Source organism: Styela clava, chromosome 7 (genome assembly GCF_964204865.1).
Source record: "Styela clava chromosome 7, kaStyClav1.hap1.2, whole genome shotgun sequence".
In the NCBI taxonomy this organism is placed as follows: Eukaryota; Metazoa; Chordata; class Ascidiacea; order Stolidobranchia; family Styelidae; genus Styela; species Styela clava.
The window spans coordinates 12,676,774-12,748,862 of record NC_135256.1 but is presented as its reverse complement, the minus strand read 5'-3'; the positions used below and the strand labels follow the sequence as shown (position 1 = coordinate 12,748,862).

At 34.9% G+C, this 72,089-nt stretch overlaps 4 protein-coding genes and 1 long non-coding RNA gene across 7 annotated transcripts; 4 read left to right on the top strand and 1 right to left on the bottom strand.

The window, feature by feature from the left end:
• The first annotated feature begins 2,491 nt into the window (after window positions 1-2,491).
• On the top strand, window positions 2,492-11,077 carry LOC120328947 (uncharacterized). Of its 2 annotated transcripts, XM_078114521.1 has the most exons (10): window positions 2,492-2,665; window positions 2,864-2,932; window positions 3,540-3,745; window positions 4,257-4,488; window positions 6,278-6,455; window positions 7,518-7,634; window positions 8,081-8,228; window positions 8,554-8,778; window positions 9,960-10,095; window positions 10,495-11,077. In XM_078114521.1, exons 1-10 carry the CDS (start codon window positions 2,644-2,646, stop codon window positions 10,572-10,574), a joined length of 1,413 nt encoding a protein of 470 aa, XP_077970647.1. In that variant the 5' UTR covers window positions 2,492-2,643; the 3' UTR covers window positions 10,575-11,077. The 2 variants fall into 2 exon arrangements, with proteins under 2 accessions (XP_077970647.1, XP_077970648.1); XM_078114522.1 differs by lacking the exons at window positions 2,492-2,665; window positions 2,864-2,932 and having other exon boundaries at window positions 3,711-3,804.
• Window positions 11,078-15,589: 4,512 nt separating this feature from the next.
• Window positions 15,590-17,864, bottom strand: LOC144425289 (uncharacterized). The gene is made up of 3 exons (XR_013477436.1): window positions 17,576-17,864; window positions 15,926-16,000; window positions 15,590-15,858 (listed from the first exon to the last, which is right to left on the bottom strand). It is a non-coding gene; the product is annotated as an uncharacterized LOC144425289 (long non-coding RNA).
• Window positions 17,865-30,848: 12,984 nt separating this feature from the next.
• LOC120328873 (uncharacterized) lies at window positions 30,849-43,485 on the top strand. Of its 2 annotated transcripts, XM_039395427.2 has the most exons (10): window positions 30,849-30,913; window positions 31,435-31,640; window positions 32,121-32,352; window positions 34,144-34,321; window positions 40,120-40,239; window positions 40,402-40,564; window positions 41,312-41,536; window positions 41,616-41,723; window positions 42,751-42,889; window positions 43,294-43,485. In XM_039395427.2, exons 1-10 carry the CDS (start codon window positions 30,856-30,858, stop codon window positions 43,371-43,373), a joined length of 1,509 nt encoding a protein of 502 aa, XP_039251361.2. In that variant the 5' UTR covers window positions 30,849-30,855; the 3' UTR covers window positions 43,374-43,485. The 2 variants fall into 2 exon arrangements, with proteins under 2 accessions (XP_039251361.2, XP_039251362.2); XM_039395428.2 differs by lacking the exons at window positions 30,849-30,913; window positions 31,435-31,640 and adding an exon at window positions 31,761-31,860.
• A 5,647-nt stretch (window positions 43,486-49,132) lies between these two features.
• LOC144425215 (uncharacterized) lies at window positions 49,133-56,910 on the top strand. The gene is made up of 10 exons (XM_078114703.1): window positions 49,133-49,197; window positions 50,361-50,569; window positions 50,996-51,227; window positions 52,541-52,718; window positions 53,687-53,809; window positions 54,263-54,413; window positions 54,928-55,149; window positions 55,221-55,331; window positions 56,219-56,357; window positions 56,760-56,910. The coding sequence occupies exons 1-10, from the start codon at window positions 49,140-49,142 to the stop codon at window positions 56,837-56,839; spliced, it is 1,503 nt and encodes a 500-aa protein (XP_077970829.1). The 5' UTR covers window positions 49,133-49,139; the 3' UTR covers window positions 56,840-56,910.
• A 5,553-nt stretch (window positions 56,911-62,463) lies between these two features.
• Window positions 62,464-71,528, top strand: LOC120328874 (uncharacterized). The gene is made up of 10 exons (XM_039395429.2): window positions 62,464-62,528; window positions 63,692-63,900; window positions 64,327-64,558; window positions 65,819-65,996; window positions 66,965-67,087; window positions 67,534-67,684; window positions 68,189-68,410; window positions 68,482-68,592; window positions 69,480-69,615; window positions 70,789-71,528. The coding sequence occupies exons 1-10, from the start codon at window positions 62,471-62,473 to the stop codon at window positions 70,866-70,868; spliced, it is 1,500 nt and encodes a 499-aa protein (XP_039251363.2). The 5' UTR covers window positions 62,464-62,470; the 3' UTR covers window positions 70,869-71,528.
• The last annotated feature ends 561 nt before the right edge of the window (window positions 71,529-72,089 follow it).

Below are 72,089 nucleotides of genomic sequence, written 5' to 3'. Positions count from 1 at the left end.
ATATACCGGTACGCTTTGGCTACAACGTTACACTGTGAAAGCTGTACCGGTATTCAAAATAAGTGTCTACCCTTCATGAGAACGGCCTTTTGCGAGAATATGGTGCACCGATGACGGATATTTCCGAAATCAATATCTGAGATGTTTTTATTAATAAAAAAAAAAATGTATGTAAAAAAAAAAAAAAAAAAAAATCAATATCAGAGAAAACAGTAACTGCCAAAGTTTATCTATGCAAAACCGAGTGCTTCATTCGAAACAAACAAATTTAAAATTGTTGGATAAATAAGTGTCCGCCCTTTGCAAGAACAAAACTTTGCGAGAATATGGTGCTCCGACAACGGATATTTCCGAAATTAATATTAGAAAAAACCAATGACATGTTGTTTCATGTCATCAGAGAAAAGAGTAACCCTCAAAGTTCACCTACGCAAAACCAAGTACTTCTTTCGAAACAGACAAATTTAAAATTGTTGGTTATAACTATTTGTGAGAACAATGCGGTCTGTATTACTACGAACCTTTTGCAACTTCCCGAACCTAAAGCCCGATTTATGTGTTTTAAACATTGAGGTGTATATAGACCTCAATGGACCTTTCCCCGAGCATCGACTTCCTTGTTAACATCGTGACATTGGCCAATCAGCAAGATGCAAAGAGTGACGTAACAATGCTCCCTTTTCGCATCCGCTCAGACACTTTTCTCACTCAGACAGATTTTCAAGCGTGGCCGTAAACATTATCTCGTTTTCGCGTTTTTGAACTCTATTCGTCAGTTTTCAGTTGTGTTTCGGAAACTTAAATATAAATCAGATAATTCAATTATCATTCTGTCTTCTTAGGAATTTAGATTTAATTGCAGTAATAAAAAATTAGTGTAAAAATAGCTGTGATAGACCATGCTAAAATTTTTTACCGGTACTTTTAAAAAACAGATTTTTGTATGCGATGAATCATAATGATGGTTTGCAACACATACCCCATTTTACAGGCGCCAACTCGCAAAAGCACTCTTGAAATAGCCCCGAAAATTTTGCAATGGTAAAGTACAGGAAGAATTTTTCGGGGGTCAAAGGTCGGGGAAAGGTCTATGGTTTTCACTTATTGGACAGGAAGTGTATATATGGATCTTTTTGATAATTGCTGTTGTTGAAGTGATTGTCTTTGTAGCTTTCTTTTCGAAATTAACAAAAAATGAAATGAGAGAGCAAGGGATTATATTGCCGTTGTCGAACTTAAAAATGAAACATATACTTATACAGTACAGTATACAAAATAGGTAATTCAAAGTTTATGGTACATGACTGGGTGGTAACTATACGATCGCTAAGCTCACAAGAGTTTGTTACAAACCAATACAAAATTCATAAACAAATAGTTTGCCGATTCAATATCTTTAACTCTTTATAAAATTATATACATCATTTATAAATCACTATTCTGATTGTGAAATATAAATTGAAGCACAATACACCGAATAAGCACAATAGCAAAATTTTAGAGTCAAATATGTTTTACGGGGTGCAGGGTATGACGTATGTTCAGAATGAAATTAGGATTCTTTTTAATTGTAATTCAATGATCAATTCGTTTAAAACAGCCATATGCGTAATTTACCGTTGTTCACCCTACAACTGTAAACATATTTCATGCTATCTATCTCCTACGGTTTAATTTACATACTTTTTTTTATTAAAACATTCATTTTGGTTTTTGAAACTTTTATATTTTCATATTAATGTTAAATGCCCCAGGCAGAATATGCATGACTTCAGACAATTTCTAATTTTATTTCACTTCAAATAAAATTGCATACGTAAGAGCCAATCTTCACAATATCAATAAATATTTCAAAAAAAAATTTGCTATATAAATGTCAACGCTTTTTATATTTTTTGGTTTCTGACACGTAATTAAAATTAAAAATATATACTGAAATTTAGTCATTTCGAGTTATTTAAGAGAATGGATTACGAAATTTGACTTGGATGGAAATGCGTACAAGAAGACAACGGGAACATTTTGGTCAGTCAGTACTGCTGTGGAAGTTGTGAAATGATGTGAACACCTAAACTTGCAAAAATGTATATACATTCCTGTTTATTGTATGTGTAATAAAAAATTCCCCAAATTTTGCGCTACTTTATTTATGGCAAAACTTCATATATATATATATATGAGTTTGGCATCGTCTACTACATCGACTAAATGATGATTACACGATAAGATAGGCGATAAATGGCAGACAAATAAATGACAACGCACAATGAATTGGATTTTTGCTTCAGGCAGTTCTCTATCATTAGTTACGATGGCGGCTAGTTGTGTATATGTATATTAACTCGAGATAACAAGTATATATATATATATATATAGCCTATAGCTTATGGCTAAAATTACATCAAAATGATTTACCTATTGCAAATCAAACTGTTTGTAATTCGCTGCATATATATATATATACCATTCGTATATCCGCCTGATAAATCAGGATCAGGGATTTGTGATGAAATCTGTACATTTATTGTTTCCTCAGCGTATTATGTAGATTGTTATGACATGACGGTTAAAACGCTATTTGTTAAATAGCAAAGTAAGGGCTACAAAGAAGACGGGAAATAGTGTAAATTGATAGCACAACCCATGGCGACACGCGAGAACAAAAGTATGACTTAAATATTTGTTTGTGTGTATTTTACTTCTCTCTTCCCATTTACATTCTGATTGTCCCATTCATTTAGCGAATATTTAGAACAAGTAGCTGAATCCTACGTTTTAAAATTGATTCAAGTATTAAAGTGAACCAAAAAATCAACTAAAAAATTACCTTCCATTTAAATACTGATTTATATCTGAATTACAGTGTTCAAAAATATGAAAATTATCGTTGCAATTGTTTTGTGCTGGATTTGCTTGAGTTCGTGTAAAAAAGGTAAGTTATTCTAAACATTCATTAACAATTTTCCTAATTTTGAACATGTGAAATAATTGTGGAGTTAACCACCCAGTGGTATTTATTGAAGGGCGATGTGGCATAGCGGGCAAGATGGAAAATATATAAAAAAAAATAAATCTATACTAGCTATTCGCCATAATCTGAAAACTGTAGTAAAGGTATTCTAATTGACAAAGAAATTTCCAGAATGTCGCGAAACACAATGAAATACAAGCTCACTATAACGCAGAGCCATGAAGCAGTCAGTGCCCAATGCCGCCTACAAATACTTACTCCGTTAACCGTCTTATACGAACAAAATTCAGTTGAATATCCGGTCCTCAAACATTTTATACATAAGGAGGGAAAAATCGCTGTTTTTTAGATACTGGAAAAATCGCTTTCGATTTTTCAGTAATGTACTAATCAGCGGTAAAAGTAAATGCTGGAAGCCTATTGCATTTATACTATTTTTTATAAATTTTCATCATTACTCGTGAATTTATGTTTGAGCATTGATATATATATTAGTTATATGCCTATTCTTATCACCTAATTCGAGATAGGGATATTCTGATTGGTGATTGTGCTTATTTTGTCTCAGTTCCGCGTCCACAATGCATCCACAAAATCAATGGTACAAATGGTGTTGTTAAATTTCCCGGAATGCTGCTTAATGACAAAGCGAAGAAATTATTTACAGAAGGGAGAAAAATGGGAAGAATTTGTATCATACACGGAAAAATACCAGAAAATAATGATTTGATATTGAAAATAGACCATCCAGTTGCCCACCAGAACTGGATATCGGTGCGTCCAATTATGTTCGCTTTGTAACAATAATGGGAATACAAAGGACAGTTTTCTCTGTTAGTCTGTCATTTATCTTGAGAAAGTACTTTTGAAATTTGACGATAACACATTTATGCAGGTCATTTAAATTAGTAATCAAAACGTAAAAAGACAATAACTACATTCGGCTGTTAAACAGATCCATTCCAAACATTTCCAAAAATGCAGGTATTGTTCAAGAATAGAATGTCAACAATTTTGCCTTCTTTTACTCAGATATATAAAGTCTGTTTCTGTTTGTCTCTTATAAGTCTGATATAAACACAGTTATCATATTTCGTCTCTACGCAATGATATATTGGAAGCAATTTAAATTTCAACTAGTTTCCGCACCTCTTGAGTAAGTGTTATAGCAATTCTGCTTCGTATTTTTGTACTAACACTTGGTCGTAACTAAATTGGACTATGATTGAAAAAGGGTATTTTAGTTAGCGATACACTGAGTTAAAATATTTTTGTATGTTTTAAGGTTGGTGGAAAGATTCCAGAATACGGCGATTGGGAAAATATGGCCATTTTGTATTACAATGACCAAGGATCTGTTGATATGCACACGGCCCATCAATATAGTACATTTGCAAGAGATGGCGAAAATGGGACAAAAGAAATAATGCTTCCTGGATACAAATTTGGTCATGTAAGAATTGTCTTCCCCCGAAAAAAGACAAATTTAATAATTACGTACTCGTGGACTGATACCCGTAAGTTTATTTTCATTTATATATTATGCAAAATATATCTGACGTTCCCCAGATAACAGTCGGAAGTATTTGTCAAAACATCACAAAATTGCTATGCTATTATTAATTGGACACGAAATGTACATATGAATCGTTTTGATATTATGCTGTTATACCCGAAGTGTACATATGAATCCTTTGTTATGTTGTTTTTGATCATGTTGTTAGTATTTTTCTGCTTCCTGTTGTGAAAAAAAAATCGCTTTTCTCACTTAAAAATTTTGGTTGAACATTGTATTTTTTGCCGGAACTTTTATATTCATTTCAAAAATTTCTGCGACCTTCATGAAATTCAAATCAAATTTTGCGCTTCTTGTGACGGTTCCTTTTTCGCGTAAGTTGATTTATGGTTGTTTCCTGCGGTACGCTACCGGTAGACTACTGTAGCAGATTGCATACCTACTTTGTGTCCATATATTTGAGTATCGATCTCTTGTTGTAAATCATCTTGTTATTTTTTTTTTTTTTTGACCCGCCAAGCTTGACGGCTGACTTGTGTTTTGATTTTGTAAATTCTTTCTATGCGCAAGTCGCGAGTTCTTCGATACCACTGTAGAGAAATGTTGATGATTTAATGCTACAGTTGTGAATTGAATTATTAAGCATTTTAATTCACGTCAAAAAGTCTAATGAATCATTACCTTCATGAGACATGGTTTGGGGGTAAATTTTGGGTAATAATTAGTTTTTTCTTTCGTGTCCATATATTATGCGTTGGCATCTTAATTATCACATCAATTCAATACTAATAAACAATAAAGCAATTGAAATTTCAAAGTCAGTATTAGTATAGCATTATTCTTTATTATTCTTTCAAATCAATATGTTTGTATCCGCCAGAAAAAATGTGTTTCATCCGAATTTATAAATAAATGATATACATAAAAAGTTATATATTTCATATATATATATAAATAATTTCCAAACGCGTCATGACTTTTCAACAAATTACCAACCCTGGTAATCTAGCTCTAAAAAGGCAGAGTTTGGGAAACACAATTATAAGCTAATTGATGCAGCTGCAACTGAAACATAAAAAATCCTTACAATGCATTCGCAATATTCAAGTAGGGTACCTAGTTTGGAACCAGTTTGAAATCCGGGGGTCGGGATTTCCCCCATCCAATCCCGGGATTAATAAAATTGAAAACACACAAACACAAAATAGTATAAGCAGTCATGGTTATTTCTTATAAAACTGACGCAAAAACACGAGAGCACCAAGAGTGTCATCATTTAGTTTTGGACGTGGCAAAAAAATCAAGATCTGAAAATGCACGTTCAGCCTCAACTGACGTAGGTTTGATTGTTTCTAGAGCGTCATACAACTTTTCCATATTTTCTGAATCTCATATAGCAGCATTTCCTTCTCAGCCATCGACATTCGACATCCATGAGCACACCTTCATTCTATTACATTTTCAGCGCGTTAAACGAAGGCATGAAGCTCTTGCGCCAACATCATTGGAGTGTTTTTGTCGTGGCTGCTATCTTTTGATCAAATATTCAGCTTTTTAATGGTGTCTAGGTCGGATTCTTCCGTACAGAACATTTTGAATCTTTGTCAATTGTTTGTCGGATGTCATTGTTTCCGGTGCTGCGTGATTTCCGTCCAGAAAATCCCGTAATTATATTTAAAATAACTCCGGGATCGGAACTGAAAAAAAAAACAGAAAATCCCGGAATCGCAACACTAATTTTACGAACATGTCCACAATCGATGCTTTAAGGTTATTTACTTTACTTGAAGGAAAAGCTTGTAAATCGTTAACTGACATAGCTGACATAGTAACGTGTACCGATAGAAGCAATTTGAATTCAAAGTGCACAGTGAAGTGTAAGGTTGGATTCGCTCCTTCACCGATATTATACAGACTAGCCAAAGATGAAATTAAAAAGAAACTTCCTCTAATGTCGACAACGTGCCGGTAATGTTATTTTAATGAAATTATAAATTTTATGCTTTTATAATTTACGTTGTACTGCATTTGACGTTTTGTATATTCAAGAATGTTCGAGCCATGATAGTTTGACTTCAAATAAAAGTGAAAATAATCGATCTATAATTCTATAGTTTATAGTTCTAACTTCACAAAAAATGCCGATACAATATACCTGCTATAATGCAAGCTAAATATATTCTTGAGTGAAATATATACGTGTGGTATTAGGCTTTTATTCGGAAGATATTATCCATTACCTCCTGTACTGTATTGTGTAATTTGGAGTTTTCATATAACGAAGTATTGCATTGTATGATTCAGCGATGAATGTTCACATTAATTTGAAATGTTCTCCCATCTGTAATGTAGATGCTGATTGCAATAGTAAAATATTCCAAAGTTTATATCAGGAGCGATTCAAAAGTTATGTCCCCACACAAGAGTTCTAATAGTGCAGTATCTTGCCGTATAAAAGAGAAATATGATCACTGCAATATAAGAGCTATATTCAAAAAGTTTTAAGTGATTTGAGAATACGTGAAGCTGAAATGGTGGATTTGGCCGAAACAATTAATGAGGCTTGTATTTCAAGAGACATCCTTGGTAGTCACTGGATTGGCGGATTTGTTACTAACCTTCGCTCTCCAAAATATTTTTGTCCATGTCCAATTCAGATATGATGCACCAATTGGGGCGTCTATATTCCAATTGTTTATGGTCGGATTGGATAAGGAGTCATTGAACATAACTGAGGTTACCAACGAAATGTTTGCCACGTATTATTGAAATAATGATCGCATGTCATCATCATGACTCCACTGACTCCGTCAATGACTTCCACATTATCAGTGAAACGAGTTTTTTCAGGGGGGCTTGCTATGGTGTTGAGAAACTCCCAAAATGAGTTTCGATTTCATGTAATCGGAATCATTTCGACAGTTTCACTGTCATGTTTTTAAATGTAATAAATATACACAATGTGCGTGTCACAAAAAGCTATAGCTAGAGTGATATCTCTAATTCACATCTTATTCAATTATTTTACAGGGGAAATGGTTTTCAGTCGCCAGACTGGTTTCCTAAAATTTCAATTCAATCAAGCTTCGATGTGCTCTCAGGGTTCGATGGATCCCTTCCAATACAGAAATTTCCGATACAGATAGTGTGAGAAAAAGAATTGCGATTAATAAAATCTTTCTTCCCAAGATGAATCCTAAGTGAAAATAGAATTTTTTTTTTTAAATTAAATCATAGAATAAATAATGAGATTTAGAAAATGGTCCGACAATTAAAATTCTATATATATCATTTACTTCAAGAAAGCGCATGTAATCAAAATTCTAATTCTGTGCTTGCTATAGGAAATGAAAACAACTGAAAATCCCAAATTTGCATATATAATATATTATCTCCGAATGATTTTTTTATCTATCCATGAATATGATTTTTGTGTTTAGGTGTTAACTTACACTTTGGCACCAACAATGTTTCAGGATAGCATTTACCTTTACGCAATCTTACGAAACTGAATTCGCTTGATTAGCTTTCTGATACTATTAGCCCGGTTTTAACTTGGCGATAATTATTGTAATTTCAATTTTTATTACTAGGGAACCTGGGGTCAAAGAATGGTATCGTGCAATATTAATTTATCCAGAAATTGTTGTGGATTTTCGGAAAGAAGAATTAATGAATTCGCACAAATGCCTTAGTTTGGAAAACTTAGCTGATTGTTTTGGAGGAAAGTCAAGATTCGTGGTAATTTATTGTGGGACTAAAGAAAGTTTATAGTACATATATATAGGAGAAAAATCGATATAGAAACTCAAATCTGCATTGGGGTAAAATAAACTCAATATCGCCAACACAGAATATGGACTTAATATACCCCTAAGTGTATAAATATATATTTATTGTTCGGCGACATTCAAGTCCCGTTTTACGAATCTTTGTATATAGCGGAAATCATATCAATCCACTATTCCGTGACTGCCACATGCCAAATAATAATGTAGTTGTACAAAATAATGTTCTTCCACGTTTTAGCTTGAATACACTGTGTAATAATTCAACTATTGTATAGACCCATTGGATCGACAGTTGCGATTATCCAATTGATTATCTTCTGGAGTTATTCGGCGAAGATGGGGACAGTGGAATCGATCCCGATACAATTCCCGCACCAACTAAACTTACACTAAAGGATCAAATTCGGAAAATGGATTCCGAAGCAAAATTGCAACTTTTTATGAAATTATTTTTTGAGCAAAGGGAAGGACATTTTCATCATTTCACTGGAATAGGACAGGTGACGAAAATTACCATTTCCGACCATGTATATACTTACCTCTACCTAAATAATACGGACCATACATTGTATTTTAGGAACCTTGCGTAGTAGATGAGTACGTAGATCTGTACAATATTTTGATAACACCAACTACTACAATCTCAAAGGTAGACCGTATTTGGGATGAATTCAGAGGACTAGTAGATATTGCAGGTCATCTTATGTGTTTCTTTATTTTGATCTTTAGTACTGCAGTATTGCTATGCGGTGATGTTTTCAATCGTGTTAAATTCATTTAAAATACTTAGGCAAAGCAAGCAAAATTCATTAACAATAACGATTCGTGAGCTATTTATTTTCGGCATTGGTGAGATAAAGCTTCAAAATACAAAAGTGATCCGCTTCAAATAAAACATCTGGGGTAAAATATATGGTTTTATATGACTAGGAAGAAATTTGAAAACAAATCTCAACAACAAAATTTACAATACAATATAAGAAAAACGATTCATAGGTCTATCTTATGTTGCATATATATGACATAAATGTGTGCGGATTGTATTAGCATATTCAAAACGATTATAATGGCTTCATTTCTAAATCATTGAAATATATATTATGTTAATTAGGATTGTGGCAAATTACAAACAGTTCCTGTCACTGGGTAATAAATGGTTGATATTGTATGAAATAGCAAAATCGTTTCTTTTGAACCCTAAATGCTAATTTCTATGACCTAATGATCTAATCGCGACAATAGCGCATCAACCTATATTGAGAAAGTGATTTTCTGAATTAAATACAGGACATATAAGAATTGGGCGTTTATTGCACAAAAAAGGAAAAAAAAAACACTAAGCATGCCACATTACAAACAACTCTTATTCTAGTATCGATACTCCAAATCCAGGCTCGGCTATCCTTTTAGTTGACAATGGCAAAAATATTTTTTATTATTGATACAAGAGAGCAACACTCAAATCTTAACATGATTGTAAAACGATGAGCAAGAGTGCGCAGAAAAAATAAGCAAAATATAAAACAAATAGCTTTAGTGTTTTAGGGCACAATTTTATTTTAAACTACTGAACATTTGAAAAATAACAACTATGTCATGATCTATCAAACTCATTCTACATTTCACGCAACAATATTTTTGAATAAATGATATATACAATGATTTTTTATTTTCTTTTCAGACGTGTAATGCACGAAGTGAAGTGGGAAATGAATGGAAACCTCACTGGTCTTCGAACATTTGTGAATTACTCAAAGTGAAACTGAGTGATGGAAAAACAACATACGAATATAAGTACAAGTGTGCAAGCTTTAGAGGTATTTTTCAACTTCACAAGTACTGTTTGTAGAGCGTAATTACGCCATTCTTTTTGGAACGAATTGTAGTATCTTATAATACAATATTGTGTCGGTAAATACTGAAATTTTTATCATTTCGTGGGAAATTTTTATTTTAAAACAGTTTGCAAAGAGGATAATTTGTGGTGTTTTTCGCAATTTGAAGTAATGTCGAGACTTGTATTATATATGAACAATCATACGGAAATTTCGAATTTATGATCGGTAAAAGAATACAAGCCTTAAATAAGCCGCAAACATTGTTACAGTTAAAATAATATATTATTGTGTGTAAAGAAGTTGAACACGTGTGTTAACAAATTGGTGGATTGATTAACTAAACTGATATTTGTAACAAAATGCTTTCTTAATGTTCAGGACGAGGCCGTCGCGGTGAGTGTATTATTTGCAGACACGGGAAGAACAAACTGTGTCAAACTCCAAAGGCCTCTGGATAAGCGGAGAAATAAATAAATAAAAAAATCCGTAGTATTTACATCCTTAGCGCGGTGAAGGAACAATTAATCAGTTAACATTATCATAATAAAATTCATCGCCATTTTTCCTTTGCTCAAAAATACATTGTTTAGTGTAAATTTGTTAGAAGTGTACAACCGTTTACTCTTAGATGTCCATTGTTACTGGGGCACGTAGATAGCTTCAGTACAGTGTGTACCTCTTTTTAATTAGCTCTTGTGTATCACCGCTAGTGGGCAGTGGTTCACTGCCTTGTATTATTGGTCAAGGCCTCTTCGACAACAACATGAAACCGGGAGCGCACACAGTAAATTTGCTTACCTACTTCATGTGTTTATCGTAGAACTATATTGGCTGGATAGACGGCAACTGTCATTTACCGCAACCAATTCCTGTATGGTTGCTTTATTGAATTACATTTAATAACTGAAGATTCTGTTTAACTGTGGATTTACTTGGATTAAACTATCATTCCAAGCAACAATATCAGAGCTGAATATTGCCGGTGTGTCATAGACAGTAAGACTGGTTTTGGGGCGCATATAAATGCATTACAGTCATAGACAATTTGCGGGGCTATTGGACTTTGCACACCGCAGCATCCATGTTAATGATATTCGCAACAAACTTTCTCGTTCTGCAGGTATGTTAGGTTATCTCCAACACTATGTTGATACAGCTACACTTATAGTGTTATATTTATCATTTCAATTTTCTATAGTATATACAATTGTAGCATATGGATACGCATCTCAATCAATTTCGAATGGAATCAAAATGCAACAAAATAGAGCCGTTAAAACCTTTTTTAGGTCTTCTGCTCGTTTGGATCTCGTAAATATGAGTTCTGTAAGCTCATGCCCAAATGTCAATCATTTTATTTCCATTGCATTTGATTGTTATTTCAACAGACAAACTAACATCCACACATGCACCACAAGATTTAGTCCAAACATACTTATTCTATTTACCACAACTTAAAATTGTTTTAAACCCAAGGGTGCAAAGAGTGTGAAATAATATATACCAAGTGAGTCAAAGTCTTGAAAAGATAAACCCGACAAGCAAGGCCCACAGGCATACCTTCCTAGTAGTCCAAAATTGAATATGGTAATAATACCGAGTACACTAAAATTGAATAGTTCTAATAAAGTGATTTGTATATCTCCAATAAACAATTGGGGGACCATACGACTTTGAATACAAATTAAAGGTGGGGAATAACAATTAAGGGCCCAGGCACAGGGTAACGCTGAATGGTGAAGCGGTTTAACAGTGCCTTAAGTCACCCTAGAAATGTTGACCCTGTTCACCGGCCTATACGAACCAATACAAAAAGGGCCCAGGCACAGGGTAACGCTGAATGGTGAAGCGGTTTAACAGTGCCTTAAGTCACCCTAGAAATGTTGACCCTGTTCACCGGCCTATACGAACCAATACAAAAAGCAGTTGAATACCTGGTGTTCATACATTTCTTAGAGGAGAACCTAAATGTTATACTAATTATCACTATTTTACATTGTACTGCATTGAACATCATGTATAATCAAGCATGTTCAAGTCACGGTAGTTAGAGTTCAAATAAAAGTGAAAAAGATTGAACTGAATATTCAAATATATTATGTACCGGTATATAGTTCTAACTTCATGAAAATACCGAAATTCCGCTATAATGCAAGCTAAATCTATTCTTGAGTGAAATATATATGTGTGGTAGTGTAGCGAATGTGCATTGTGTAACTATGAATTATAATGTATTTAACCCTTTCTTTTAATAGTGTGTTCCGTTCCCCACAATAGGTCATTTTATCATAGCAACACTGATTACTGATTACATGTACTGCCTTTCTCGTATCGACCAATTTGATGACGTATCGTCCCGGCTTGCCGAGAGGGCTGCATAATATTGTGTTTTGATCCACTTCTGTTTTACTGCGTTAGGTGTGATGTGTTTAGATTCACTTCTGTTTTTACTGCGTTAAGTGTGATGTGTTTTGATCCACTCCTGATTTACTGTGTTAAGAGTTAAGTGTGTCTCAATTTTATCTGTTTTCGGAATTTGGATTGTGCATCTTCCTATAATATACAACAACGATTAGCATCAACACTGTGTGCTTATTATCGTCTGAAGGAGTCCAGATTGGAGTCACATTCCATAACGCGTGTCAAAACAATAACGCGGGAATCGAACTTAAACATATAGGGTGATAGTCTTTATCCCATCAGCATCTCGTCTCTTTCTCCCTATATTTTGATGACCTCCGACGTGTAAAGACACGCAACCGCTGGGAAATTCTATTTAACAAATTGGAAAAATCAATTCAATCACTGGAAAATCAACTTCATGATGGCAATTCAGTAATTCAACAGTGAAGACAGCAGCCTTTCCAAATTCAGCGCATCGTCTGGGACCGTCTCCACAAATGTCAAATCAGCAATAATCAAATCGGCCGCGAAGGCTGAGAAAACTCCCCGCCATTTAAGCAAAGACTTTATTCTATCAAGCGAATTTCAGATGGATATCTGATGACCATATTTCACTACACTTTACTTTGCTTTGTCATGCTTTGTATGAGAACGCAAGCCGTTGAGGGACCACTGAAATTATGTCACAAATCGTTACATGACAGACTTACAACATACGCAAACTAGCTATTTGTAACCGACACAAACTTCATACAATGAAGAATTGTTCAGCAAACATCTACGAGACATCTACCCTTCTTACAAATGTTGATACCAAGATTTGTGAACGTACAACGACCTACTGGCGAACCATTTCATGGCTGTTCTTCGTCAAGCGCAACCAAAAACACGTTCAAATACATCAGCCAATGCGCACCCAATTCCGGTTTTTGCCGGAAAGGTGTGTTTACATTTGTTTGGAATGTTGAAGATACGAAAGCTTGTAGAGCTCGCAACTTTCCGAAATTCAACACTACCGAATTCTTGTTATATTACAATGCATCGGGCAATCTTACCGATTGGAAATACCGATCATTGCAAACCTTCGAAACTTGATCTCAACTAACGAAATCTTGCATTGAATCAAACGAAGTCTATTGTGCATACAATGGCTTTGTTTTAAACGTAAATGACAACTGCCAAGACATTGTCAGATTACGTCATAAAGGCGTGGCCGCTATTTGGCCTCATTTACGCTTTATTCGTTGTACCCCCGCTTTATTTCATCTATCGAAGCTTGCCAAACTGCCGAATGTCCGTTCGCCGTACATTAACAAATGGATTGCTGCAACCAATACAACGACTTCTCAGCATACCGCGACAAACCGTAGTACAATTCAACGAACAGCAAGAAATGCACCAGTTATCCGATGTCGAAATTGACAATGAATCGATGGAAAATGCTAGCAACTTCTCAGATGCGAGCACCCAAGCTCGAATGGAGTCGAAAGTTTTGACTGTAACTCTTCAATTTATCCCCACCCTATTAAGTCAACTCGATTCCAGCGGTCGTTGCGAATTGTATATGGTGTGTGTCTTGCAATGTATAGCCTCGTTATTAATCGTTTTGTATTTTATTACTTTTCTCTTATTATTATCCACTATAAAACATCAAAACACCTTAGTATAAGAATTTAAATATAAAAAAAAAACATACAAATGAAATAATTGTGCAGTGTCAGTTTTCTTTTCTGTGTAATTACTTGTTATTAATCAATGCCTTGTTTTTTAGATATCACGAGTTCTTTTACTTCATACAGAATTTGATTCAGGTTCAATTTCAGGGATTCAATGGTTCAATAATCTGTCAAATTACTCATTATTCAATTTACAGGATTTTTTCTTATTATTTTGTTTCAAATAACTCTAACGCCAATTTTACAATCTTAAACACCAAACCAATTTCGGTGTAATTCTCAAGTACTAAATCCGCCATTTGTTTCTTCTCAGGCCCTTCCTTTAAACATCACATTCTTTTAGGTCCTTTCTTTCTCAAGTATTGTCGCCATTTTGTTTACTATTTCGTTACAATTCCATTTTAAAATGTTAAGCATTTCTCAGCAACATAGAGAGACCCTTTGAATTTTTTTTCTTGTATTTTATTTTCTCTCGTAAACGGCGTATATTCTCTTGTATAACTTAACCATTACTCATCATATCGTACCAATATCTTTTATTAATTCGTGTTATTTTGTTTTCTTTCACTTCATCTCTCGGCGGCCAGACTCCAAATTTTAAAAAAATTATCAAGTTAATTTTTTTTTACTGTCTAGGGGGAATTGTGTAGCGAATGTGCATTGTGTAATTATGAATTATAATGTATTTAACCCTTTTTTTTTAGTGTGTTCCGTTCCCCACAATAGGTCATTTTATCATAGCAACACTGATGCTGACACTGTACTGCCTTTCTCGTATCGACCAATTTGATGACGTATCGTCCCGGCTTGCCGAGAGGGCTGCATAATATTGTGTTTTGATCCACTTCTGTTTTACTGCGTTAGGTGTGATGTGTTTAGATTCACTTCTGTTTTTACTGCGTTAAGTGTGATGTGTTTTGATCCACTCCTGATTTACTGTGTTAAGAGTTAAGTGTGTCTCAATTTTATCTGTTTTCGGAATTTGGATTGTGCATCTTCCTATAATATACAACAACGATTAGCATCAACACTGTGTGCTTATTATCGTCTGAAGGAGTCCAGATTGGAGTCACATTCCATAACGCGTGTCAAAACAATAACGCGGGAATCGAACTTAAACATATAGATAGGGTGATAGTCTTTATCCCATCAGCATCTCGTCTCTTTCTCCCTATAGTAGATTGCCTTACTTTGAGAAAATATTATTGATTCAGCTCATGCCATATATCACAAACTTAATACAAAAGAACATTCTGTGAAGTAAGGAATATGCCCCGGTGCGTTTCACAGAATTATAAAGACGAACTGACGCCGAAAGTTTATATCAGAATCGATTCAAATGTTATGTGTCCCAACTCCGAGTTCTATAATGAGTATTGCATTACAGTGTCATATTGGAAGTGAAAGAGAACTATTACAATTTAAGTGCTATATTTAAAACATTTTGAGTGATTTGATAATGCTTGGAGCTGAAATGACGGATTTGGAGAACACCAATATTGACGCTTGTATTTCAGGAGATATTCTTGGTAGTCACTAGATTGGGGAATTTGTTCATAACTTTCGCTCTCTAAAATTTTTTGATAATGTCCAATTCAGATATGGTGCACCGGATGGCACGTCTAAACTCCAATTAAGCGCAGATTGGATAAGCTGGAAATACCTATAAACCAATGAAAATTGAAATTACTCACCAAACATTTGCCGCGTATTGTTGAAATAATACTCACCGGTCTTGCGAGTAGCACACCGTACGAAGTCTTGTCATCATCACGACTCCACATTGCGTGATGGCTGTTGAACCGCTGCTTCAAAGGAGCATTAATTTAGTTGCTATAATCGAAAATGAGTCTCGCAAATGATGTGATAGGCTAGTCTAAACTAAGCTATCAGTGCGTGTAAGCCAGGGGTCGGCAACCTACGGCCCGCGGGCCGGATCCGGCCCGCGACGCTTCACTAAATTATATAATAACAAAACATCTGTTTTGACGATTATATTCTTTAGACCAAATTATATTATAATCTTACAATTATATAATTCACAATTACTTGTTTAATTAATGAGCATATAATTTAATTATAATTAAGCAAATAGCAACAAAAAGTTGATGCTAAGTGCAAAGGGTTCAATGGCGCTGAAAATATTCAAATGGAATTTTATGAGATGCAATGAGGAAATAAATCTATACTCTATTCGAGAGATGTATCACTGCTTGATTTTTATTATAAAAAGTACCATCCGTCGGTTTTCCACCTTTCTAAAAATATGTGCGGCCCGCCAATGACTTGCAACCTTAATTTTGGCCCGCGAGCGACAAAAGGTTGCCGACCCCTGCTGTAAGCGGTACATGATTAATTAATTTTAATGAAAGTGATGGTTTTAAACACGTAAATAAGCTTATAAGCGCCAACACATCAAAACATTCTCAAAAGTCAAAATAAGTATAAATTTTTTTGCAAAAGTAAAGTATAGGAAGAATTTGTCTGGGGTCAGAGAAACGTTCTTTGGACCAGCCCAGTCTTTAAAATCGCCCTCGCCTGCTATTGTCCACGAACGAATCGAGATGGGCATGGTTTTTTTGTCCGTCTTGCGGATTAGGTCACAAAAAATGTAGTGCCACATTATAAAATGCTCCCATAGAACGTGTCTTGTGCCATTGTTCCCCACACCAAAATTTTTTTTTTAGTGGTACGCGGACAGAGTAAAAATCAGTAAAGTGGTCAGTAAAAGGTTGAGAACCACTGGTTTAGAACTGCCATATATATGCGTAATTCACCGTTGTTCACCCTACAATTGTATACATATGCCATGCTATCCTGCGACGGTTTAGTTTACATACCCTTTTTTTATCAAGACATTCATTTTGGTTTTTGAAACTTATATGTTTCCATAAGATGCATGACTTCAGACAATTTCTAATTTTATTTTTATTTTCAAATAAAACTGCATACGTAAGTGCCATTCTCCGCAATGTCAATGAAAATTCAAAAAAAAATGCTGTATAAATATCAATGCTTTTTTTTATTTTTTTTTTGTTTTCTGACACGTATAATATAAAAGTCAAAATATATACTGACATTTAGTTATTAAGAGGATAGATTATGAAACCAGAATTAGACTTGGGTGGAAATGCGTACAAGAAGATAACGGGAACTTTTTGGTCAGTTGGATTTGCTGTGGAAGTTGTAAAATAATGATGTGAACACCTGAAATTGCAAAAATGTTGATCCATACCTGTTTATTATATGTGTAATATAAAATTCCCCTAATTTTGCTCTACTTTATTTATGGTAAAACTCAGTGGCGGCGCGTCAATAGGGCCAACCGGGGCAATGCCCAGGTTGTTTTTTCGGTATAATAAAAAATATTCGAAAAATACCTCAATATCGGTTGCACAGACTGTCTACACTAGCCATATTCTCCCGACATGGTTCATTTTTCGCTCGCAAAGCCTTCGCCGAACGTCGACAGGGCGACGCCGATTTTGCCCCGGTTGCTCATTGTATATCGTATTCTCTCTTTTATCTTCCACTCGCCGCGTTTGTCTCGTTTGTTTTCTGTTTCTTTTACTAAATCATCGGGGCTAGCCCCGAAATTATGACGACACAATGCCGACGTTTCTTACAACAACGTGGTGACATATTCACGCATTCCTTCTCGTTCGTTGGTTGCTTGAAGAGTTGATAGTTTCCTCGCCTTCGTTTCGATAGTTTCCTCGCCTTCGATAGTTTCCTCGCCCCGGCTTCGCATTTCTTAGCCTTAGACCTCATAATGAATAAGGTTGAAATTTTTCAAAATTTGCACGTCAATTTCCCATCCATTTGTTGGCTACTGTTTCCAAATTTTACCCCATGATAAACGTGGGTAAAATGGAAAATGAATTGCGATGTATATACACCAATCAAACTCTTTTGAACATCACATCAACTTGCGCGCTCTACGGGTTCCTCATAGATAACACTCTAGTAACTACCTTTGCGGCGTCTGCAAAATTTCTGGACATCATTTTGACGGCGCCTATTTCTTCCGCCGACGCAGAGCGAACAATCAGCACGCTGAAGCGTATTAAAACGTATCTCAGAAACACAATGAAGCAAGATAGATTAAATTCCTTGGCTGTTTTATCCATTCACAGAGACGTTATTTCTGGGATGCATGACTTTAATCAGCGCGTTGTTGAGCATTTTGCTTCCAAGAAACCGCGGCGTGTTGCATATATGTTCAAGCAGTAGAAGTCTAGCAGCATATATATCTATGAGTGAGCGACGCATGTCCTTATCTTTGCATTACCTTTCCTTTCTTCATAGTAACGTTTTAAACCTTATTTTAGGTTTTGTCTTCTTTCCCGAAGTTTCTGTTAATATGTCATTGTATTTATCTGAGTAAATATTGCCTTTCCTTTTGAAAGAGGTTTCAAAAAAAACTATGTCTATATTTATTAATCCCTTGACTTGGACCGGTTTTAAAGACACTTTCTTATCGTTAAAAATTGTCGCTTTTGCCGATTGGTTGTTACCGATGGAATGGTTTTTATACTCATAAAATGATGGGAGAACTTACAGCGCTCATCCTGTCCCCGTAGATGGGGGTGACTTGGTCCCACAGTAGCTTGCCCCGGTTGTCAAAATGACCACGCGCCGCCACTGGTAAAACTCCATAGTTAAGTGTGGCATCGTCTACTCTAGCTTAAATGATGACTACACGAAAAGATAGATGTTAAATGGCAGACGATTATCACACCACACGCCCAATGCATTGGATTTTTGCTTCAGGCAATTCTCTATTATTAGTTACGACGGCGGCTAGTTCAAACGTAAGTTGTGTATATGTACGAGTATAGTAACTTGAGATAACAAGTATGTATAACTAAAACTACCCCAGAGAGATTTACCTTTTGCAAATTAAACTGTTTACCATTCGTAGGCTATATCCGCCTGCTTAATCAGGATCAGGGATTTGTGATGAAATCTGTACATTTATTGTTTCCTCAGCGTATTTTGTAGAATCAGTGGTTATCAACCGTCGGTCTGCGGACCGGTGCCGGTCTGCGGACCGGTGCCGGTCCGCGGCAACCTTGCTGCCGGTCCGCCCAATATATTCCAATATTAATATATTATAAGCAAAATACAAAGTATTGACGGCATGTCCATTAATTTTATGATTTTTTTTTAACTCTTATTGATTCGTATTATCGGTATTCGTCTAACAACCAAACTTGGCGAAATGTCCTTTCCTCTGCCCATTTTGGGTCCTGAACGGCTGGATGATCTTTATTAATCAAGTCTATGACCTCATAACGGCGGCCAACGTCATAACGGAGGAGTTGATAGCACGTAGTACGGTATCTGAAACTGGACCTGATTGAGAACCTCGAAGTTTGCCCGTCCCTTAATTTGACAGTAGGCCTATAATTTAGCGGGGTTCGATAGCAAAAATGGAGGTAAACAAACAGCAAAGTATTATCCAGTTCTTTCAAAAGAAATTCAGCTATGAAAACCAAGTTAGTGGTGTTGACAGGACAGAGGAAGAGACTGCTACTTCAACTTTACAACATGCCCCGAAACGACCTCACAGTAATGTTGGTATGGATCACGCAGAAACAAGCAAAAAACGGAAGGGAGACCTCATTAGGCAGTGTGATAAGAAGTATTTGGGGCTAGGTTTCAATAGTCCATTCCGCGTTTAAAACCTCATATCAAAAATATCGTCCCTTGGTGGAATAAGTCTTGGGAAAATCAGTACGTTCGAAAAGAGCAGCCTACTTGAAGATGAAGAGAACATTTAGTATACAAGATATAATTTGGTTCAAACGTTGTAGATCTCAGACAAGGAAAATTATATTAAAAAACAAAAAGAAGACTTTATCAGGCAGTATGATGAGAGGTATTTGGAGCTAGGTTACACTATTGCTCCCAGCAGCAAAAAAGTACCGCTTTCCATGTGCCTAGTCTGCGCCAAAATTCTTTCAAACAACGTAATGAAACCCGCAAAGCTAACGAAATTGTGTGGATGTCAACGCTCTACTTCGCCTTGCAGAAACTTCATTAGAACCGAATTTAACACGTATAATATCAAAAAGACAGCAGCTGAGCAGGTTGAGAACCACTGATGTAGATTTTTATGATATGACGGTTAAACGCTATTTGTTAAGTCGTGTTAAATAGCAAAGTAGTAAGGGGTACAAGAGAGACGGAAATAGTATAAATTGATAGCGCAACCGATGGCAACACGCGAGAACAAAAGTATGACTTAAAATATTTGTTTGTGTGTATTTAACAGTTAACTTCTCTATTCACATTTACATTCTGATTGTTCCATTCATTTAGCGATAAAAAACAGTGTGCCCGAAGTCAGATTTTTTCGTTTTTATTTTTGTAACAATGTCATTTAAGCTCAGAACGTAAGAGTGTCAGTCGTGCATTTTACTTTGAAAAGGGAGATGTTTCAACCCCATTGTAAAAACAAAATATTCAGGACAAGTAGCTAAACTTTACGTTTTGAATAAGTATTTTAAAGTGGACCAAAGTTAAATCAAATTAAAAAAAAACTTTTATTTCAAATACTGATTTACATCTGAATTACAGTGTTCAAAAATATGAAAATTATTGTTGCAATTTTTTTCTGTTGGATTTGCCTGAGTTCATGTAAAAAAGGTGGGTTTTTATAATCATTTATTAACAATTTTCCTAGTTTTGAACATGTGTGGAATATTTGTGGAAATCATTAAATTGTGGTATTTATTTAGGGGTGAGGCGGCATAGCAGGCCAAGTGGCGTACATGTAAAACCCTCAACAATCTCTCTTGGCAAAGAAAATTCTGAAATGTATAGGCTCACTTTGTTACGTCATAGTGCGTATGGGTAACGCAGAGTCGCTAAGCTGCCAGTCCATAAAGTCAACCTATAAATGCTAATCCTGTTAACCGCTCTATACAAACAAAAACAAAATTCAGTTGAATACCCAACTCTGAATATTTTGTACAGTTCTCAGAAGAATTCTAATACGTTATACATAAAGATAGAAAAAATCGCTGATCTTTTTAGGTACTGGACAAATCGCTTCTGATTTTTCAGAAATTTCCCGGAATGGTGTTTAATGACAAAGCTACGAAATTATTTACGGAAGGGAGAAAAATGAGAGGAATTTGTATCATACGCGGAAAAATACCAGAAAATGATGATTTGATATTGAAAATAGACCACCCAGTTGCTCACAAGAACTGGATATCGGTGCGTCCAATTCTACTTGTATTGTAATAATATTGGAAATAACGAGGGCAGTTTTCTTTGTTTGTCTGTAATTTATTTTGTGAAAATATTTTTGAAATTCGAGGACAATTCATTTATGCAGATCATATAAATCAGTAATCAAAACGTAAAATGACAATAACTGAAATCGGCTGTTAAACAATTCCATTTTAAACATTTCCAAAGATGTAGTTGAGGCTCAGATACAGTAGAAATTTTCCTTCTTTTTACTCCTTAAATTTTCCTTCTATATGAAGTCTGTTTCCGTTTGTTTCTAAGTCTGATGGAAACCCAGATATCGTTTTCTTTTCTGATACGCAATTACATATTGGAAGCAATTATAATGACCAAGGATCAGTTGATATGTACACAGACCATAAATATCGTACATTTGCAAGAGATGGTGAAAATGGGACAAAAGAAATAATGCTTCCAAGATACAAATTTGACCATTTAAGAATTGTCTTCCCACGAAAAAAGACAAATTTTACAATTTCATACTCGTGGACTGATACCCGTAAGTTTATCTTTATATTTTATGCAAGATATATCAAATGTTTTCCGAGATAGCTACAAACACCACAAAATTGCTATGCTATCATTAATTGGACACGAAATGTATACATGAATCGTTTTGTTTTGGTTTATGTTGATAGCATTTTTCCTTTTCTTATGAAAAAAATCGCTTTTTTATTTTAACTACTCGACCAATCGCTTTGAAATTTTCAATGGTTAAACGTTGTATTTTTTGCTGGGAGGCTGCATACGTACTTGGTGACCATTTATTTGAGCACCGCTCTCTTGTTGTTGATCAACTTCAATTTCTTTTTTTTTCTTCCTGTTTGTTCTTTTATTTCGCCAAGCGTGACGGCATATGTTTTGATATTGTAAATTCTTTCTATACGCGCGTAAGTCGAAAGTCCTTCGATATACTAGTGACGCACTGTAGGTAGGCACGGTACGGTTAGTCACTGTAAAAGGTAAAGTAGGCCTATGGGTAATAATTTAATACTACAGTTGTGAGTCAAATCATTCGGCATTTCAATTCACGTCGGCGAAAAGACTAATGAATCATCATTGCCATGGGACCTGGTAAAGTTGGGGCAGTCCTGGTACCTACCGTACCAGTAAGTTACGATGATGCACAGTTTCAGCTTCGTCCAAGATTTTATTATATTTGTTCGAATTATATAAATAAATAATTATTGATTTATATAATATATAAATAATTTCCGAAACGCGTCATGAATTTTCAACCGCAAGTTACAAATCCGGGTAATCTAGCCCTAAATAAAAAAGTTTGAGAACATAACTATAAGCTAATTGATGCAACTGCAACTGAACCATAGAGAATCCTTACAGAGTATTTGCGATATTTCAAGTAGGGTAGCTATTTTGGGGGCGCTCCAGAAGTGTGCGTACCAATACAGAGGTAACTAATTTTGTTAGCCTAATTTATATCAGGTTGAATAAAAGGACTGAAACCTATGGACAAGGGGTATATTCACTTGGCTAACACAGACAGTCCCCGAAGTCGGAATAGAACTAAAATAAGAAAAAATCGGGATAAAATTAGGGCCTAACCTGGAACGCACACTACGGGAGTACCATCTTGGAACCAGATTTTAAATCCGGGGGTCGGGTTTCGCGGTATTCTCACCAACCAATCTCGGGATCAATGAAATCAAAAATAAACACACAAAAATAATATAAGCAGTCATGTATATTTCTTATAAAATCGACGCAAAAACATGAGAGCTTCGAGATTGTCATCATTGAGACGATTTCTGATTTTCCTGGCACAAAATCCAATAGCTGAAAATGCACGTTCAGCCTCCCTTACGTAGAATTTGATTGTTTCTAAAGCGTCATAAAACTTTTCCATGTTTTCTGGCACTTATATAGCAGCATTTCTTTCTCAGCCACCGATATTCGACATCCATAAGCATACCTCTATTCTGTTACATTTTCACCGCGTGCAACGAAAGCATAAAGCTCTTGCGCCAACATTATTAGATAGTTTTTATCGTGGCTGCTATATTTGTTGATCGAATATTCAGCGTTTTAATGATGTCTTGGTCGGATTTTTCAGTACAGAACAATGTTCGTGTCTTATTTGTCGCCAAGTCATCATTTTTTGAGGGGACTCACAATGCGTCCAAACTGATTAATATTGATTGACTGATATACGAAGGTTTTTTCAGAGAACTCTCGATGTCCATCCTAGGGTTGCCAACCGTCCTTTATTTCAAAGGACAATCCTTTATTTGAGTTTTTTGTCCTTGTCCTTTTTAAGATGATAATTGTCCTTTATTTTTTCCAACGTCGCTTTGCGCGATAGTTATAGAACTGTGTTTGATATTGTTCCGTTCTTTAATCGCCTTCGTTCATGTATTTGCAAGCCTTCAATTATTCTTTTTAATTTCGCTTTGGTCCGGCTCAAATAGCCAAAGAAATACCATTTTTTTAACATTTCAAATATTTTACATTAACTTTCCGAAGATGGCAAGTGGCAACACTCCAAGAAGCGTCGAAAAAAGAAGAACAAATTTCGATTAATTTCAAATTATTTCTTGCGGAAGTAACAGATATAAATGCGTTTAAAACAAATGTATGGAATTCACTGAGGAATAATTCTCAGTTGAGTTTCATCTAAATGTAATTAAAGTAAAATCGTCTTTTAATTCAAATTAAATTTACGTTTATTGTTTTAGTAATAACTTGATTAAATGCTTTGTGCAGTATTTCAATATTAATTTTTTAATGAAAATCATGGAACCCCCAATAAAGATAAAGAAGCGCGTATGTTCATTTAATAAAGACTGGAAAATGACTATGATTGGTTGAGAGAAACTAGTAATCCACAAAAGGCAAAATGTATCACTTGTGAAAGTGTTTTTACTATTGCATACATGGGTGCTTTAGCAGTAGCACAACATGCAAAATCAGCCTGTCACAAAATTAGAATCATGGATTTTGCTTCATTTCCTGTAATAGATAAATTTTTGGTGGAAAAAAAATTCAGAAGAAGAGGATATTGTAGTTGCTTTAGAAATAGCTCAAATATATCACCTAATTAAACATAGTCATTCATATAACTTGCTGGATTGCGAATTGAAATTGAATTCGAAAATTTACAAGGATTCAGAAGTTGCTACCAAAGTATCTAATAGTCGAAGCAAATATGAGGCAATCGTCACAAATGTGCTAGGTTAGAAGGCATTATCAGTGATTATGGACGATTTGAAACAACATGTTCCTCTGTTAATTTTGGCATTCAAACTGATGCTTCAAATCACAAAAACATGGAAATGTTTCCAGTCTGTGTTCAGTATTTTAGCTTGGAACATGGCACAGTTACTTATATTATTGATTTCTTCGAGAATGCAGATGAAAGTGCGGATGGAATGTTTACTTGTTTGAAAAACACTATGGACAATTTACAACTTGACTGGAAAAGGGTTTCTTGTTTAAGTGCAGATAACGCAAATTGCAACTTTGGAGAAAAACATTTTCTTTATACTAATGTTCGCACACTAAATGATGGTATTTTTAGGGCTAACATTGTTTTATATTGTTCTTTCCTGCAAGTTACAAAATAAATGATGACGGTAATCTATGTCCTTTATTGAGACTTTTCATAGTTGGCAACCCTAGTCCATCCTGTGGGAGATTTTTGTTGGCTATCAATTTCTGTGTGTAAGGGTATTTTTACTGAGTCTATGTGACATGTGAAATGGGTTTTATGGACGTTTAAACAATTTGGAACAATTTTTTGTCGGATGTCAGTGTTTCCGGTGCGTGATTCCCGCCCAGCAAGAGTTAAATCCCGGGATTATATATATTCAAAATAACCTCGGAATTGAGAAAAAGCGAAAACCCCGGGATCGCAAAACTAATTTTACGCACATGTCCACAATCTATGCTTTAAGGATATTTACTTTATTTGAAAGAAAAGCTTGTAAATCGTTAACTGACATAGCTGACATAGTAACGTGTACTGATAGGAGAAAGTTGAATTCAAAATGCACATTGAAGTGTAAGACTGGATCAGCTCCTTCACCAATATTATACAACCTAGCCAGAAATGGAATTAAAAATGAACTTCCTCTAATGTCGACAACTTGCCGGTAATCTTACTTTTATGAAATTTTAATGCTCATTTTTTTTTGCATCGTACTGCATTTCACATTTCGATATTCAACTTTGTTCGAGCCACAGTAATTAGACTTCCAATAAAAGTGAAAAAGATTGAGTTTGAAATTTAAATATATATATCTATAGTTCTAACTTCACAGGAAAAATACCGAAATTCTGCTGTAATGTAAGCTACATATATTATGTGTGTATTAACGTATATTGCTCTTAATCGGAAAATATTATTGATTCAGCTCATGCCATATATATATATCACATCTTTACTAAAAAAGTACATTATGTGAAGTAGGGGTCAGCAACCTACGAGCAAAAGAACATGCCCCGATGCGTTTCGCAGAATTATAAGGACGAACTAGCCCGCTTTACATTTCAACAATGATTCGACCGCGCTCTAGAAATACTCACATTTAACTTAATCACATTTAATTAATTTAAGACAGGAGAGCAAAGCCTAAATATGTGAATACGCCGGTTCATATATATATATTATCATCTATAATCATCGAAAGCCTATAGAACTTCTAATGTGTGAATGAGTTCTCAACAAAACAGACCCCCCAATAGTTTTCTGTGATTACATCGAATTTGTTAAAGTACTATTTGTCAGACCAACTTTTCTAATAGTCATCTTCAATGTGAATCTTAATCACATCAGCAAATAGGGTGGGAGTTAACATGACCGCATGGTCGTATCGCTCCCTCTCGTCAATATATACTAAAACAAATTTATTTCTGTTAGGTATTTTGTTATATTGATGACTGTTTGTATTTTGGTTGACAAAATAATAAATCTCTCTCTCTCTTTCTCTCTCCAATAACTAACCGCAGTGTCGGTAGCCTATGTGACAGGGGTTTCAATGACGCGTGAATGTCAAATCGTTTTATGGAACACAAACACAAGTGGGTGACACTTAGTCGTACTCCATTTTGTGTCTTGTTTGTGCTTATTAAATATTACTCTGTGTAGTGTAATTTGGAGTTAGTCCTAAAGAAGTAATGCATTGTATGATTCAGCCAGCGACTAATATAATGTCCACGTCGATTTTAAATGTTCTTCCAGCTGTAATGTATAAGTTGATAGCAATAGTAAGATATTCGAAACTTTTAAATCGGATTCAAAAGTTATGTGTCCCTACTCAGAGTTCTATAATGAGCAATGCATTACCTTACCGTATATGAAAAGTGAAACAGAGATGTGCTAATTACTTCCATAAGAGAGCTATATTCAAAAATCTAATGTGATTTGAGAATGAGAATGAAGATGAAATGATGGATTTGGCGAAAACAATTATTGACGTTTTCATTTCAGGAGACATTCTTGGTAGCCACTGGATTGGCGGATTAGTCACTAACTTTCGGTCTCCAAAATATTTTTTTGTAATGTCCAATTCAGATATGATGCACCGGGTGGCACGTCCAAACTCCATTTGTTTATGAGCAGATTGGATTATCTGGAATAATATATAAACCAGTAAATAAACATAATATGTTTATTTGTACACACCGAACTTCTCTGTAATCAGAAATTAATTTCTCAGGTATTTTTTGAGCCAAGTAGTCTCTCGCTGATTTCATTTCACTCATTTTTTTCACTCACAAACTTACATGAATCTTTCTTAACATTTCCACACTAGCGAGTTTTTGGGCGGCTTGCTATGATGTTGAGCAACTCCCAGAATGCCAAGTTTCGATTTCAAGTGATCGGAATCTTTTTGAAAGTTGCATTGTAGTGTTGTGTTTGAATCTATTAATTATACACAATGTGCGCCGCACAAAAAGCAGGGTATCATAAGATTGTTCAATAATAAAATCAAAATGACTGAATTTCAGTATATATTTTGAATTTTATATTATATATACGTGTCAGAAACCAGAAAAATAGACAAAAGCATTGACATTCATTCAAATTGAACAGTAGAAGGATAGCATGGCATATGTTTAAAACCGTAGGGTGAACAAAGGTGAATTGCGCATATGAATGTTCTGAACGAAATTGATCACTCAATTACAATGGAAATAATCCAATCCGGCTCAATTTTTCTTTTGTACATACGACATAACAAACCCCTTTTAAAACACATTTCACTCTCAAATTATGTTATTCTTCTTATCTAGTGTATTGTGCTTCAATTTATATTTCAAAAAATCAGAATGATGTTTTATGAATGAGAATGATGTATATAATTTTATAAATATAATGAGAGCTAAAAATATTGAACCTGCTAATATTAAACTGTGAATTTTGTATCGGGCGGTAACAGACTTTTATGAGCTTAGCGGTCGTATTGTCTTCGCACTTTTGGCCATTCATATTTCTTTATTAATTTAACAATTCTAGACAAATTATGTTGACAGTGACTCATTACTACGCCACAGTGAAGACTTAGGGCAGTGGTTCTTAAACTATTTTGAGCGCGACTTAAATATGTGCTCCCAGAGTCAAATTGCTTCATTCGCAGTTGATTGGGCCTCGAGATGACGCCACATTCTCTCTAGATCATGGGTCGGCGAACTTTTGTCGTTCGCGGGCCAAAATTAAAGTTTGCAAGTCATTGACGGGCCGCACATATTTTAGAAAGTTAAAAACCGAAGGAATGGCCAATGAATCACATTTTTTAGCACAGGTTTCAGTCAAATTTCAAGCAGTGTTTATGTGTTTAAGCTTGTTTATGAAGTAATTGGGTATGGACAAGCCCGATAGAGCTTATTATATGTGCCAAATGCAAGTTTCACTACTGCCAACTGTTAGAAATGAGCGTACTGAATACCATCTGTCTTGACTGCATGGCAAACAACCCTACAACAATTTCTGCACTGTGCGAAAGTTATAGTCTCACTTCGAGAGTAGTGTGATGAATTTTATTCGCAACGGTAGCAGTGGCATCAGAATGCCCATTTTTTTGTTCTCTAATTTCAAGCGAGCAAAAAATCGGATTTGAAGAAATTGTAAATTAGATACTGAAGTTTGAAATTTAACATTTATGGTTAGATAATACATGAATACTTTTCAAGGTTTTTTGGGGAATTGAAAACACTTACGACTAAAAATTAAATAGGCCCTAGTTCTGAATTGTATGATTTGAATAGATATATATATAAAATAATTGAAGAAAAATTTACTCCGGGTACAATTACATAATCAGATTAACAAGTTGAATTGAGCATAAAAATGCAAATTTCAGTATTCAAAAATTCAGTATTCATTCATTTAAGTTTATGACTTTATTACCGATCAGTCGATCGCGAGCTATTTTGAAGATTTTAGTCAATCGCGGTCGAAAGCAGGTTGGCCACCCCTGGTATATAATGTAGAAGACTGAAAGAGAAAATATAACACTTTAAGTGTAGCTGTATCAACATGGTGTTGAAGATAACTCATCATGTCTGCAGAACGAGAAAGTTTGTTGCGAATATCATTAACATGGTCATCCAAAGAGTAAACGGCTGTACACTTCTAACAAATTTACACTGAACAATAAAAAAAACAGCGATGAATTCTAGTATGGTAATGTTATGGCATGAGTTTATGTTTTTAACTCATTATTCGTTGCTTCACCACGCTAAGAATGTAAATACTATGAACTTTTCACATTTTGCTTTTCCGCTCATCCAGATGCCTTTGGAGTTTGACATAGTTTGTTCTTTCCGTGTCTGCAATAAATACATGCACCACGGCGGCCAAGTCCTGAACATTAAAATAAACATTTTAGTGCAAAAATCAGTTTAGGTCGTCAATGCACCAACTTATTCACACACATATTCAATTCCTTCGCACATTGAAATATATTATTTTGAATGTGGCAAAATTTAGGCTTGTACAAAATAGCTTGTATTTTTTTTACCAATCATAAATTCTTGGCATATAAGCTATATACTACAATTCGTTCCAAAATGAATGGCGTAATTACGCTCCACAGTGCATGTAAAGATAGAAAAATACCATTAAAGTTTGCACACTGGTAATTATATTTGTAGGTTGTTTTTCCATCGCTAAGTTTCACTTTGACCAATTCACAAATGTTTGAAGAACAGTGAGGTTTCCATGCACTTCCCATATGAAGTTGTGCGTTACACGTCTGAAAAGAAAAAAATCATTGTATATACCACAATTCCATCCGTGACAAATCTTCGTTCTCCCCAAAAACAGACATCAGCTATGCTTCCCAAACCAACGCATTTGTGCGAATTCATTAAATCGTCTATCCAAATATCAGCTTGATTGATAAATATTGCATGATACCATTCTTCGAACTCGGGTTCCCTATTGATTAAATTGAAATTACAATAATCCTGGCCAAGTAAAATTTGAGCTGATAATATCAGAAAGCAAATTTAGCAAGCGGAATTCTGTTTTTAAGACCAAAGGATCTCGAAAATGTAGCTGCTTTTCTGAAACATTGTTGGAGTGTAAGTAAACACTTTGTAAACGCCATATTCATTAATAGATAACAAAATCAATTGGTGATAACAGATTAAGTATGCAAATTTGAGTTCTTCAGTTTTGAATTTTGAACATAGGCGCTTACCTGTGCTTATTTTGACCGCGTTATATCAAAAGATGAAGTTAAGAGGATAAATTATGCAACCAGAATTAGACTTGAGTGGAAACGCGTACAAGAAGATAACGGGAACTTTTTGGTATTTCTATGGAAGTTGTGAAATAATGATGTGAACACCTAAAATTGCAAAAAATGTAGATACATACCTGTTTATTATAATATATTATGTGTAATAACAAAGTCCCCAAACTTCGCGCTACTTTATTTATGGCAAACTATATTTGAGTTTAGCATCGTCTACTCTAGACTAAATGATGACCACACGATAAGATAGGTGATAAATGGCAGACAAATAAATGACAACGCACAATGAATTGGATTTTTGCTTCAGGCAGTTAGTTCTCTATAGATTAGTTACGACGGCGGCTAGTTCTAACGTAAGTTGTGTATATGTATGGATATTAACTTGAGATTAAGTATATATGTCTAAAATTACTCAAAGAGATTTATTTACCTTGTACAAATCAAACTGTTTGTAATTAGTTTCATATATACCATTCGTATAGCCGCCTGCTATTTTATATTTGAAAAGGGAGCTGTTTCAATCCGATTATAAAAACTAAATATTTAGAACAAGTAGCTGAATCCTACGTTTTAAAATTGTTCCAAGTAATAAAGGGAAACAAAAAAATCAAATGAAAAAATACCTTTTCTTTCAAATACTGATTTACATCTGAATTACAGTGTTCAAAAATATGAAAATTATTGTTGCAATTGTTTTGTGCTGGATTTGCTTGAGTTCATGTAAAAAAGGTAAGTTTTTCTAAAAATAACTAAATCTATACTAGCTATTCGCCATAGTCTGTGAACTGTAGCAAAGGTATTCTAATTGGCAAAGAAATTTCCAGAATGTCGCGAAATACAATGAAATAAAAGCTCACTATAACGCAGAGTCGTGAAGCGGTCAGTGCCCAATGCTGCCTACAAATATTCACCCCGTTAACCGTCCAATACGAACAATATTCAGTTGAATACCCGGTCCTCAAACATTTCGTACAATTTTCAGAATACAGCTAGGATTTTATACATAAGGATGGAAAAAATCTCTGTTTTTTAGATACTGAAACAATCGCTTTCGATTTTTCAGTAATGTACTAATCAGCGGCCAAAATAAATGCAGAAAGCCTATTGCATTTTACTATTTTTTTTTTATAAATTCTCTCGTGATCTTATATTTGAGCATTGATCCCATATATTAGTTGTATTCCTATTCTTATCACCTTATTCGAGATAGGGGTATTCTGATATGTGATCGTTTTTTTTTCTTGATTCAGTTCCGCGGCCACCATGTATCCACAAAATCAATGGTACAAATGGTTTTGTTAAATTTCCCGGAATGCTGTTTAATGACAAAGCGAAGAAAATATTTACAGAAGGGAGAAAAATGAGAGGAATTTGTATCATACACGGAAAAATACCAGAAAATAATGATTTGATATTGAAAATACGCCCGTCAGTTGCCCACCAGAACTGGATATCGGTGCGTCCAATTCTGTTTGCTTTGTAACAATAATAGAAATAACAAGGGAGGAATCTCTGTTTGTTTGCCATTTATCTTATGAACCTATTTTTGAAATTCGACGATAACACATTTATGCAGGTCATAGAAATTAGTAATCGAAACGTAAAATAACAATAACTGAATTCGGATGTTAAACAGTTCCATTCCAAACATTTCCGAAAATGGAGTTGAGGCTCAGGTATAGTATAATTTTTCCTTCTTTTTACTCCGTTTCCGTTTGTTTATCTGTTAGAACCCCAGTTATCGTATTTCGTTTCTGATACGCAATTACATATTGGAAGCAATTTAGCTTCCAACTGGTTTCCGCACCTTTTGAATAAGTGATATAGAAATTGTGCTACGCAATTTTTTACCAACACTCTGGTCGCAACTAAATTGCACTCTGATTGAAAAGGGGGGTTTCAGTAGACGATACAATGAGTTGAACTTTGTTTTCAGGTTGGTGGAAGGATTTCAGAAAACGGCACTTGGAAAAATATGGTCATTTTCCAATATAATGATCAAGGATCATTTGATACGTACGCAGACCATCAATATCGTACATTTGCAAGAGATGGTGAATATGGGACAAAAGACATAATGGTCCCAGGATACAAATTTGGCCATGTAAGAATTGTCTTCCCACGAAAAAAGACAAATTTGGCAATTTCATACTCGTGGACTGATACCCGTAAGTTTATTTTCATATTTTATGCTAGATATGTCATACGTTTCACAGATAACTACAAAAGTCGGAAGTATTTGTCAAAACACCACAAAATTGTTATGCTATAATTAATTGGATTTGAAATGTAGATATGAATCGTTTTGATATTATGCTGTTGAACACGAAGTGTAAGGATGAAACATTTTTTTATGTTGCTGTTAATCGTGATGTTGGTATATTTCTTCATGCTGTGAAGAAAATCGTTGTTCTCAATAACTAATCGACCAATCGCTTTGAAATTATGGTTAAACATTGTATTTTTTGTGGGAAGGCTATAACTTTTATTTATTTCCAAAATTTGTGTGGCGTCCATGAAATTCGTTTTTTTTTGGCTTGCGATGACGTCATCAAATTTGAAAATTGCTGTTCTTGTGACGGTTCCTCTTTTGCGTAAATGGATTTTTGGAGATCTACTGCGGTACGTTACCGGTAGACTACTGTAGCAGATTGCATACCTACTCGGGTGTCTACATATTTGAGCACCGCTCTCTTGTTTTATTCATCTTGTTATTTTTTTTTTCTTCTTCTTTTTCTTCTTTTTAATCCGCCAAGCGTGACGGCTTACTTGTGTTTTGTTTTTGCAACTTCTTTCTGCGCGCTAGTCGAGAGTTTTTCGATACCACTGTAGGAAGGCACGATACTGTTATTTAATTGAAAGGTAAAGAAATGTTGATGATTTTATATTACAGTTGTGAGTCAAATCATTCAGCATTTAATTCACGTCGGCAAAAAACTAATGAATCATCATCTTCATGGGACATGGTTTGGGTAAAATATTTCGTTTTTGCTTTCGTGTCCTTTTCTTTAAGCATTGCTCTCTTGTTTCTTTTTGCGTTGGCATCCTTCTTATCACGTCAATACTGATATGCATCGAATGGAAAAAAATCAAATTTCAAAATCAGTATTAGTATAAAATTATTCTTTCTAATCAATTTGTTTGTATCCGCCAGAAAAAAAGTGTTTTATTCGGATTTCCGAAATGCGTCATGATTTTTCAACCGCAAGTTACCAAACCGGGTAATCTAGTCTGAAAATCTAAAGTCTAATCTAAACTGAAAATTCACGTTTAGCCTGAACTGACGTAGGTTTGGTTGTTTCTAGTGCGTCATACAACTTTTCGTGTTTTCTGGCTCTTATATAGCAGCATTTCTTTCTCAGCCACCGACATTCGACACCCATAAGCACACCTTCATTCTGTTACATTTTCACCGCGTGCAACGAAAGCACGAAGCTCTTGCGCCAACATCATTTGTGTCTTTGTCGTGGCTGCTATCTTTTTTGATCTAATATTCAGCTGTTTTAATGGTGTTTTGGTCGGATTCTTCAGTACAGAACATTTTTCGGGTTTTATTTGTCGCCAAGTCATCAGTTTTTTGAGAGACTCACAATGCGTCCAAACTGATCAATATCTTGATTGATATATATATATATATATATACGAAGGTTTTTTATTCATAGAACACTCGATGTCCATCCTGTGGGAGATTCTTGTCGGCTACCAATTTCTGTGTGTAAGGGTATTTTTACTAGGTCTGTGTGGCATGTGTTATGGGTTTTATGGACGTTTAAACATTTTGAAATAATTTTTTGTCGGATGTCAGTGTTTTCGGTGCGTGATTTCCGCCAAGAAAGAGTTAAACCGCGGGATTATACTCAAAATAACCCCGAGATCGGATTTGAGAAAAAACCGAAAATCCCGGGATCGCAACACCAATTTCCACAATCTATGCTTTAGGAAATTTACTTTACTTGAAGGAAAAGCCTGTAAATCGTTGACTGAGATAGCTGACATAGTAACGTGTACTGATAGAAGAAAGGTGAATTCAAAATGCACAGTGAAGTGTAAGACTGGATCCGCTCCTTCGCCGATATTATATAAACTAGCCGGAGATGGAATTAAAAAGAAACTTCCTCTAATGTCGACAACTTGCCGGTGATCTTACTTTTATGAAATTTAAATTTAATGCTTCGATATTTTACATTGTTCTGCATTTCACATTTTGATTCAACTTTGTTCGAGCCACAGACTTACAATAAAAGTGCAAAAGATTGAGTTTTAAATTTAAATATACCGGTATAGAAGAATGGTGTATCACTTGGGGTATGAAAATATCTCCTAGTAAATGTTCAGCTGTGTTATTTAACAACAAAAGAAGAAATACAGAAATTAAGTTACAAATTGGAGGAGTAAATATAACAATACTTGACAAAGTAAAATATTTGGGCATGATATTTGATAAGAAAATGACATGGAAAGAACATATAGAAAATATCGTAACAAAAGCAGCGCAGAGATGAAATATTATGAAATATGTTAGTGGTTCCAAATGGGGATCACAATTACACACAATGCTACTATTATACCGCTCCCTAATTTGCGCGTTGTTTGATTATGGAACCCAAATCTACAGCACAGCATCAAAAACATTGCTAACAAAATTGGAAACAATACAAAATCAAGCCCTTCGCATTTGCATTGGAGCTATGAGAAGCAGACCAATGGATGCAGTATTGAATGCATGCTCAGAAACACCTCTGGCATTAAGAAGAAAACAATTATGCTTGAATTACCGATTAAAATTACAAAACTCGGTTCAACTTACCTCAGCAAAAGTACTTGAAGAATCCTGGCAACATGAATATGCGGGAGATAAATTTGTATCATTCAAAACTATAACAGAGCTTGAAGAAAATGACTTGTCAAAACCTGAAAATAAAGAACAAATAAAACTATATATACAAGAGAGATGGAATATACAATATAAACAGAACATATCAGAACTATACTATAAAAGAGTATTTCCGGAAATATTATCAAATTACTTTTACTATGCTTACCAATCTGATAATCAAAACAAAACTGACAGCACAACTGAGTTGTTGACAAGCGGTTCACGCCATGACGACAAAAATGGCTGTAGCGAATCGGTAAAGTGTGTGCAATTTTACTGCAATAGAACATAGAGATATATAAATAGAGTGCGCTTCTCTCTCGTTTCCGCGGGATCATTTGAACGCTCTCTCGTTTTGACGATATGCTTCCAACTTTTCCTAGTCGCGTAATGCATTTCTTATGGGATTTGACAGAAATCAATTATTTGCGTCAATTTTTCTCACATATTCTCCTGATCATGACTCGTTTCTCATTATATATCAAACGCTAATATATCCCAGACCAACATACGGTGCTAATTTTGGCAGTTTTATAAATTTGCTCAAGTTGTGGTTAATAATATAGCCAACATATCAGTCTAAACTAAAGCGAACAAAAACGACCACAGAACATTAGCCAGGATGTCTCATCGGAATCGCTTCCCCGTTCACCTGTATTTGGCCATGTTTTACCACCTCAAGTATTTTGCGTGGCGATATCAATATCATTGCGTGACCTGGTTCCGTAGTACCCGAGCTATGAATAAATATAAATAAAACTGAAGGGCGCTCTAGTAATGTGTGTATCATTGTGGAGGTAACTAATATAGTTCGCCTACTTTACATCAAGGTGTGTAAAGGGACCGAAGGACATATTCACTTGGCTAACACACACAGTACCCGATATCGTAATAGAACTAAAATTAAAAAAAAAATGGGAATAAAGGTATGGCTTAACCCCAACCTAGTACACAGACTACGGGAGCTGCGCTTCGCACTTTACCCAAGACCAGGGTGAAAGTTTCCTTGTGGAGGATATTGCATTTTTATGATATCAGGCAAAAAGAATTGTTTCTACTTATATTTATTGTGTAATCGCCTGAGCAATCAATTTTTTTTAGGACGAGATCTACATCGGACTCTAGATTCGGAACTCGAATATAATTGTATTTGAATACCCACACAGTGTCGCATATACATCCATATGCGGCGCACTGGGTACTAAAATAGACGAAATACTCGCCAAAACCATATGCAACACGAAGCATAAGCATAAATGCCAAGATGGCGGCGATCATCAAATGATCCCGTGGCGAGATAACGCAAAACGAGAAAGAAGATTGTTCCATGTATTTCCAGTTCAATGCAATAGAATAGTAGAATAGTGCAATGAGCACATATATATATATGTTCATTGGATAGTGTGAAGTGTTTTTTTTCACAACATTTGCATTTGAGTGACATATTTTCCATTGTTCAGCACGAAATGCTATTTTGCGAAGTGCTTTATATTTATCCTTTTAATAAATAAAAAAATACCGGTATATATATCTATAGTTCTATCTAACTTCACAGGAAAAATACCGAAATATTGCTGTAATGCAAGTTACATCTATTATGTGTGGTATATACCGTATATTGCTCTTATCCGAAGGATATTATAGATTCAGCTCATGCAACCTTACTAAAAAAGAACATTAAGGGAAGTAGGGGTCAGCAACCTACGAGAAAAAGAGCATGCCTCGGTGCGTTCCACTGAATTATAAGGACCAACTGGCCCGCTTTACATTTTAATAATGATTCGACCGCTCTAGAAATATTGAAAATCACATTTAAATAAGATAAGACAGGAGAGCAAAGCTTGAATATATGGATACGAAAGTCCAATAACTAATCGCAGTGTCGGTAGCCTACGTGTAAGGGGTTTTAATGACGTGTGAATGTCAGAATAGTTTTATGGAACACAAACACATGTGTCTGACACTTGGTCGTACTCCAGAATGTTCCATTTTGTGTCTTGTTTGTGCTTATTAAATGTTATTCTGAGTAGTGTAATTTGGAGTTTTCGTAATGAAGTATTGCATTGTGATTCAGCGACCAATGTTCACATCAATTTTAAATGCTCTTCCATCTGTAATTTATAAGTTGATAGCAATAGTGAGATATTTGTGAAATTTTTTTTATCAGAAGCGATTCAAAAGTTATGTGAATCCTACCCAGAGTTCTATAATGAGTATTGCATTACTTTACCGTGTGAAAGAGCCATATGCTAATTACTTCAATAAGAGAGCTATATTCAAAACATTTTTAATTAAGTGATTTGAAAACTCTTGAAGCTAATATGATGGATTTGTCGGAAACATTTATTGACGCTTGTATTTCAGGGGACATTCTTGATAGCCACTAGATTGGCGGATTTTTACTAACTTTCGCTCTTCAAAATATTTTTTGGTAATGTCCAATTCAGATATGATCCACCGGATGGCGCGTCTAAACTCCAATTGTTTATGAGCGGATTGAATTATCCAAAATACCTATGAACCCGTCAATGAACATAATTGAGGTTACCGACGAAACGTTTGCCACGTAATATTCAAATAATACACACCGGTCTCTCGAACGGCGCATGGTCTGTTGACATATCATCATCACGACTCCACCTTGCGTGGCTGTTGGACTCTTTTTGTTTGCAGTTTGGTTCACATAAGCAATAGTTTGTAAGCTTTTCAGGCATTCAAGTCCATGCGTCTAAAACGATGGAATGGTTCCAGACCTAGGTGTCATTCACCAATTTTAAAAAATATTCATCGTATGAGGAAATAAACCATCAATTATACCCACCACCAATATCAGAATTTATTTTGATATTTTTGACATGCTTTACAATACGTACCATTTGAGCATAGTTAGCTGAATATGGGTTGCTCACGCTACTTTCGTTATATTTTATTTATGTTACACTGTTTTCTCGATACGCCTGAGTGGGTCTGCACTGTCTTCTTTCAGCGCGATTTTGTGCTGCGTGTAATCCAGCTGTTGCCGATGGAGTATGGATGCCAATACCTATCACACAGTTTCAGAATAAAGCTGGTAATCAATTAAAAACGAAATATGGTATTGCACGATTAACGTGTAATGACTGGAAGTTTACAGCTGTGGGCACACACGGTACAGCTATGATATAGTCCATGTGCACAAAAAATGAATTCTGGAGTTGTTGCATTTTAGCAGACATAATGATCTATGGATCTACTGGCAGGCTGGCAAAACTATTAAAAAATATTTTGATTTACAACAGTACTTTGGTATCTGACCAATAATTAGCTCCTGATTTTTATTGTGACTGAAAAACTCCATCCGTTAATTCAATATATTTACACCAAAATCGTACCCTCTTCAATTTTCCCTCATCCCTCAGTGATATTGCAATAAACCAAAATCGTTGGCATTAAATGTAAACCTCGATCAATGGATAATATAATTTTCCATTTTCAAAAAATTGATTAATACAAAATAAAACCCGAAACATCAGATTACTCCACCTATAGTTTTAATATCAGTATCTTGGTATTACTATCAAAGTAGAAACACCAGAAGAATGAATATCTCTTGAATGACTTCTTAATAATTGTGTGTGAGTATGTGTGTACATATGAATAACTGCCTACCTGTATATAGTCATGTCTGCCTGTCATAACTATAAAATGAATTTCTTGTACAATTGTTGAAAGTTTGTATGTTGATCCCTTTAATAAACCAGTAGGCTATCTGCAATACAGCAATACCTTTCCGTTAATTTTTCATTCTCTTCACATGTTATGAGTGTTCTGTTTCATATTGCAGTCGCACTAGATCAGTAACCGTCAATACCAATTTTCCATCACATTGTCCTTTTTCACATCCTAATTCAGTTGCTTGAATTTCATGTTTCATTCCAGTAATCTCAAATTATTCTATTATCTCATTTTGCTGCCATACTTAATACCAATCTAGATACAAACGCTGGAAAACTGTTTCCTCCGAGGCATGTCATGTGAAACAATCTGCTAACATCAGTATCCTCGGATGAGAAACTGTCTGAATATGGGATGAGCTAAAATTAAATTAGAGTATCATTAGCTACTTACGTAGGCCCTGAGAAGATCTAGATTTTTACTACTGTGTTATAATCCTGGTATAAAGGTAGAATACTACTCTGTCAGCATTTAAATGCAATCATAGAACAGCAGAATCTTGGAATCGCTCTGCCAACACTCCACTTTAATAACTTAGGTATCGTACGGACGCAGAGATGACTGGCGATTGCTACGACATCATACTTTATCCCAATGGCTCAGTTTATCTTCCTAGTCATTTCCATTAGTAAAACCATTCCAAATACGCTAATAAATAGCAAACGAAATTTACTTACCTAAGCTACAAGATATAACAAAATGTTGACGTGTACAGTCCCACTCCAGCGTAGCGAAGCGGCCATGAGCGAGCAATATCAGAGTCGCAGTTCTTACTATTTCATGGCAGCTCCTGCCACGAAAGAACCGCGGCGTCTCTTGCGCTATTACCGGTATATTCACAAAGTCATGTACCAGATATTAGTTTATCATGCAGAATTATATCAACTTAAACCTGAAACCTAACTCCAAATCCATCAAAACTGTAGATAAGAAAAAATGCTTCAACTTACCCAATATTTGTCACCATCGGGGGCAGCCCTGCCATTACAGCCGACATGCCTTGGTAACGGCAGCAAAATTTCACTCGCCATTGGTTTTCAATTTGCTGCCGTAGTTCCGCCATCTCGCCATTGGTTTGTGGCAGCTAAAAGTCAGTCGCCATGATTTGGCCATAGCGGCCATAATTTGAGAACCCGTTATGGTTTTGCGGCAGCTTCAGACGCCACAAAATACTTAAAACTGCACTTGCTATATTAAGGCAATTATGATTTGAGAATATATGCAATATACCTCGATCATTGCCAAAAGACACTAAAATGAAAGTACGACAAGTCGCAGGCACTTTCAAAATTCCAGTTATAGTAATATTTCTAATTTAGGCTTCATCGTATCCATTTATTTACAGGGGAAATGGTTTTCAGCCGCCTGACTGGTTTCCTAACATTTCATCAACCAACTACCAAACGAGCGTCGATGGGAACTTCCGTAGGTTCATTAAGAGACAGCTGCTTCCGACACTGAGAGTGTAAGAAAAATAGTTGCGATTATTGATATCATTTTTTCATAAATAAATCAAAATGTAATTTCTTTTTATATAAATCATTGAATAATTAATAAGAATCAAAAAATAGTCCGACAATCAAAATTCCATACCATAATTAATTGTAATTTCAATTTTAATTACTAGGGAACCCGAGGTAGAAGAATGGTATCGTGCAATATTGATCCATCCAACTGTTGTGGAGTTTTCGTATGAAGATTCGATGAATTCACACAAATGCGTTAGTTTGGAAAACATAGCGGATGTCTGTTTTTGGGCAGAGCCAAGATTTGTCACGGATGGGATTGTGGTATAAATTATTGTGGGACTAAAGAAAGTTGATAGTGCAAAAATATAAATGGAAAAAAATGCATGTAGAAACTTTAAATCTCTATTTGGGTAAAATGAACTCATCATCACTAACACATAGTATAGACCTGCCACGGGCAAACTACGGCCCGCGGGCCAAATCCGGCCCGTTAATTAATCTGACCCGCCTGGTGCTGCAACAACCAAGCTAAAGCCAAATTTTGAAGTTTTAGCAAAAAAAAAGCTTGAGGAATTTGTTGAGATTGCGATTAAATATAGTTTTATCACTAGGCTTATTGTTTCCCACGTTTGCTTTTGTAACACTATAAATATTGTTCATAAAATGTACCTTATTATGTCACACTTACATGGCCCACCAGTCTAGAGGGGCAAAATTTATGGGCCCTGGTCCAAAAACCTTTCTCACCCCTGGTATAGACTCACAGGCACCCCCGAAGTATGTGCACCAAGATGGCGCACAACCTGAACTCTAGCCTGGTACACATACTATGTTCATGTTTCGCGCCATCTTGGTGCACATACTTCAGGAGGTCCGACTCACATACTTACAAGTGTATAAAAAAAATTTTCCTGTTCGTTTTATACTAACTGTTTTACGAATCTTTGTATACTCGTATAGCCCAAATCATCTCAACTCACCATTTTTTGACTTCCAATTGCCAAACAAGAGTATGTTTTTTCTTGTACCAGCCTGAATACATTGTGTAATAATTAAACTATTGTATAGAATTCTTGGGTCGACAGTTGCGATTATCCAATTGATTACATTCTGAAGTTATTCGGCGAAGATGGAGACACTGGAATTGACCCAGACACAATTCCCGTTCCAACTAAACTAACACCAAAGGATCGAATTCTGCAAATGGATTCCGAAGAAGCAAAATTGCAACTTCTTTGGAAATTGATAGAGCAAAGAGAAATGTATTTCAAATGTGTTATTGAAAGCGGACAGGTGACAAAAATTACCATTTTTGACTATGTATATACTTACCTCCATACCTAAATAATACAGACGAAATGTTGTACTTTAGGATTGCATAATAGATGAGTACGAAGATCTGTACAATGTTTTGCGAAAACAAGTTACCACCTCTAAGGTAGACAGTATTTGGGATGAATTCAGTGGACAAGTAATGAATGTAGGTCATTTTATGTGTTTCTCTATTTTGACTTCCAGTGCTGCAGTATTGGTATGCAGTGGTGTTTTCAAAATCTTGTTAAATATATTCAAAATATTTGAACAAAGCAAGCGAAATTTATTAACAATAAGGGAAACGATTAATACGACGATTTTATTTAACGACGAGCTTTATATTTTCGGCATTGGCATAAAAAGTAAAAACTATCTTCAAACTGCCACTCAGAAATAACAAAAATGTGCTGGATTTTGAAAAAAGAAAACTAAATCCAACTGAAAGATTAACAATACAGATTCATCAAATCGATTCATAGGTCTACTTCATGTTCCATTTTTCATTAATATGCTCACAGCTCTTGTATTGACCGATTCAAAACGATAATAAAGACGAAATTTAAAATCATTGAAGTATATGTTAATTATCATTGTGCATTATGCGCCTGCAAAATACAAATATAGTCCCTGTCGCTTGGTAATAAGGGTTCGTTCGCCCGTTTGCGAATCGGTCCCGCAAAAGTTATTATTCCATGAAATAGCAAGTCGTTTCTTCTGAAGCTGAAATGCCAATTTCTATGACTTTAAGATCTAATCACGACAATAGGGCATCAGCCTATATTGATAAAGTATTTTTCCGAATTAAATACAGGACATAAATAATTGTGCGTTTATTACACTAAAAAGTAAAAAAAATAACCCACCGAACATGTCACATTATGAGCAACCCTTATTCTCAGATCGATACTTCAAATCCAGGCTCGACTAACCTTTTAGTTGGAAATGACAAAAATATTTTCTATTATTGCAACTGGAGAGCAACGCACAAATCTATGAACACAATTGTAAAACAATGGGCCCTGGAGTGCGCCGAGAAACTGAGCAAAATATAAGCAAATGGTATTTTTAGGAGACAATTTCATTTGGAATATTCGAAAAATAACAAGCTATGTCATGATTTGTTGTATATATTCTACATTTCATGGTACAATATTTCTGAATAATTTATACAATGTTATTTTTTTTCTATGCAGAAATGTTACCCTACACATGGTATTGAAAATGGAAGTAGAAAACCTCATTGTTCTTCCAACATTTGTGAATTAGTCAAAGTGAAACTGAGTGGTGGAAAAACATCGTACAAATATAAGTACAAATGTGCAAGCTTTAGAGGTATTTTTTTTTAAACTTTACAAGCACTGTGGAGCGTAATTATGCCATTCGTTTTGGAACGAATTGTAGTATCTTATAATATAATTATGTGCCGGCTAAAACTGGATTTTTTATCATTTCGAGGCAAATTTTTATTTTAAAACAGTTTACAAAGAGGATAATTTGAGTTTTTTTTACATTTGAAGTAATGTCGTGACTTGCAATATAAACAATCAGCTTAAATATCAAGAATTTTCAAATTTATGATCGGTAAATGAATACAAGTTTTAGATAAGCCTCAAATCTTGACTCAGTTAAACTAATAATATTGCTTTGGGTGAAGGAATTGAACATGTGTATGAACAAATTGGTGGATTGACGAACTAAACTGATTTTGGTACTAAAATGCTTATTTTAATATCCAGGACGTGGCCGCCGCGGTGCGTGTATTATTTGCAGACACGGAAAGAACAAACTGTGTGAAACACCGAAGGCATCTGGATAAGTGGAGAAGCAAAATATAAAAAATATGACTTTATGCCAAACTCACTCATAACGCTACTATAATAAAAGTCATCGCTGTTTTCTTTTGCTTAATAAATACATTGTTCAGTGTAAATTTGTTAGAAGTGTACCGTTTACTCTTGGATGTCCATGTTAATGATACTCGTACCAAACTTTCCCGTTCTGCAGGTAATGCGAGTTATCTTCAACACTATGTTGATACAGCTACACATAAAGTGGTATATTTTCTCTTTCAATCTTCTATACAGTATATACAGGATTATGATAGCGTAGATGTAGGATAGGGATACGCATCTCAATCAATTTTGCATGGAATCAAAATGCGACAGTTTAGAGCAGTGGTTCTCAAACTTTTTTAGTCCCAGAGCCGCATTTCAGACCTCAAAGTTATGAAGAGCCGCACAAATACAACGCAAGGTAAAATAGCAGCAAACCTTAAGCGCGTATTTAAAATACCAAGTCATCGTAACAACAACACACGTAACAACTAGGTCTGGGCAAAATATTCGAATAATAAAATATTCAATTGACATTTTACTATTCGAATATCCGGTACCACGTGACCTGCACCGCTCTGCTTGGACACCGAACTCGCGCGTCTCCAACTCAATCGTGATTTGTGCGAGATTTCCCAACGGCGCTCGCTATCAGAAAAAAAAATCGTTGTCTTTGTGTTATGGCGTTATATGCTTATCTTTGCACCTAATTAACGTATCGTTTCAAATCATTATTTTGCAAAAAAAAAAAAACGTACCGACCGTTCCGTAAATTTATAAACATCAAACCAGATTAGGTATTTAAAATAATTTCTCAGATTTTAAACTCCGCATGCTTGGTGTCATGTCATTAGCCGTTTCTTGCATTACCGAACATAAAGTTGATTGAAATTAAATGTTAAAATAACTTTTAGGCGTTTCATTGTGAAAAAGGCTATTTTAGGTCGTTAGAAAACTCTAGTTAAGTAAATAGCATGGATTTAAAAATGACCAAAAGATTTTTCAAAAGCTGGTATGAGTTACTTGTATGAAAAACACTCATTAAGTTGTAACCAGATTAGAAATGTCATGTCCTACTATCTTTAAAGCACTTTGTATTAGCTCTTAATGGATCCCTTCCATCCTTGGCCAAGTAATGTTTTGAATATGTAACATCGTAATCGACCATGCATGGCCGTTGAGCCAGAAGTAGAACGTAAAATCAAAGTGAATTTCGTTGTGACAATGCACACTGAATCGTTCACGAATTGTTGCGTCTATTATCATCGAAAATGATTACAATTGGTAAATTTTGAAGCATTGGGTGGTAATAATTAAGCCTTAAAGCATGACATAATCAAAATCATTAGGTGAAGTGCTGAATTTGCAAATTCCGTAGAGAAAATTGAGCATTACTCAGTAAGTATTTTAGCTATAATAACCATCGGGGTGATGTTTTGTTGAAAAATAAAATGTTAAAACTTGAAGGAATTAGGTATAATTAGCGTCTGGCCCTCTATTAGGCACGAAGGCTTAGAAATGCCTTTATTGCCAATTTATTTAATCGCTTTTTTCAAATCAACACTCAGGATTCACGCAATCGTAAATTTGCTAGGTTTATCTATCTAATACTAAAATAACACGAACACCATAGAAAAGCATGAGAACTCAATTATCCTTTAAATATCTGCATTTCGGTTACCGTTCACTTTAAACAGACACGTTTAGTTTACAAGCGGTGATAAGGAAGATCAAATCCAAGGCAGAGGATAAAACTCAGAATAAAATTAATTTGGTGTTGAAATCAGCCCTTAATGTATTCAACAGCTGTCGCTGATGTGAACGCAAGGGGATATTAGAAATATGAAAATTCGAAATTCGCCGACCGTTTATTCTTGCAAAAAACGAGAAAGGGCGAGAATATAGAATACCAACTTTAGGATATTGCCGCCAAAACGATCATAGTGACAATCAGCGAATATGATATAATCAACCATTAACCAGTAAAAAAAACGCTTTTTTGTCGGCTTTTCAATGTTTCTATCAATTTCTAAATGGTGTATCGAATCGACCTCCGACGTTCTGGATCCCTGTTATGTATAAAAAATATTCAAATTATTCGATTCGAAAAAAGATTCGACTTTGCCCGCCCTAGACTAACAGCCATTTAATTCAGCTTTGATTTCTAATAAGTTTGTCAAAGCGGGTCGTAATCGTGGAGGATGCAAAGTGCAGTAGCTGCTTTAGATGATCGCCAGATATTCCGGGACTATTTTCGATTACTGGAACAAAATTAAAATACTCTAGAATTAAAATAATCATTGAGTTATTTGATTTATGCATAATATCCGGGAATGCGACAAACACTGAAAATCCACGGAAGCAAGCCAATGATTACAGCCATGTCTAAAATCTTTCCAAGTGAAAAGTGTCCGAGTGGCCGTGAAAACGCTCACTGTTGCGTCACTATTGCATCTTGTAGGTTAGTCAACGCTACGCAAATAAACTCGGGGGAATCCATTCGACTAATAGACCTCAGCATTTTAATTTCGAGTCAATGATTAGTTTTCAATGAACATTTTTTTTGAAAATAATTAATTTTTAAAGCATTAACGAGAGCCGCAGGAAAGGTTGTTCAGAGCCGCATGCGGCTCTCAAAACCTAGTTTGAGAATCACTGGTTTAGAGCCTTTAAAACTCTTCGTCGGTCTTCCGCTGGTTTGAACCTCAACATAATTTATAACATAACCACCATTCTAAATCTTGCAGATATTCATAAATTTGAGTTCTGTCAGCTCATACACAAATATTAATCATTGTCTTCACATTGCATTTGATTGCTATTTCAATAGACAAACTAACATTCACACATGCGGCACAAGATTAGTCCCCATTCCCAAATGCTAATTCTATTTACCTCAACTTAGAATTGCTTTAAATACAAGGGGATGAAAAGTGTGAAATAATATATATATACCCTATGATTCCCCCCAGCATGTTTGTTTCAGTGAAACCCACACTTATTTAGAAATAATAATCGAATCAAACTGCCAATTAAATCCATCTAATTTCTCTACATTGGATTGATAACATATGAGGTAACTGTGATTATCGCAGCTGAGTTACGTCTTAGGCTCCACATAGTCATCGAATTAAGCATCAACAGAAAGAAGAGCAGAATAGAAACCATGGTCACTCATGCATAAAAATAGTAGCCATATGATTTCTGAATACATCAATAAACGGGTGATATATGTATATATTATCTCTGAAACTACTTCAAATATAGACTGGTCGACCATGTGCTGGGAGACAGAATAGAAAACAAGTCGAATGATCATTATATCGGACGCTTTGAAGTCAACAGCTTGAATTGATCGTATAAAGCAATCAATTGTTTCAATTCCCTCTTCAATATAGTACGTCATACTACACCTGCATGCGTTAAAGCAGTGTTACCCAACCTATGGATTGCGACCCAAGGCGCCTAAAATTATTGTTGAATCCCTTTTTTCTTCAAATTATACTAAACTAAGGTTATTGATTTATTTTCTAGTAAATTTTATTGTTTATTTTGCTTTTGGTATTGCAGTGTTGCTCAATAGTAATTGTATTTATGCGAACTATTACAAAGTAAAAATTTGACAGAGGATTCGGATTCAGCCTCTATTTTGTGTAAGATGGGTTATCACGGGAATTATTTTTATTAAATTTTGAAATCTATATATTTTTTCAGAAATTTTGAGCTTTTCCGTTCACAAAGAGTCGACTTAATTTATACTTACCAATTTAAATTAGTAATTTATGGTAGCTATGCCACAGTTCTAGCTTCGTTCATGATATGATTTTCGATGAAATTGTTGGAAGAAAATTTCGTTTTGGCTTTCGGGACCAGATGTTTGTGTTTTGCTTTTTCGTTTGAAAAAAAAAACGTGTTTTGGTTTGTGCGTTGAAACTTTTATGCCTTCACATAAATTCTCAAGTATATGCTATGTAGACACTAAGACCAAAACGATTTTTTCTTACCAACAATTCCCCGAAAATCATATGAGGAACAAAGCTGGAACATCTACGATTTTACGGTAACATACAAGTACCTGTATCAGGGTACATGGTCCTGATCTTTCCCATGCCATGCTTCCAGTTTCAACGTGAATTGACGTGCCGAATGATTAGAGTCACAATAGCATTATCAAATCTTTAACAGTTCCAGTATCGTGACGTAGCCTACTGTACCCCTTAATGAAAAACCTTCACTTACGCTTAGCATGAGATCAGCTGACATGATGTCGCGAAATCGCTACAAGTAACATTATTTTTAATTTAGTTGACGTCACCACACAAGACTTCGAATAAAAAGCGAATCACACAGAAGTGCTTGAAATAAATGAAAGTACAGTAATAGCTTTCTAGCGACAACGCTAATCTTTCACCATTAAAAATTTCAAAGCAATTAGCAAAAAGCAAGCAATTAGGTTAACGAAAACTGAATTTTTAAAAATAACAAAAATAAAACAACATAATAATCGTGTCCAATATATGCCTTAGGTTAGGCTGAAGATGCATGTAGTCGTAAATTTTGGTTTTGAAATAAAACTGCATACTTAATAATCTAATCTCCCTAATATTAATAGGAGATTCAGTAAGAAGTTGCTAAATAAACCATCAAATACTTTTTTGGTTTCTGGTACAAATTATTACACACGAAAAATGAAATTCTACATATATACTTACATTTTGCAATTTTGAAAATATTCATAGGTATAATCTGGATTGAATTTGGACAGAAATTTCGTATAAGTTTCGTAATGAAGCAGCACCAGTAAACTTTGGTATGTAAAATATAGCTGTAGAAGTTGTGAATAATGGAAGTAGACACCTAAAATTGAAAAAAAGTGTGGATAATATACCCATTTAATATATGTGTAATATCGAAGTCCTCAAAATTCGCGCTACTTAATTAATGGATCAGTTCATATTTGAGATTTGTATATTCTACCTTATACTAACTGATGACTAGACAATAAAATTGGTGGTAAATGAACAAACAATTGACACACAACGCCTACCATAACATTTGAACATTTTTGCTTCAGGCAGTTCTATACGACAACTAGATCCAGCGTCAGGTGTTCTTACATATATATACCTGCGAATAACACGTACATATGGCTAAAATTACGCCAAAGAGATTTACGTTCGCGGATCAAACTGTTTGTAATTTACAGTATATATAATATATACCTTTCATATATCGGACTGTAACAATCCGTTTTTTGATATAAATCTGTATCATTTATCGTTCCCTGCGTGTAGTATGCAAGTTGAAATGATATCATAGTTGAACGATTTTTGATAAATAGTAAAGCTGTAAAACAGTAAGGTGTACAAGAAAGGCGTAAATGGTATAAATTGATAGCACAATCGAATACAACACGCGAGCATAAAAGCATAATTTTAAATATTTTTCCTGTGTTTTACCTCGCTCTTCACAATAACCATCTCGTTGTATCATTCATTTAGTGATAAACATTCACTATGGTCGAAGTCAGATTTTGTTCGTTTTGTTATAATGCAATTTAAGAGTGTCATTTGTGTATTAACTTTGAAAAGGGAGCTGTTTTGCCGATTGTAAAAACTGGGTATCTAAAGTACTAATTGGTAAATCACACGTTTTGAAATTGTTGATAGTAAGATAGAACAAAAAAGCAAATAAATTTTTTTTTTCGATTTCAAATACCCACTTACGTTTAAATTACAGTGTTCAAAAATATGAAAATCATTGCTGTAATTGTTTTGACTTGGATTTGCTTGAGTTCGTGTAAAAAAGGTAAGTTTGTTTAAACATTTATGGGGAATAATTATGACAATAACCATTAATCAATTATGGTGTCATAGCGTGCATGATGGCATAGGACAAGGCTTCCATACGTGCTCCAGGTGGACCCGCGGAGGTCCAGAGTGCGATTTTGTTGGGTCCACAGATGAAGTGTTAATTTTCGGTTGGTAAATTGGATCTCGATGCTTGTAAATGATAACAAGCAGCCACAGCCACAAGGTCCTCATTGAAACTGAATTTATTTAAAAAAAAATTCTTGATTTGGGTACTAGAAAACACAGGCTTGTCCATGGGACATATTTTTCTGTCCCATTCCCAACCCATCTCATAGCAATTATGCCTGTCCCATCCCATGGGATTATCATTAAAATAAAATTCAATAAAAATTGCTAAATTTAGGTTTAGCGTCTACTAAATAGGACAATATGTGCGAATAGACATGCAAAACAACAAAATTTACAGACTTTGATAACTTTATATTCATATCTATTATACATGTGTCCATCACCCCCTACACTAAGTATATTGTTAATGCTGAAAATAATTTGCCTATTATAAGTAACAAGCGAGCTATGCTCAAATATATGGACACGAAATTCATAACGAAATGTTTTACCATCATTTCCTGTAAAATCATACGGTTTTCGTCTCCCACGTGTCCCATGGGAAATATAAATGTGGGCTGTCCCATCCCATCTCATGCATTTTTCTTATTTTAGTTTAGAGTTCGGGGACTAGCCAAGTTACTCCCGTAGTATTTGTATCTGAAATTATGGCCTAACTCTAACCTGCTACACATACTACGTTCCGGTGTCCGCCATCTTGGTTCACTTACTGCGGTAGTCAGGGAGTACCAACTTTGTATCCAAACCAAACGAATATCAAACCCGACAAGCAAGTTCTTAGAAGAGAACTGAAATGTTATACCTAGGGATAGAAAAAAATCGCTATTCTTTATATTTACAAAATATTTGCAGATCGCTTGCGGTAGAGGTAGAAATTAATGCTAAAAGTCTATTGCTTTCATTTTTGTGAACTTCCATCAGCAGTCGTGATGTTATGTTTGAGCATTTATCTCATCTTTTAGTTTTATGCCCATTCTAATCGCCTAATTCGAGGTGTGTCAATTTTTGATTGATCATTATCCTTTTTAGTTCCAGCTCCGCGCCAATGTATCCACAAAATCGATGGTACAGATGGTGTTGTTGAATTTCCCGGAATGATGTTTAATGACAAAGCTAGAAAATTATTTACAGAAGGGAGGAAAATGGGAAGAATTTGTATCATACACGGAAAAATACCTGAACATAAAGATTTGATATTGAAAATAGATTCGTCAGTTTCCTACCAAAACTGGATATCGGTGCGTCCAGCTCTGTAACAATAAGGCAATATCAAGGGTTTTATCTGCTTGTCTGTCATTTATTTTGTGAACGTTTATTTAAAATCTGACGACAAAATATTTATGCAGGTCCTATAAATTAATTACCATAAAGTAAAATTAACAATGACTGGAATCGGTGTAAACATCCCCATTCCAAACTTCTTCAAATATGCGGTGGATAAGACTGATAGAAACTCAGTTATCATAATATTATTGTTGTGATATGCAATGAAATTTTGAAAGCAATTTTTATATCCAGCTGGTTTCATCAAATTTTGAGTGAGTGGTATAGAGTAGACTTATGCTACGCAAATTTTTATTAACACTTGGTCGAAACCAAATTGTACCATGATTGAAGTAAAGGTTTTCAGTGAGCCATACATTTTCTTTTTCGTATATTTTCAGTTTGGTGGAAGGATTTCAGAATACGGCGATTGGGAAAATATGGCCATTTTGTATTACAATGATCAAGGATCAGTTAATGTGTATACGGATCATCAATATCGTACATTTGCAAGAGATGGTGAAAACGGAACAAAAGAAATAATGCTTCCAGGATACAAATTTGGCCATGTAAGAATTGTCTTCCCACGAAAAAAGACAAATTTTACAATTTCGTACTCGTGGACTACTACACGTAAGTTCATTTTCATATATTGGGCAAAAATATCACACGTTCCCCAAATAAAAAAGTATTGGCCAAAACACCACAAAATTGCTTTGATTATTAATTGGACCCGAAATGTACATATGAATCGTTTTGATATTGTGTTGTTAGACCCGAAGTGTACATATGAATCATTTTTCATGTTGTTTTTGATCATGTTGTTAGTACTTTCTGCTTCCTGTTGTGAAAAAAAAATCGGTTTTTTCATCAACTACTCGACCAATCGCTTGGAAATTCTGATTAAACGTTGAATTTTTTGCTGGGAGTCTATAACGTTTTTTTATCTCAAAAATTTCTGCGACCTTCATGGAATTCGTTTTTTTTCGGCTGGGATGACGTAATCAAATTTGAAAATGCCTGTCTTGTGTCGGTTCCTTTTTCGTGTAACTTGATTTATGGTTGTTTACTGCGGTATGCTATCGGTATACTAATGTATCAGATTGCATACCTACTTGGTGTCCCTATATTTGAGTACCACTCTCTCGTTGTTAATCATCTTGTTAATATTTTTTTCTTCTTGTTTTTTTCTTTTTGACCCGCCCAGAGTGACGGCTGAAATGTGTTTTGGAGTAAAGTCAGTATTAGTATAGAATTATTCTTTCAATCCAATATTGTATCCGCCAGAAAAAAAAGTTGTTTCATTTGGATAATATAAATAAATAATATAAATAATAATATAAATAAGTTAGAAACGTGTCATGACTTGGATTGATAACATAAGAAGTTACCAACCCGGGTAATCTAGCTCTAAATAAGCAAAAGTTTGAGAAACACGACTATAAGCTAATTGATGCAGCTGCAACTGAAACATAAAGAATCCTTACAATGTATTCGCAACATTTCAAGTTGGGTAGCTATTTTGGGACCAGATTTGAAACCCGGGGGTCGGGATTTCCTCCATTCAATTCCGGGATTATTAAAATTGGAAACACACATCATTTGAGTGTTTTTGTCGTGGCTGCTATCTTTTTTGGTCAAATATTCAGCTTTTTAATGGTGTCTAGGTCGGATTCTTCAGTACAGAACATTTTGGAACTTTGCTAATTTTTTGTCGGATGTCAGTGTTTCCGGTGCGTGATTTCCGCCCAGAAAGAGTTGAATCCCGTAATTGTATTTAAAATAACCCCGGGGTCGGGATTGAAAAGAAACAGAAAATCCCGTAATTGTATTTAAAATAACCCCGGGGTCGGAATTGAAAAGAAACAGAAAATCCCGTAATTGTAGCAGTAATTATACGCACATGTCCACAATCGATGCTTTAAGGATATTTACTTTACTTGAAGGAAAAGCCTGTAAATCGTTGACTGACATAGCTGACATAGTAACGTGTACTGATAGAAGCAATTTGAATTCAAATTGCACAGTGAAGTGTAAGGTTGGATTCGCTCCTTCACCGATATTATACAACCTAGCCAGAGATGGAATTAAAAAGAAACTTCCTCTAATGTCGACAACGTGCCGGTAATTTTACTTTAATGAAATTATAAATCTAATGCTTTTATAATTTACGTTGTTCTACATTTGACGTTTTGTAAATTCAAGTAAGTTGGAGCCATGATAGTTTGACTTAAAATAAAAGTGAAAAAGATCGATCCATAGTTATAGTATATAGTTCTAACTTCATACCGAATTTCTGCTATAATGCAAGCTAAATCTATTTTTGAGTGACATAATTATACATGTGTGGTTTATTTTATTTGGAAGATATTATCCATTACCTTCTGTAATGTGTAGCGTAATTTGAAGTTTTCCTGATGAGGTATTGCGTTGTATGATTCAGCGATGAATGTTCAGATCAATTTGAAATGTTCTGCCAACTGTGCTCTATATATTTTTTCGTCAATATCCAATTCAGATATGGGCACTGAATGGCTCAACTAAATTCCAATTGTTTATGAGCAGTCATAGATGAGGTTACCCGCGAAACGTTTGCCCCGTATTATTGAAATAATGATTGCATGTCATGCATGTCATCATCATGACTCCACTGACTCCGTCAATGACTTCAACATTATTAGTGCAACGAGTTTTTTCAGAGGGCTTGCTATGATGTTGAGCAACTCCCAAAGTGAGCTTCAATTTTATCTAATCGGAATTATTTCGACAGTTTTACTGTCATGTTTTTAAATCTAATAAATCAACACAATGCTCATGGCACAAAAACCAGACTAGGAGAGAGAAGTTATGTACACACAGATTACCAAACACCTTGCGAAAAAAGTCACAATCTGGTATCAGCTTAATCAGGGTTAACCCTCATATTAACACCAGTATCAGAATATATTTTGATATGCTTTACGAATCTTAATTTGAATAAGAATAGAATATGCAGTATACTTCGATCATTGCTATAAGACACTAAAATAAAAGAAGGTTTCAAAATTTCAGTTATAGTGGTATCGTTTTACATCGATTCATTTATTTTACAGAGGGAATGGTTTTCAGCCGCCAGACTGGTTTCCTAAAATTTCAATTCAATCAACCTTCGATATGGACTCATTCATCTATACCTATCCGGAAATTCCGATACCGGCTTTTCCGATACAGATATTGTAAGAAAAATAGTTGCCAATAATAAAATCTTTCTTCCCATAAATGAATCCTAAGTGGAAAAATAATTTCTTTTTCGAATATAAATCATAGAATAAAGAATGAGATTTAAAAAATGGTCCGACAATGAAAACTCTATATTGTTTTGCACAAGGAAGCGCATGTAATCAAAATTCCAAATTGTGCTTGCTATAAGAAATGAAAACAACGAAAAAAAAACAAATTTGCATATATAATATATTATCTCCAACTGATTTATTTATTTATTTATGAATATGATTTTTGTGTTCAAGTGTTAACTTACACTTTGGCTCCAACAATGTTTCAGGATAGCAGTTACGTTTACGAAATCCTTTGGTATGAACGAAACTGAATTCAGCTTTATTATCTTTCTGGTATAATTATCCCGAATTTAACTTGGCGATAATTATTGTAATTTCAATTTTTATCAATAGGGAACCTGGAGTCAAAGAATGGTATCGTGCAATATTGATTTCTCCAGAAATTGTTGTGGATTTTTGGAAAGAAGAATTAATGAATTCGCGCGAATGCGTTGGTTTGGAAAACATAGCTGATGTCTGTTTTGGGGGAAAGTCAACTTTAATGGTAATTTATTGTGGGACTAAAGAAAGTTTATAGTATAAAAGAAGATATATATAAAAGAAGAAGAAAATCCGATATAGAAACTCAAATCTCCATTAGGGTAAAATAAACTCAATATCGCTAACACAGAATATGTCCTCGACATACCTCTAAGTGTATAAATATTTATTGTTCGGCGACATTCAAGTCCCGTTTTACGATTCTTTGTATGTAGCGAAAATCTTCTCAACCCACCATTCTTTGACTGCCACATGCCAAATAATAATGTAGTTTGTCAGAATAATGGGTACTCCTGTATGTGCGAACCAAGATGGCGGGCACCGGAACGTAGTATGTGTACTAGGTTAGGCCATAATTTAATAGGGAAAATTGAAATAAAATTATGGCCTAACCCTAGCCTGGTACACATACTATGTTCCGATGTTTGCCATCTTGGTTCTCATACTAAATGAGTACATATAATGTTCCTCCACGTTTTAGCTTGAATACGTTCTGTAATAATTTAACTATTGTATAGAGCTCTTGGTTCAACGGTTGCGATTATCCAATTGATTACCTTCTGGAGATATTCGGCGAAGATGGAGACACTGGAATTGATCCCGACACAATTCCCGCTCCAACTAAACTTACACGAAGGGATCGAATTCTGAAAATGGATTCCAAAGCGAAATTACAACTTCTTATCAAATTAATTGAGCAGAGAGCAAGATTTTTTGAATATGTCGTTGGAATAGGGCAGGTGACGAAAATTACCATTTCCGACCATGTACTTCTATATCTAAATAACACGGACGGTATATTGTACTTTAGGATTCTTGCGTAGTAGATGAGTACGAAGATCTGTATAATATTTTGCTAACACCAGTTACAACCTCAAAGGTAGACAGTATTTGGGATGAATTCAGAGGACAAGTAAATAATGTAGGTCATCTTATGTGTTTCATCATTTTGATCTTCAGCACTGTAGTATTGGTATGTAGTGATGTTTTTAAAATCTTGTAAAAATATTCAAAATACTTAAAGCAAAGCAAGCGAAATTTATTAAGTTTAATGTAAACGATTTGTGAGCTATTTATTTTTGGCATTGGTGAGAGAAAAATCTATCTTCAAACTGGCACTCAGAAATAACAAAAAAATGCTGGATTCTGTAAGATATTTAAAAACAAATTCCAACAACAAGACTAGCAATACAAATTTAGCAAATCGATTAATAGGTCTGCTTCATGTTCCATATTACTTTATTGCGCACGCAGCTATGTATTTACATATTCAAAGCGATAACGAAGGCATCATTTTAAAATGATTGAAAGCAAATTACAAACAGTTTCTGCCGCCAGGTAATAAGGTTAGCGCGCCCGTTCGCGAACCGGGCTCAGATGACCGCAGATTGATAAAGTATTTTTCCGAATTAAATGGGGACATATAGGAAATGGGCTTTTACTATACTCTGAGAAGTAAAGAAAATAACCCACTGAGCATGTTACATTATGGACAACGCAGATTCCCAGATCGATCCTTTAAATTTTCAAATCCAGGCTCGACAAATTTTTTAGTTAGACATGGCAAGAATATTTTATATTATTGCAACTAAAGAGCAACACACAAATCTATGAACACGATGGTAAAACAAAGGGCCCTGGAGTGCGCCGAGAAACTAAGCAAAATATAAGCCAATGATATTTTAGGAGACAATTTCATTTGGAATATTCGAAAAATAACAAGCTATGTCATGATTTGTTGTATATATTCTACATTTCATGGTACAATATTTCTGAATAATTTATGCAATGTTATTTTTTTCCATACAGAAATGTGAATCAACACATAAAGCGCAAAGTGGACGTATAGAACCTCACTGTTCTGACAACATTTGTGATTTAGTCAAAGTGAAACTGAGTAGTGGAAAAACAACGTACAAATATAAGTACAAATGTGCAAGCTTTAGAGGTATTTTTTAAACTTTACAAGCACTGTGGAGCGTAATTATGCCATTCGTTTTGGAACGAATTGTAGTATCTTATAATATAATTATGTGCCGGCTAAAACTGGATTTTTTATCATTTCGAGGCAAATTTTTATTTTAAAACAGTTTACAAAGAGGATAATTTGAGTTTTTTTTTACATTTGAAGTAATGTCGTGACTTGCAATATAAACAATCAGCTTAAATATCAAGAATTTTCGAATTTATGATCGGTAAATGAATACAAGTTTTAGATAAGCCTCGAATCTTGACTCAGTTAAACTAATAATATTGCTTTGGGTGAAGGAATTGAACATGTGTATGAACAAATTGGTGGATTGACGAACTAAACTGATTTTGGTACTAAAATGCTTATTTTAATATCCAGGACGTGGCCGCCGCGGTGCGTGTATTATTTGCAGACACGGAGAGAACATACTGTGTGAAACACCGAAGGCATCTGGATAAGTGGAGAAGCAAAATATAAAAAATATGACTTTATGCCAAACTCACTCATAACGCTACTATAATAAAAGTCATCGCTGTTTTCTTTTGCTTAATAAATACATTGTTCAGTGTAAATTTGTTAGAAGTGTACCGTTTACTCTTGGATGTCCATGTTAATGATACTCGTACCAAACTTTCCCGTTCTGCAGGTAATGCGAGTTATCTTCAACACTATGTTGATACAGCTACACATAAAGTGGTATATTTTCTCTTTCAATCTTCTTTACAGTATATACAGGATTATGATAGCGTAGATGTAGGATAGGGATACGCATCTCAATCAATTTTGCATGGAATCAAAATGCGACAGTTTAGAGCAGTGGTTCTCAAACTTTTTTAGTCCCAGAGCCGCATTTCAGACCTCAAAGTTATGAAGAGCCGCACAAATACAACGCAAGGTAAAATAGCAGCAAACCTTAAGCGCGTATTTAAAATACCAAGTCATCGTAACAACAACACACGTAACAACTAGGTCTGGGCAAAATATTCGAATAATAAAATATTCAATTGACATTTTACTATTCGAATATCCGGTACCACGTGACCTGCACCGCTCTGCTTCGACACCGAACTCGCGCGTCTCCAACTCAATCGTGATTTGTGCGAGATTTCCCAACGGCGCTCGCTATCAGAAAAAAAAATCGTTGTCTCTGTGTTATGGCGTTATATGCTTATCTTTGCACCTAATTAACGTATCGTTTCAAATCATTATTTTGCAAAAAAAAAAAAACGTACCGACCGTTCCGTAAATTTATAAACATCAAACCAGATTAGGTATTTAAAATAATTTCTCAGATTTTAAACTCCGCATGCTTGGTGTCATGTCATTAGCCGTTTCTTGCATTACCGAACATAAAGTTGATTGAAATTAAATGTTAAAATAACTTTTAGGCGTTTCATTGTGAAAAAGGCTATTTTAGGTCGTTAGAAAACTCTAGTTAAGTAAATAGCATGGATTTAAAAATGACCAAAAGATTTTTCAAAAGCTGGTATGAGTTACTTGTATGAAAAATACTCATTAAGTTGTAACCAGATAAGAAATGTCATGTCCTACTATCTTTAAAGCACTTTGTATTAGCTCTTTATTGATCCCTTCCATCCTTGGCCAAGTAATGTTTTGAATATGTAACATCGTAATCGACCATGCATGGCCGTTGAACCAGGAGTAGAACGTAAAATCAAAGTGAATTTCGTTGTGACAATGCACACTGACTCGTTCACGAATTGTTGCGTCTATTATCATCGAAAATCATTACAATTGGTAAATTTTGAAGCATTGGGTGGTAATAATTAAGCCTTATGGCATGACATAATCAAAATCATTAGGTGAAGTGCTGAATTTGCAAATTCCGTAGAGAAAATTGAGCATTACTCAGTAAGTATTTTAGCTATAATAACCATCGGGGTGATGTTTTGTTGAAAAATAAAATGTTAAAACTTGAAGGAATTAGGTATTAGCGTCTGGCCCTCTATTAGGCACGAAGGCTTAGAAATGCCTTTATTGCCAATTTATTTAATCGCTTTTTTCAAATCAACACTCAGGATTCACGCAATCGTAAATTTGCTAGGTTTATCTATCTAATACTAAAATAACACGAACACCATAGAAAAGCATGAGAACTCAATTATCCTTTAAATATCTGCATTTCGGTTACCGTTCACTTTAAACAGACACGTTTAGTTTACAAGCGGTGATAAGGAAGATCAAATCCAAGGCAGAGGATAAAACTCAGAATAAAATTAATTTGGTGTTGAAATCAGCCCTTAATGTATTCAACAGCTGTCGCTGATGTGAACGCAAGGGGATATTAGAAATATGAAAATTCGAAATTCGCCGACCGCTTATTCTTGCAAAAAACGAGAAAGGGCGAGAATATAGAATACCAACTTTAGGATATCGCCGCCAAAACGATCGTAGTGACAATCAGCGAATATGATATAATCAACCATTAACCAGTAAAAAAAACGCTTTTTTGTCGACTTTTCAATGTTTCTATCAATTTCTAAATGGTGTATCGAATCGACCTCCGACGTTCTGGATCCCTGTTATGTATAAAAAATATTCAAATTATTCGATTCGAAAAAAGATTCGATTTTGCCCGCCCTAGACTAACAGCCATTTAATTCAGCTTTGATTTCTAATAAGTTTGTCAAAGCGGGTCGTAATCGTGGAGGATGCAAAGTGCAGTAGCTGCTTTAGATGATCGCCAGATATTCCGGGACTATTTTCGATTACTGGAACAAAATTAAAATACTCTAGAATTAAAATAATCATTGAGTTATTTGATTTATGCATAATATCCGGGAATGCGACAAACACTGAAAATCCACGGAAGCAAGCCAATGATTACAGCCATGTCTAAAATCTTTCCAAGTGAAAAGTGTCCGAGTGGCCGTGAAAACGCTCACTGTTGCGTCACTATTGCATCTTGTAGGTTATTCAACGCTACGCAAATAAACACGGGGGAATCCATTCGACTAATAGACCTCAGCATTTTAATTTCGAGTCAATGATTAGTTTTCAATGAACATTTTTTTTGAAAATAATTAATTTTTAAAGCATTAACGAGAGCCGCAGGAAAGGTTGTTGAGAGCCGCATGCGGCTCTCAAAACCTAGTTCGAGAATCACTGGTTTAGAGCCTTTAAAACTCTTTGTCGGTCTTCCGCTGGTTTGAACCTCAACATAATTTATAACATAACCACCATTCTAAATCTTGCAGATATTCATAAATTTGAGTTCTGTCAGCTCATACACAAATATTAATCATTGTCTTCACATTGCATTTGATTGCTATTTCAATAGACAAACTAACATTCACACATGCGGCACAAGATTAGTCCCCATTCCCAAATGCTCATTCTATTTACCTCAACTTAGAATTGCTTCAAATACAAGGGGATGAAAAGTGTGAAATAATATATATATACCCTATGATTCCCCCCAGCATGTTTGTTTCAGTGAAACCCACACTTATTTAGAAATAATAATCGAATCAAACGGCCAATTAAATCCATCTAATTTCTCTACATTGGATTGATAACATATAAGGTAACTGTGATTATCGCAGCTGAGTTACGTCTTAGGCTCCACATAGTCATCGAATTAAGCATCAACAGAAAGAAGAAAAGAAGAGCAGAATAGAAACCATGGTCACTCATGCATAAAAATAGTAGCCATATGATTTCTGAATACATCAATAAACGGGTGATATATGTATATATTATCTCTGAAACTACTTCAAATATAGACTGGTCGACCATGTGCTGGGAGACAGAATAGAAAACAAGTCGAATGATCATTATATCGGACGCTTTGAAGTCAACAGCTTGAATTGATCGTATAAAGCAATCAATTGTTTCAATTCCCTCTTCAATATAGTACGTCATACTACACCTGCATGCGTTAAAGCAGTGTTACCCAACCTATGGATTGCGACCCAAGGCGCCTAAAATTATTGTTGAATCCCTTTTTTCTTCAAATTATACTAAACTAAGGTTATTGATTTATTTTCTAGTAAATTTTATTGTTTATTTTGCATTTGGTATTGCAGTGTTGCTCAATAGTAATTGTATTTATGCGAACTATTACAAAGTAAAAATTTGACAGAGGATTCGGATTCAGCCTCTATTTTGTGTAAGATGGGTTATCACGGGAATTATTTTTATTAAATTTTGAAATCTATATATTTTTTCAGAAATTTTGAGCTTTTCCGTTCACAAAGAGTCGACTTAATTTATACTTACGAATTTAAATTAGTAATTTATGGTAGCTATGCCACAGTTCTAGCTTCGTTCATGATATGATTTTCGATGAAATTGTGGGAAGAAAATTTCGTTTTGGCTTTCGGGACCAGATGTTTGAGCATTGCTTTTTCGTTTGAAAAAAAAAACGTGTTTTGGTTTGTGCGTTGAAACTTTTATGCCTTCACATAAATTCTCAAGTATAGGCTATGTAGACACTAAGACCAAAACGATTTTTTCTTACCAACAATTCCCCGAAAATCACATGAGGAACAAAGCTGGAACATCTACGATTTCACGGTAACATACAAGTACCTGTATCAGGGTACATGGTCCTGATCTTTCCCATGTCATGCTTCCAGTTTCAACGTAAATTGACGTGCCGAATGATTAGAGTCACAATTGCATTATCAAATCTTTAACAGTTCCAGTATCGTGGCGCAGCCTACTGTCCCCCTTAATGAAAAACCTTCCACTTACGCTAAGCATGAGATCATCTGACATAATGTCGCGGAATCGCTACAAGTAACTTTATTTTTAATTTAGTTGACGTCACCACACAAGACTTCGAATAAAAAGCGAATCCCACAGAAATGCTTGAAATAAATGAAAGTACAGTAATAGCTTTCTAGCGATATATGCCTTAGGTCGGACAATTTAGGTTTTGAAATAAAACTGCATACTTAATAATATAATCTCCCTAATATTAATATGAGATTCAGTGAGAAGTTGCTAAATAAACCATCGAATACTTTTTTGGTTTCTGGTACGAATTATTACACACGAAAAATGAAATTCTACATATATACTTACATTTTGCAATTTTGAAATTATTCAAAGGTAAAATCTGGATTGAATTTGGACAAAAATTTCGTATAAGTTTCGTAATGAAGCAGCACCAGTAAACTTTGGTATGTAAAATATAGCTGTAGAAGTTGTGAATAATGGAAGTAGACATCTAAACTTGAAAAAAAGTGTGGATAATATACCCATTTAATATATGTGTAATATCGAAGTCCTCAAAATTCGCGCTACTTAATTAATGGATCAGTTCATATTTGAGATTTGTATATTCTACCTTATACTAACTGATGACTAGACAATAACATGGTGGTAAATGAACAAACAATTGACACACAACGCCTACCATAACATTTGAACATTTTTGCTTTAGGCAGTTCTATACGACAACTAGATCCAGCGTCAGGTGTTCTTACATATATATACCTGCGAATAACAAGTACGTATGGCTAAAATTACGCCAAAGAGATTTACGTTCGCGGATCAAACTGTTTGTAATTTACAGTATATATAATATATACCTTTCATATATCGGACTGTATAAATCCGTTTTTTGATATAAATCTGTATCATTTATCGTTCCCTGCGTGTAGTATGCAGGTTGAAATGATATCACAGTTGAACGATTTTTGATAAATAGCAAAGCTGTAAAACAGTAAGGTGTACAAGAAAGGCGTAAATGGTATAAATTGATAGCACAATCGAATACAACACGCGAGCATAAAAGCATAATTTTAAATATTTTTTCTGTGTTTTACCTCGCTCTTCACAATAACCATCTCGTTGTATCATTCATTTAGTGATAAACATTCACTATGGTCGAAGTCAGATTTTGTTCGTTTTGTTATAATGCAATTAAAGAGTGTCATTTGTGTATTAACTTTGAAAAGGGAGCTGTTTTGCCGATTGTAAAAACTGGGTATCTAAAGTACTAATTGGTAAATCACACGTTTTGAAATTGTTGATAGTAAGATAGAACAAAAAAGCAAATAAAATTTTTTATTTTATTTCAAATGCTCACTTACGTTTAAATTACAGTGTTCAAAAATATGAAAATCATTGATGTAATTGTTTTGACTTGGATTTGCTTGAGTTCGTGTAAAAAAGGTAAGTTTGTTTAAACATTTATGGGGAATGATTATGGCAATAACCATTAATCAATTGTGGTGTCATAGCGTGCATGATGGCATAGGACAAGGCTTCCATACGTGCTCCAGGTGGACCCGCGGAGGTCCAGAGTGCGATTTTGTTGGGTCCACAGATGAAGTGCTAATTTTCGGTTGGTAAATTGGATCTCGATGCTTGTAAATGATAACAAGCAGCCACAGCCACAAGGTCCTCATTGAAACTGAATTTATTTAAAACAAAATTCTTGATTTGGGTACTAGAAAACACAGGTTTGTCCATGGGACATATTTTTCTGTCCCATTCCCAACCCATCTCATAGCAATTATGCCTGTCCCATCCCATGGGATTATCATTAAAATAAAATTCAATAAAAATTGCTAAATTTAGGTTTAGCGTCTACTAAATAGGACAATATGTGCGAATAGACATGCAAAACAACAAAATTTACAGACTTTGTTAACTTTATATTCATATCTATTATACATGTGTCCATCACCCCCTACACTAAGTATATTGTTAATGCTGAAAATAATTTGCCTATTATAAGTAACAAGCGAGCTATGCTCAAATATATGGACACGAAATTCATAACGAAATGTTTTACCATCATTTCCTGTAAAATCATACGGTTTTCGTCTCCCACGTGTCCCATGGGAAATATAAATGTGGGCTGTCCCATCCCATCTCATGCATTTTTCTTATTTTAGTTTAGAGTTCGGGGACTAGCCAAGTTACTCCCGTAGTATTTGTATCTGAAATTATGGCCTAACCCTAACCTGCTACACATACTACGTTCCGGTGTCCGCCATCTTGGTTCACTTACTGCGGTAGTCAGGGAGTACCAACTTTGTATCCAAACCAAACGAATATCAAACCCGACAAGCAAGTTCTTAGAAGAGAACTGAAATGTTATACCTAGGGATAGAAAAAAATCGCTATTCTTTATATTTACAAAATATTTGCAGATCGCTTGCGGTAGAGGTAGAAATTAATGCTAAAAGTCTATTGCTTTCATTTTTGTGAACTTCCATCAGCAGTCGTGATGTTATGTTTGAGCATTTATCTCATCTTTTAGTTTTATGCCCATTCTAATCGCCTAATTCGAGGTGTGTCAATTTTTGATTGATCATTATCCTTTTTAGTTCCAGCTCCGCGCCAATGTATCCACAAAATCGATGGTACAGATGGTGTTGTTGAATTTCCCGGAATGATGTTTAATGACAAAGCTAGAAAATTATTTACAGAAGGGAGGAAAATGGGAAGAATTTGTATCATACACGGAAAAATACCTGAACATAAAGATTTGATATTGAAAATAGATTCGTCAGTTTCCTACCAAAACTGGATATCGGTGCGTCCAGCTCTGTAACAATAAGGCAATATCAAGGGTTTTATCTGCTTGTCTGTCATTTATTTTGTGAACGTTTATTTAAAATCTGACGACAAAATATTTATGCAGGTCCTATAAATAAATTACCATAAAGTAAAATTAACAATGACTGGAATCGGTGTAAACATCCCCATTCCAAACTTCTTCAAATATGCGGTGGATAAGACTGATAGAAACTCAGTTATCATAATTTTATTGTTGTGATATGCAATGGAATTTTGAAAGCAATTCTTATATCCAGCTGGTTTCATCAAATTTTGAGTGAGTGGTATAGAGTAGACTTATGCTACGCAAATTTTTATTAACACTTGGTCGAAACCAAATTGTACCATGATTGAAGTAAAGGTTTTCAGTGAGCCATACATTTTCTTTTTCGTATATTTTCAGTTTGGTGGAAGGATTTCAGAATACGGCGATTGGGAAAATATGGCCATTTTGTATTACAATGATCAAGGATCAGTTAATGTGCATACGGATCATCAATATCGTACATTTGCAAGAGATGGTGAAAACGGAACAAAAGAAATAATGCTTCCAGGATACAAATTTGGCCATGTAAGAATTGTCTTCCCACGAAAAAAGACAAATTTTACAATTTCGTACTCGTGGACTACTACACGTAAGTTCATTTTCATATATTGGGCAAAAATATCACACGTTCCCCAAATAAAAAAGTATTGGCCAAAACACCACAAAATTGCTTTGATTATTAATTGGACCCGAAATGTACATATGAATCGTTTTGATATTGTGTTGTTAGACCCGAAGTGTACATATGAATCATTTTTCATGTTGTTTTTGATCATGTTGTTAGTACTTTCTGCTTCCTGTTGTGAAAAAAAAAATCGGTTTTTTCATCAACTACTCGACCAATCGCTTGGAAATTCTGATTAAACGTTGGATTTTTTGCTGGGAGTCTATAACTTTTTTTTATCTCAAAAATTCCTGCGACCTTCGTGGAATTCGTTTTTTTTTGCCTGGGATGTCGTAATCAAATATGAAAATTGCGCGTCTTGTGCCGTTCCTTTTTCGTGTAACTTGATTTATGGTTGTTTACTGCGGTATGCTATCGGTATACTAATGTTTCAGATTGCATACCTACTTGGTGTCCCTATATTTGAGTACCACTCTCTCGTTGTTAATCATCTTGTTAATATTTTTCTTCTTCTCATTTCTTCTTTTTGACCCGCCCAGAGTGACGGCTGAAATGTGTTTTGGAGTAAAGTCAGTATTAGTATAGAATTATTCTTTCAATCCAATATTGTATCCGCCAGAAAAAAAAATTGTTTCATTTGGATAATATAAATAAATAATATAAATAATAATATAAATAAGTTAGAAACGTGTCATGACTTTGATTGATAACATAAGAAGTTACCAACCCGGGTAATCTAGCACTAAATAAGCAAAAGTTTGAGAAACACGACTATAAGCTAATTGATGCAGCTGCAACTGAAACATAAAGAATCCTTACAATGTATTCGCAACATTTCAAGTTGGGTAGCTATTTTGGGACCAGATTTGAAACCCGGGGGTCGGGATTTCCTCCATTCAATTCCGGGATTATTAAAATTGGAAACACATATCATTTGAGTGTTTTTGTCGTAGCTGCTATCTTTTTTGGTCAAATATTCAGCTTTTAATTGGTGTCTAGGTCGGATTCTTCAGTACAGAACATTTTGGAACTTTGCCAATTTTTTTGTCGGATGTCAGTGTTTCCGGTGCGTGATTTCCGCCCAGAAAGAGTTGAATCCCGTAATTGTATTTAAAATAACCCCGGGTCCGGAATTGAAAAGAAACAGAAAATCCCGGAATTGTAACACTAATTATATGCACATGTCCACAATCGATGCTTTAAGGATATTTACTTTACTTGAAGGAAAAGCCTGTAAATCGTTGAATGACATAGCTGACATAGTAACGTGTACTGATAAAAGCAATTTGAATTCAAATTGCACAGTGAAGTGTAAGGTTGGATTCGCTCCTTCACCGATATTATACAGAGAAGCCAAAGATGAAATTAAAAAGAAACTTCCTCTAATGTCGACAACGTGCCGGTAATGTTACTTTAATGAAATTATAAATCTAATGCTTTTATATTTCACATTGTACTACATTTGACGTTTTGTAAATTCAAGTATGTTCGAGCCATGATAGTTTGACTTAAAATAAAAGTGAAAAAGATCGATCTATAGTTATAGTATATAATTCTAACTTCATACCGAATTTCTGCTATAATGCAAGCTAAATCCATTCTTGAGTGACATAATTACACATGTGTGGTTTATTTTATATGAAAGATATTATCCATTACCTTCTGTAATGTATAGCGTAATTTGAAGTTTTCCTAATGAGGTATTGCGTTGTATGATTCAGCGATGAATGTTCAGATCAATTTGAAATGTTCTGCCAACTGTACTCTATATATTTTTACGTCAATGTCCAATTCAGATATGGGCACTGAATGGCTCAACTAAATTCCAATTGTTTATGAGCAGTCATAACTGAGGTTACCCGCGAAACGTTTGCCCCGTATTATTGAAATAATGATTGCATGTCATGCATGTCATCATCATGACTCCACTGACTCCGTCAATGACTTCAACATTATTAGTGCAACGGGTTTTTTCAGAGAGCTTGCTATGATGTTGAGCAACTCCCAAAGTGAGCTTCAATTTTATCTAATCGGAATTATTTCGACAGTTTTACTGTCATGTTTTTAAATCTAATAAATCAACACAATGCTCATGGCACAAAAACCAGACTAGGAGAGAGAAGTTATGTACACACAGATCACCAAACACCTTGCGAAAAAAGTCACAATCTGGTATCAGCTTAATCAATGTTAAGCCTCATATTAATACCAGTATCAGAATATATTTTGATATGCTTTACGAATCTTATTTTGAATAATAATAGAATATGCAGTATACTTCGATCATTGCTATAAGACACTAAAATAAAAGAAGGTTTCAAAATTTCAGTTATAGTGGTATCGTTTTACATCGATTCATTTATTTTACAGAGGAAATGGTTTTCAGCCGCCAGACTGGTTTCCTAAAATTTCAATTCAATCAAGCTTCGATATGGACTCATTCATCTATACCTATACGGACATTCCGATACCGACTTTTCCGATACAGATATTGTAAGAAAAATAGTTGCCAATAATAAAATCTTTCTTCCCATAAATGAATCCCAAGTGGAAATATAATTTCTTTTTTCGAATATAAGTCAGAGAATAAAGAATGAGATTTAAAAAATGGTCCGACAATGAAAACTATATCATTTTGCACAAGGAAGCGCATGTAATCAAAATTCCAACTTGTGCTTGCTATAAGAATTGAAAACAACTAAAAAACCCAAATTTGCATATATAATATATTATCTCCAATTGATGTATTTATTCATGAATATGATTTTTGTGTCCAAGTGTTACTTACACTTTGACTCCAACAATGTTTCAGGATAGCTGTTACGTTTACGAAATTCTTTGGTATGAACGAAACTGAATTCCGCTTCCTTAGCTTTCTGGTGTTATTAGCCCGAATTTAACTTGGCGATAATTATTGTAATTTCAATTTTTATCAATAGGGAACCTGGGGTCAAAGAATGGTATCGTGCAATATTGATTTCTCCAGAAATTGTTGGGGATTTTTGGAAAGAAGAATTATTGAATTCGCGCGAATGCGTTGGTTTGGAAAACATAGCTGATGTCTGTTTTGGGGGAAAGTCAACCTTAATGGTAATTTATTGTGGGACTAAAGGAAGTTTATAGTACATATATATAAAAGGAGAAAATCCGATATAGAAACTCAAATCTCCATTAGGGTAAAATAAACTCAATATCGCTAACACAGAATATGTCCTCGACATACCTCTAAGTGTATAAATATTTATTGTTCGGCGACATTCAAGTCCCGTTTTACGATTCTTTGTATATAGCGAAAATCTTCTCAACCCACCATTCTTTGACTGCCACATGCCAAATAATAATGTAGTTTGGCAGAATAATGGGTACTCCTGTAGTATGCGAACCAAGATGGCGGGCACCGGAACGTAGTATGTGTACTAGGTTAGGCCATAATTTAATAGGGAAAATTGAAATAAAATTATGGCCTAACCCTAGCCTGGTACACATACTACGTTCCGATGTTTGCCATCTTGGTTCTCATACTAAATGAGTACATATAATGTTCCTCCACGTTTTAGCTTGAATACGTTCTGTAATAATTTAACTATTGTATAGAGCTCTTGGTTCAACGGTTGCGATTATCCAATTGATTACCTTCTGGAGTTATTCGGCGAAGATGGAGACACTGGAATTGATCCCGACACAATTCCCGCTCCAACTAAACTTACACGAAGGGATCGAATTCTGCAAATGGATTCCAAAGCGAAATTACAACTTCTTATCAAATTAATTGAGCAGAGAGGAAGATTTTTTGAATATGTCATTGGAATAGGGCAGGTGACGAAAATTACCATTTCCGACCATGTACTTCTATATCTAAATAATACGGATGATATATTGTACTTTAGGATTCTTGCGTAGTAGATGAGTACGAAGATCTGTATAATGTTTTGCTAACACCAGTTACAACCTCAAATATAGACAGTATTTGGGATGAATTCAGAGGACAAGTAAATAATGTAGGTCATCTTTTGTGTTTCTTCATTTTGATCTTCAGCACTGTAGTATTGGTATGTAGTGGTGTTTTTAAAATCTTGTAAAAATATTCAAAATACTTAAAGCAAAGCAAGCGAAATTTATTAAGCTTAATGTAAACGATTTGTGAGCTATTTATTTTTGGCATTGGTGAGAGAAAAATCTATCTTCAAACTGGCACTCATAAATAACAAAAAAGTGCTGGATTCTGTAAGATATTTAAAAACAAATTCCAACAACAAGACTAGCAATACAAATTTAGCAAATCGATTAATAGGTCTGCTTCATGTTCCATATTACTTTATTGCGCACGCAGCTATGTATTTACATATTCAAAGCGATAATGAAGGCATCATTTTAAAATGATTGAAAGCAAATTACAAACAGTTTCTGCCGCCAGGTAATAAGGTTAGCGCGCCCGTTCGCGAACCGGGCTCAGATGACCGCAGATTGATAAAGTATTTTTCCGAATTAAATGGGGACATATAGGAATTGTGCTTTTACTATACACTGAGAAGTAAAGAAAATAACCCACTGAGCATGTTAATTTATGGACAACGCAGATTCCCAGATAATTCCTTTAAATTTTCAAATCCAGGCTCGACAAATTTTTTAGTTAAAAATGGCAAGAATATTTTATATTATTGCAACTAAAGAGCAACACACAAATCTATGAACACGATTGTAAAACAATGGGCCCTGGATTGAGCCGAGAAACTAAGCAAAATATAAGCCAATGATATTTTAGGAGACAATTTCATTTTGAATATTTGAAAAATAACGAGCTATGTCAGGATTTGTTGTATATATTCTACATTTCATGGTACAATATTTCTGAATCAATTATACAATGCCTTTTTTTTCTATACAGAAATGTTACCCAAGCGTTGTTGCAATTGAATATATGATACCTCAGAGTACTTCGAAAATTTGTGAATTAGTCAAAGTGAAACTGAGTGGTGGAAAAACAACGTACGATTATAAGTACAAATGTGCAAGTTTTAGAGGTATTATTTCAACTTCACAAGCCTTTTAGAGCAGGGGTCGCCAACCCACGGTTGGCGGATAAAATTAAACCGACCCGCGGGGCTTCACTGAATTACAGTTCTGATTAATTTTACAATCCACGCTCGATGAGTTGATTATAACAGAATTTATTGTGAGACATGTGTAAATAGAATTATATTATAACCCAACAATGTAGTGAACAGCTACTCGTTTAACGAGACTACAATTTGATTATAATTAGACAAATGGCAACACGCAAGAAAGTTGATGCTGAGTGTAGAGGCGCAGAAAATATTCGAATAGAGCACCTTGAGATGCCATGCAATGAGGCAATAAAATCCATATTATATTCGAGAGATGAATCACTGCTCGATAAAGTATCTTCTTAAAGGATATGAAGTACATATGTACATACGCGTGCGAACTATTATTTTCAAAAATGAACGTTACAAAGAAAAATCTAAGAACTCGGATTAGTGATGCCCATTTGGAAAATGCCCTAATCTTGGCTTCATCCAGTGTGCCGCCCGATGTCGAAAAGCTATCAGGCGTGATGCAACAACGACTGTCACATTAAATGTCATTTGTAAAAAAAATCCTTTTAGTAAGACGACTGAGTCTAGTTCACGCAGTCTTCTTACGCTGTTTGAAATCTAAAATTTCAACTTCTGATCTCTGTGAAAAAATTGTGATTCATCGGCCATCCGTTCGGTTTTTAACTTTCTAAAAATATGTGCGGTCCGCGAAGACTTGCAAGCCGTAGTTTTGGCCAGCGAGCGACAAGAGGTTGCCGACCCCTGTCTTAGAGCGTAATTACGCCTTCGTTTTGGAAGGAATTGTATCTTAAAATACAATTTTGTGTTGATAAAAACTGGATTTTTTATCAATTCGTGGCAAATTGTTATTTTAAAACAGTTTGCAAAGAGAATAGTTGTGGTGTTTTCCGCAACTTGAAGTAATGTCGAGACACGCAGCTTCGATATATATATATATATCAAGAATTTTCAAATTTATGATCGGTAAAAAATACAAGCTATGAATAATCTTCAAGTCTTGTCACAGTTAAAATAATATTTTACTGTGTGTGAAAGAGTTGAACATGTGTGTGAAAAGAGTGGCGGATTGACAAACTAAACTGATTTTTGTACTAACATGCTTCTTTCAATGTCCAGGACCTGGCCGTCGTGGTGAGTGTATTATTAGCAGACACGGAAAGAACAAACTGTGTCGAACTCTAAAGGCATCTGGATAAGCAAGGAGCACAATATAAAAAATTCATAGTATTTCCATTTTTTAGCGCAGTGAAGGAAGAAATCAGTTAACATTATAATAATAAAATTCATCGCTGTTTTTCCTTTTCTTAATAAATACATTGTTCAGTGTAAATTTTTCAGAAGTGTACAACCGTTTACTCTGAGATGTCCATTGTGGAGACCGTACATTTGAACCCACGTACATTTGAACCCATGTGTATATCCGCGGGTTCAATCTATATGCAGATGCTAAAACCCATGGGTTAGGTTAGTATGAGTTCAAATATCCGTAAAACAAAAAAATATCCATAGGTGCAATAGTATGCAGGTGCAATTGTCGTGGGTTCATGTACGTGGGTTCAAATGTAATGGAACCGTCCATTGTTGCTGGGTCCCGTAGATAGTTTCAATACAGTGTGTACCCATTTTTCATTAGCACTTGTGTATCACCGCTAGGATGCAGTGGTTTACTGGGATGTACTATTGGTCAAGGCCTCTTCGGCAAAAACATGAAACCGGGAGCGCACACAGTAAATCTGCTCATCTACTTTATCTGTTTATCGTAGAACTATTGGCTGGATGGAGCGCGATTGTAATTTACCGCAACCAATTCCTGTATAGTTGCTTTATTGGATTACACTTAATAACTGAAGATTCTGTTTGACTGTGGATTTACTTGGATTAAATATACTGTATATGAAAAATACATATTCATCGACTCGAAATCTCCGCGGTACGGCTCCTGAGTTAGACTTCGAGATTGCGCCACTCCTTTTTAAAAAAAACGACTTTTCAACGGATATGTAATGGTTTTTCTGTTGAATAAAATATTCAATCCATGGCCGATATACATATTTAAAATGGTTGCTTTATTTATGAAATTGTGATAAATGAAATCTTCGATTGCATCGATAAAATAAATGCCCCACTTCTTCAAAATACACCGGCAACCCGCGGACATGAAAATGTGTGGCCAAATGCCCGATTACATTTTTTTTTGATTCATATTCTTTCAAATTACACCAATATGAGCTGTCCCTGCAACTCTTACTCCGCTCCATCGCAATGCTGATACTCGATTAATTTTAATTAAAATATCACCGTTAGAAAAATTCCTAAGTCTGCGATAAAATTCCACGGAGTAAAATTTATTTCAAGTTGGTAGTTTTAGAACACTACGGATGTGCCGCAGACACAAGTAATTTACGAGATTTGCAATG

What these genes read in the sequence shown, in the direction of transcription:
- LOC144425215 (XM_078114703.1), top strand. Translation starts at nt 49,140, where the DNA reads ATGAAAATCATTGCTGTAATTGTTTTGACTTGGATTTGCTTGAGTTCG. An exon ending in CCTACCAAAACTGGATATCG is followed by an intron (nt 50,570 to 50,995) that starts GTGCGTCCAGCT and finishes GTATATTTTCAG; the next exon opens with TTTGGTGGAAGGATTTCAGA. An exon ending in GCTTTTCCGATACAGATATT is followed by an intron (nt 53,810 to 54,262) that starts GTAAGAAAAATA and finishes TTTTATCAATAG; the next exon opens with GGAACCTGGAGTCAAAGAAT.
- LOC120328874 (XM_039395429.2), top strand. Translation starts at nt 62,471, where the DNA reads ATGAAAATCATTGATGTAATTGTTTTGACTTGGATTTGCTTGAGTTCG. An exon ending in CTAATGTCGACAACGTGCCG is followed by an intron (nt 65,997 to 66,964) that starts GTAATGTTACTT and finishes TTTATTTTACAG; the next exon opens with AGGAAATGGTTTTCAGCCGC. An exon ending in GGGGAAAGTCAACCTTAATG is followed by an intron (nt 67,685 to 68,188) that starts GTAATTTATTGT and finishes ACTATTGTATAG; the next exon opens with AGCTCTTGGTTCAACGGTTG.
- LOC120328947 (XM_078114521.1), top strand. Translation starts at nt 2,644, where the DNA reads ATGGCGACACGCGAGAACAAAA. An exon ending in CTAATGTCGACAACGTGCCG is followed by an intron (nt 6,456 to 7,517) that starts GTAATGTTATTT and finishes ATTATTTTACAG; the next exon opens with GGGAAATGGTTTTCAGTCGC. An exon ending in AAATTTCCGATACAGATAGT is followed by an intron (nt 7,635 to 8,080) that starts GTGAGAAAAAGA and finishes TTTTATTACTAG; the next exon opens with GGAACCTGGGGTCAAAGAAT.
- LOC120328873 (XM_039395427.2), top strand. Translation starts at nt 30,856, where the DNA reads ATGAAAATTATTGTTGCAATTGTTTTGTGCTGGATTTGCTTGAGTTCA. An exon ending in CCCACCAGAACTGGATATCG is followed by an intron (nt 31,641 to 32,120) that starts GTGCGTCCAATT and finishes CTTTGTTTTCAG; the next exon opens with GTTGGTGGAAGGATTTCAGA. An exon ending in TTGTCACGGATGGGATTGTG is followed by an intron (nt 40,565 to 41,311) that starts GTATAAATTATT and finishes ACTATTGTATAG; the next exon opens with AATTCTTGGGTCGACAGTTG.